Here is a 71,619-nt window from a genome sequence, read left to right on the forward strand (position 1 = left end):
CTTGGCCATGAGCCTGCAGCTCAGCTGCTGGAAGATGTTCCACTCTGACCTCTCACCCTGCCCTGAGTCCCTCCCAGATGCCTTCAATGATGTTTTGGAGCTGGAGTGGAAGAAGGGCCAGTCCAAATCAGGCACAGGGCACCTTCAGCCATCAGGACATTCCTCAGCTGAGAGCTCCTTGGGGATGACAAGGGATGATGGCACACCAGAGTCTTCCTCAAAATGCCTGTGGCACCCTGGCCTGGGAGTTTAGGAATGGGTTCCCACTGAGCTGCTCCCATTATCTCCAAGAAACTGCAAGGGGGCTTAGGACAGATAACACAGGGCCAGGGACAATTTCTCTACAGAAAAATGAAATATAAAAATCTGTGAATGGCACTTCCTAGCTGAGAGGTTAATACTGCAATCTGAACAGTTTTTCTTGGCTCAAACCAGAAAAATATTGTGCTTTCCCTGTTATCTATAAAAAAGTAAACAAACAAAGTGTTTACAACAATTTCAGTTTGGATCTGGCAAAAAAAAGTCGGTTAGGAAATTCAAGATGTGCTCTTGCCACCCAAACTGCACTTGGACCAGTACCAAATATTTCAGACAAATAATTTCTAAAGAAAGTACCTGGCATTGCATCTCCAAAACATCAGTGTGAAATATTCTGTGATTGTGAAAGGGTTTTGCTTTTTATTTTCTCAATTGTAAAATGTCCTTGAAATGAACACTTTCCTGCAGGCAAACTTCTCTGTGTTTAAATGTTATTTTGTGATGAAAGATGTTCTTATCAAACACAAAACAATTGCTGCTGTGTGCCAGGTTAATGCCAACAGGTTCCTCTCTTCGAGGGCAGCAGGAAAATAGAGGAGTGGTAAATTGTCACACTTGCTACAGAGTTGGTTGAAGTCAGTGATGAATTAATGAAAAGCCTGATCAGGGTTTCCTGCTGATCCTGCACCTGTCTTGAGCAAGGACTAACAACAAAATGATGTCTGGGGTGAACCAAAGTGATTGTTTAACCTTTGTGTCAACCATAAATGCTGACCAAAAGTAACCAAGACCCTCATTAAGTGTTATTTGCAGTCTCACCCCTTAGAATGCAAATGAAGAGAAAAGATGATATTCCTTACCTGTATGACCTCTGTCACCAACACCCACCCTATGACATACAGTTGTCATTCTCTTTGGGAAGGACTAAAATTTTTTGTATAAAAAAGGACTTTCACAGGAAAAAAAAAAGGAAGAGAAAAAAGAAAGAATAAAACAGGAGAAAACCACCTCTGCTTGCTCAGGATTAGTTGATGGACTTTTTCTCTCTTCCTCTCACTTTTACATGATATTTTTGCCTCCAACTGCATTGGAACAGACCCAGACATATTTCAATGTATATATCTAATAAATCTCTGTTACTATACCTTCTGTCCAGCCACACTCTGTAGTTTGTGTATTTATCACCAGCAACCTCAGACTGCTTTCCCTTTGCATCAATAAACTACACTATTTGTGAATCTGGGTTCTGGATGTTCTTACTGAATTCAGCCAGACCTCTGGTATCAGTAAATCACACTATTCATGAATCTGTCTTGTTGAACAGGACCAAACTCATAGTGCTGCATTGATAATAAATGGAAATAATGTCTGTCTGCACCCAGTCCCTCAGAGCTCTGAATGCCACCAAGAAGGTTTATTTTATCCCAAGTTTCTGTGTGCTTGACTCAACATGTGGTTGCTCAGGCTTTTAGGTTTTTTTCAATTTGATGCTTCAACAAGCCACTGGCTGCTTGAAAGTTACTGGTGGGAGTTCACATTTCACACTGCTTTCAGAAGTGCCTCTGTTAGGTGTTATCTTAAAAGTCTTCCTCTTGCATGTTCAGCCCTCAGTGAGATGTTTTGTGTTATTTACTTGTGATTCAGTTTTGTGGGTTGCCACTGGTTACCAACAATTTAGTAATAATACAAGCTGTTGGTTCATTAAACTGTTTTTGAAAGCAAATCTATACTAGCTAGGCTATATTGGCTCCTTTGAGCATTTATTTATTTGTTGTAATCTGTCTTGCTTCTTGAGTATGTCTCAAATGAGTAGAAAATAATGAATACACCAGGACTATGGCAAGTCTTCTAAAAACATGATGGATAATCTGTTCTTGGATGGAACAATGAAATGCAGCCCCAGGTACTCTAAGGTCCTATATACAGAACACAATCTTTAATATCCTGGAGATTCTGGATGGCAGGATGACTCCAGAGAGGTCTAGATAACTTAGATGAGCTCTGAAGGCTTAGCAAAAGACAGAGATTAAATCCAAACCAGATCAAGGCCTGCCCTCCTAGAGCTGTGTCCTTTCCATTGCAAAACTGTCGCAGATATCTTTTCTGAAAAATCCTTTCCTTAGGATTTTTTCCTCCTGAGAAGCTGGGAGGCCTCAAAACCAAAATGTAAACATTGATTATCTGCTGCTGTTTTCAACAGGTGGATCTGTGATTGTTTTCATGTGGATGTTTGTAATTAATGGCCAATCACAGCCCAGCTGGCTCGGACAGAGAGCCCAAGCCACAAACCTTTGTTATCATTCTTTCCTTTCTATTCTTGGCTGGCCTTCTGATGAAATCCTTTCTTCTATTCTTTTAGTATAGTTTTAATGTAATATATATGATAAAATAATAAATCAAGCCTTCTGAAACATGGAGTCAGATCCTCATCCCTTCCCTCATCCAAGAACCCCTGTGAACATGGTCACACAAAACAATGAGGGGATGCTGCTGACGATGTGCTATTACCACTCCCATTCACAGCCACCAGTTTGACCCCACTTAGTGGCAGCAAAAGATGCACTGGGCAAAGGTGGAAGGAAGAAAAGAAGCAGCAAACAGCTGACTCAAAAATACAGCAGGGAATGTCCAGCTCTGACAGCCTGCTGTCCCCTCTGCAGGTGATTATTGAGCAGCATTGCTGTTATTTTTATTGCTGAAGTTGCAGCCTGCTCCTTGATTGAGAACAAAATTGATTTCCCTTTCTCTTTCAGTATTTCTCACATGCCTGTATATGAGTATGGATGTGTTATGTGTAGAGGTACCCATATATATGTATATAAATGTGTATCTGCACCTGTAGAGCACTGAGAAAGCAGGAGTCTGAAAGAGGAGTCTGAGACACCACTGAGCGCTTTGGAAGGACAAATGGAATGTGTATGCAAACACCTGACCTTGTTTTGGGGAGGCAGGGCTGCTGTCATCCATCTGGTGTATCACTTCAGATGCTTTTCCTCTGCTCAAGCTCAGTCTGTTGCTTGCAAGGAAATTCTTCAGAGGGAGGGTTTTGACCAAAGCAACACTGAGCTATCAGCCAAGAGAGGGTGGCTTTCCTCCCAGCCACACGGCACTCTGGCTGTGTGCATTCAGAAACTGGATGTAGCAAATTACAGATTCTCTCCTACCTCCCACCTCTCAGCATCTCACTCACAGAGCCTTCCCCCCCACTTTGCTTCCTCCTGCAGATCCTGCAGTGTAGCTCACCTGGTTATAAGGACACTTGGACATGTCCAAGGAGGGAAATTGGTGGCACAAGGGAGAGCCACCCACCTTCTGACAGCTGCTTGGAGCCAGTTCCCCAGAGCTGCCTCATGATTAGTGAACAGCAGACATATGTTGTGCTCACCACACATCCTTAAGCTTGTAACAGTGCTGGCAGCTCCTGCTCCCCTTCCTTTGGCACTGCTGTGATCCTGATGTCTGCAGCACTGAGTCATGCCACCATGTCTGGAGCAAAGCCCAGTGCTCTTTTGCTCACAAGGGTAGCAGGACCGTGTGCTCTGGTGACCTGGCTGCCTGACCATGCTTTGTTGAGTGTGTCACTACAGCAGCATCTGTGAGCAAAGGCATGAAGCCAGCACAGAGCATCCTTTGTGCTGGCTGGCAGAGAGAGATGCTGGTGCAGGGGGCTGAAATGGGCTGGATTGATTTAATCGAGAAAACTGACATTGTTCTTGTCACTCATCTCCACCTCTGCCTCCTTTCTTGGATTTGAAGCTCTCTGAGCCAAGGATAGATATTTAGATTGCATCTTGCCCTGAAGAAATCTCTCAGGTGCAGCCCTTCTGCAGATTCTCTCCTGTGGTCTTGCCTTACTCAGACAAGTGTAATGATCTCTGAGATTGGAGCCACTTTCTCTGCAGACTTGGCAGACCCTCTGTCTGAGGGTCCAGCACTGACTGGGGCTTTCAGCAGTGTTCTCTGATGTGTAAAACACAGGCCACTCTCTCTTTGTGCCCTTTCTCATATCCTCCTTACAGTGAAGTTCATAGACACTTAACTGCATTACATTTTTGGCTGCCTTTGAATTTCCTTTGCGAGTCAGCAGGTGGCATTTCCCAAATTGTGAGAGATGCGTGGCAGCCAGCCCAGAGAAGGTGGCTGTCACTTCCTCTGCTGCTCTCCCCTTGGTGTACAGTGATGTTCCCAAGCATTGCCCTCTTGTTTCCTCAGCAGGGAGCTCTTGCAAGCTGGCTCTGTGGTGGGAATTGCCTGGATGATGGGAGGAATTAATTTCAGACTGAGCTATAAAAATGCTCAAGGCTAGGAGATTCCCAAATGAAGGCAAAAAAAAAAAAAAATCAATGGAGGTAGCAGGGAGTTATGAAATCCTGTCAGATGACAGATGCAATATTAGTCTCTGACCCAGCAAATTATTTGCTGAGTATTTCTGTTCCCTTGAACTGTGAGACTTTCAGAAAGAAGGATTTTTTTTTCTTCCCTCTCAGTGAATCTCCAGCACTCCTCATGTATCTCTTGAGGTTAATCCACAATGACATCCTACATTATACAATTAAGTTGGAGCTTTCTGACCCTGGAGTTAACAGTTTGGGATTTTTCCTTGCAGCTGATCTTTATCTTCTGGTTAAAGACACCCGTGCCATTTCTTTAACACCTCCTCATTGAGACCAAAAAGGTCTCAGTTCAGAAAGGCTTCTCTCCTCCCTCTCTGGGGTGGAAGAGATCTATTGTAAACTAAAGATGTCCCTGTATCCAAACATAGGAGCTCACTGCACATGGACCATTCCTGCTCTTCTCCAAGGATGAGAGAATGACCACATGGAGTAAAGTGGTGTTGGTGGAGTTTCTGGTCTTCATGCCGCAGACTTAGAGGATTTTAGATGTTTAGATGATTGTATCTGCTCTGCCAACCAGAGATGTTGCAGCAGGCCATGACAGCATCACTTTTCTTAGGAAGACACAGGTGCCTGTTCAGCTCCTCAGTGACCCACAGCTCAGACAATCAGCAAACTGGACCCTACTAAGGCACAAAAACAATCCCTGGGAGCTTTATCCCCACTCCCATCTGCAGTGGGGCCCAGGTCCACCTCCCCAGCATGCAAACCCTCTTTAGCTTCCTTGCTCTTCACCCTGGACTGCCCTTCCAAGTGCCAGCTCCATGTCACACCGTGGGTTGCTTCAGCATGTGGAGCACAAGAACACCAGCTTCCAGCCAGGCGATGCTTCCAGGGGTGCTCCTGCAATGCAGATCTTTCACAGAGTGCTGCTGGTCCTGCTTGCTGTTCACTGGGGGGCCATGGGGACATGGAAAGCTGAACTCCCTGTGTTTGGAATGCTCTTTTTAAAGCTGGGTGCAAGGGCCCCTGTGGTATTTTTAAGGCTGCCCTTGTGGGAATGTTTTTCCTAGCTCCAGAGCTGGCTTTTGCCTCTCAGGTTAATATTCAGCCAGCACAATCACCAAAGATCATAAGGCAGAGTCCTCAACCATAAGACTGGTTTTAAAATGGCATTATTATTATTATTGTTGTTGTTGTTGTTGTTGCTGTAGTTGTTAGGCTTGCTTAATGACCTTACAGTACCTGTATTTGCTTTCTAATTTTTTGGAGCTCCATGTATACTTCAAATCAAGGCTAGGAAATACTAGTTCCTTTCCCTTTAAGGGAATAATCAGTGTTTTTTAATTCAATACCATGTACTCCAAAGCTCAGGCTTTATGAGAAAAACTGACTGATTTCCCACAAATCATGCATAATACATATGCAGAAGGGACAGGGAGAACATTGCCAGTCTCCAGGCTTAGCTTGTAGCCCAGCAGTTTGCCATCTAATGTGGATGGCATCCCTGTCCGTGGCAGGGGGGTTAGATCTAAATGATTTTTAAGTTCCCACCCCACTGAAGTCATTCTATGGATCTGTGAATTGAATGCCAAAAAACCTGTCAGTGACTCCAAGAGGTTTTGGGCCCAGGGGCAGCATGAGAGGGTCCATACAAGCACCTCTCAAGGTAGCTGAGCCAAGTTTCACTCGGTCTAAAGATTCACATCCACCCCCAAAAAAAAGTGTCACACAGAGCACCAGTAGCTGTATACCATGTGTTTTAATAAACCGTATAGCTACCAGAAAAATAGGATTGCATGTGTTTGTTCTCCCTTCCCCAAAACCAAAAGAAGTCAAATTCAAACCAAAATAATGGAAACCTAAAACAAGAGAAAAAAAAACTGTCCCAGAGCAAAGATGGCACACAATACAGAGTTGGAGGGAAACATCTTTGATGACATCCTTGTTTAAAGAAACCATGTTTGTAAAACACGAGGCAGTTGAATAATAAAATGGGAATTGATTTGATTGGTTTTCCCTTCTCTGTGTAAATATATATGTAGCTACATATATATGTCGATGCTGTTACACCCTGGGGTGGGACAAAATGGTTAGACAAAAAATATAGTCGAATGCAGGGAAATCTGTAAGACAAAAAAACAGTTGAGTGTGGGGAGAAAGTAAAGAAGAAAATAAATGTATCATTTCAGTCAGTGAAGGAAAGACAAGGTTCAATTCCCCTACAATTCACCACTGCTCTGCTTTTTGGGGAACAGACTTGTCTCTCCATGGCTATGCCGTGTCCCTGATGCACAGCTGAGCTGTGAGCTTCTGATCTGAGTGGTATTCACTGGTCTGTGTATGAGCAGGACCCCAGAAATGTATGAAGCATTCCTTTCTCTGGTTAATTCCCATGCTACACCGTGATTTTTTTTTTCTTAATTAAAAACTTATTAGTATTTCAGTTTGCGTTTTTTCCCCAGGTTTCTTGCACTGACTGCTGTGCAGGTCTCCACAGCAAGGTGGAGCAGCCCAGATGAGCAATAATGCCACAGTAAAGTGCTGTTATCACAATGTGACTGGATGGAGGAATTAATTTTACAACGGGTCTCACGTTACTTCGAAATTGTACTCAGTCTGCAGAGCCGAGTCATGCAGTGGTAACCTCAGCTGTTCCTCACTGAGTGGGCCTGTGGGGCACACCTTGATCCAAAAACAAGGAAAGGAAGTAAAAATGTTTTTAATTCCCTTTTCTCCTTCCATGGAAACCTACCCCCAACAAAAAGAGTAAGCAATACCACTCTACACTGAGGTGTCTGATTCCCTCTTAGGCAAACGAGTCCTGCACTCAAGAGACAAAACAAGCCATGTCCTTCCTCTTGTTTTTATATTGCTCTTTCAGAGAACCAGTCGCTGTCCGTGCTTTCCCAGACCTCAGTGCCGTGCTTAACAAGCAAATTAAGCACAAGCTCATGCTGGCTGCAAAGTTCAGGTGACCAAGAAGGTAATAAGAGAACAGGTCAGTTTGCCAGATGCTTGTAAACACCATATTGAAAAGAAGGCAAAGGCAAAACACCCTTCTCCACACTTTCCCCGTTTTCCTTCTTTTTATTTTTTTCTTCTTTTCATTCTTTGTCTCTGTTTTGCTCTTTCTTTCCCTTTTTTGTACAGGGGTTGATGAAGATAAGCAAGACTTGTGCATCACAAATGGTGAAACTCCCCCCAGCCCCTCCAGCTTCCCACCCTACAGCAATGCACAAGCCCATTTCATCCTGTACCTGCCCCCAAAAGTTTCTGTTTGTTTTTGGAAAACTGCTCAGTCCGATGTGCTGGGGACTCCTGCCGTGCAGGAGCTGGCTTGGCTGGTTCTTCCCCCTTTCCTGAGGCTCATAGATGGTTGTTTTTTGACAGGTAGGCAATAAGAGCCACAGCTACCCCGACGTAGATGCCAGTTCCAATTGTGATGGACAGGACAGCCAGGAAGAGAGCTCGCCGGGAGCTGGAGCTCGCGTGGTGGAAATCCCCCTTGGCCACTGCTTTGTTTGTCTGCAAGAGATACAACAACAACAATGCCATAGATTTATTTGTTTTACCTGGTGAAACAAAGGTGACACTCTAATTTCTTGGCTGAAACAGGATCCTGGGAGCTGACAGGTTAAACTGGTGGGCAATCAGACATTTTTTAGTCAAATGAGGTCGTCTGCACAATTTAGATGGTGATGGAACCATTATTTTTTACAGTCCATGGTGTGGTATCAAGCAGGGACACCAGTAAGAGATCTGTCAGCTACAAGACAGGTCCTGTATAAGCAAATGAGCTCCTTAAGTTCTGAGACATTCTTTGTTTCCTCATTACAACGAGTGAGGAATCCTCAATGTTTTAATTGTGTCTCCACAAATGATCGATGTGCTGGGACACTTTCTTCTTCAGAGCCATCTACTACTCTATTTTGGTCTTTGTTGTTTGTTTGATTTTTTAATTTGGTTTTTGTTTGGTTTTTTGTTTGTTTGTTTGTTTGGGTTTTTTCATTTTATTTTTTTGCTCCTCAGACCAATCTGCAGCAGCCAAATGACAAGCTTCCACACATTAAAAAAGCCCCCGAAAAACCTCTTCGGCCCTTCTGTCAATGACTTTATTAGGAGAACTGTCTCTTCTCATTCATCAACCTAATTTTTTAAGCATAATGCTTTATGAATATTTCAGGCAGAAGCAATATCAAACAATACAGGCGAATCTGCGGGCTGGAGGGAGCTGTTTCAAAGCAGCAAGATAGAAATAACACAGGTTTACACACCTGCTGTTGTGCCCTTTGGTTTAGGTGGGTAAGGCATCCTACTCACTCCACAAAGCCTCTCAGCAGGGTAGGTAACCAAAGATTTCATGATCTTCTTGTCTGGAGCCACCAAAGACTCAAAAGAATATTCCTTTTTAAAAAAATGCCAGGGTCTTTTGGGATCATGTTAGTCATCATCAACTCAAAAAAGTGTGGGCAAGGAAAGCAGAGAAAGCTTTTGAAAGAGCTGGTCCTTCAGCTCCCCTCAGAGACTTTCCTCATGCTCCTGCTGCCCACCACAGACCAGTCTGGAAGGTTCCTGTTTACTGAAGTTGGACTGAGGTAAATGCCCAGCAATGAACATAACAGAACTTCTGGATAAACCGAGGTTGGACCCCCCAGAATGAAGGGAAAGTTTAAAAATGACAAAACATTTTGAAATTGGAATTTCTGAAATGTCACTTTATGTAATGGAAAAATCTGCAACACTTGGGTTGACCTCTTTTAAATGAAACTTTGTAAAGTTTTAAACCAGCATTTCTTCACCTAAAAATAGGTGGGAAGTCAAAGGGAAAAGAAACCATTAGTCAAAATGTCAAATAATCTGAAAACTTGACAGTATATCTTGATTGTTTCAGTAGAAGAGGTTGGATTTACCAAAAATAATGAGTTGAAAGATCAAAAAGTATTCAGAAGGTTGATTTTTCAAATAGTAGTAGCCTTTTTCCTGATAAGATCTTCAGTGTAGCAACAACCTTGCTCAAAAAGAACAGGGTTTTTCCCCTTGATGAACTCTTTGAGGACAGCCCTGACCTTTGTGAAAGGATTGGATCTATGGTGAAAAACCAGTTTCTTGTTAAAATGTTCACCCAGCCAAAACCAGATATGTTGTATTTGTCATGTGCTGCCATGAATTTTTTGAATTATGCAGCTCCAGACATGATGATAAAAAGTGATTTTTCTTGGGGAACACACCCGCGCCTTCACAGAATTTCTAGTTTCCAACAAATTACCTAATCTGAGTGCATTTTTTCCTCTTAACTGAAGGCATATTTTGTAATTTAGGAGACTTAAATCCCTCCTGAATGGAATTTTAACTGTAGACTGCATTGGTAAGGGCCTATGGGAAGGACAAATCTTATAGTTCTCCTTTATTCTGGTAAAAAAGATTTACATTGAGATGGAGAAACCAACCACACAGAAACCAGCTTTTGTCTGTGAAACAGTAATCTGAAGGAATTTGCTTAGTAATAGGAAAATTCTTTGATGCTATTTCCTAATTAGCAAAACCTTCACATTACTACTAAACGTCATTATATGAAAATGGCAGCATTTCTGCAGGTTTAAGCTAAAAGGATCTGAAAATACTTACCAAACAAAATGCAGCTAAGGCCAAAAGTAATAGTTTAGTGTCTAGCAAATAATAAACAGTTTTTCTTGATTTTTCTTTTATCTTTTTTTTTTCTTTTTTAACAGGGATCAGCTCTTTGGTGGTTTTGGTCACTTTGAGAAAGTCCTTTGGCTTTGGGATGAGTCCAACCATCCCTTTTCATACCTGACGCAGAGCAATTACATCCTGCTGAGTTTTCCATGAGAGATGTCTGTTCTTTGGCAAAATCCACGAGGTCAAGAAATGTCTTGTGTAGATCAGACAGCTAAATCACACCCACCTTTTCCATAGCTGTTTCAGAGAACAGTGTAGCCAGGACTGGTGCAAGGATGAAGACCCAAATGCTCTACCAACAAGAGTTTGATTCACTACAGACTCATCAAGCTACTCCAGGTGTCTCAACCTTTTCTAATGCATTTGAAATTTGCTGCAAATTTAGTGTTCTTCCTGAACAAAACTGTGTTATCTGTGGAGTTTTACAGTGCTTCTGTGCGCTAACTTCTTCCCTTCCCTGGCAAGGCTATGGCTGGCAGAATGTGGATATAACAATTTAAAGCAGCTTTTGGATAGGAGCAGGGGGCACAAGCTGTGATAAAGGTTGGGTGCTACAAGGCTGAAAAAAGGGATTTTTGCAAATACCAGCCACCAATCAACCTTCTCTTTAGAGGCTTTGAAAGTAAGCCAGAAAAGTGAGGAGGGGTGGGGGAAGAAAGGGTAAGGAGATCTGGAGGTATTATCTTCTTTTTTTTAAAACTAAAATAATGAATGTCTTTTTAAGAAACACTTTCAAGGAACTTCCCTGGAGGTTCAAGTTGAGCTTCTGCAGACCACATTCAGGGTGTCTCTGGGCTGCAGGTTTTACAGGCCCAGACAAGATGAATAATGTACCTCCAAGCTGCAAGGCTAAAACATTCTGCTGCATCCCACAGTGACTCATATATCATACTCTCAAAATACCTCCTGGTGCACAGTATCTGCAAACAAGAAACACACTGATCACAGTCATTAATCCTGCCTCTTCTCCCCGGGGCTGGAGAGCAGGATTGGCTCCATGCAGGAGGAGAAGAGATTATCCTGACCCCTTTGGTCAGATGGGGAAAGGATTTCTTTTCACTTCATGGGAGCAAAGAGCCAGAAAGGCCAGGGATGCACAGGCTCCATGCAGGCACTGGCCAGATTCTGAGTTTTACTTCTTCAAGTGACATGCAAAAAAAAATTTGCACAGAATGAGGAGTAGCTCATACAGATGATGCTTCTGCTCCTGTATCTTCTATCTTTCTTCTAGTCAAACACTCTGTCTCTTTTTTTTAACTTGCCTAAACTTGTACTTTTGCTAATCTCCAATTTTTGGGCAGTAATCCCGCCTTCAGGTTTACATCAGTTATTTCCACTGATGGTGAGAAAAAGACTCCAGTGTCTTTGCTAAAGACATGGATGGGTAAAGGGTGAAGTCAGGATCTGGCTCTGGACCTCGACAATGCCAGCAGGGAGGTGCCAGTCAGCCGGAAAAGCATGGGGCTGACAGACAGCACAGGGATTGGGACATGGCAGCATGGGTTTCAGTCCTGAGGAGAGCATCAAAGAGTCTATGCAGTCCAAACAGCTCCACAGGCAGAAATTATGAACTAAATAAAGGACAAATTGTCCTTTGCTCTGCCAGGTATTTGGAAATTCCAATGGAAAGTTCAGCCTGTGGTGGCAAAGAGCTCTTCCAGATGTTTCTGTAATTTCAGCTGTAAGGATGGCCCAGGGAATGGACATGAGGCTCAAACAGACATTTGTCGCAGACATTTTTTATGAAAATCCTTTCCTTAGGATTTTTCCTCCTGAGAAGCTGAGAGGCCACAGGAACAAAATGTAAACATTGATTATCTGCTGCTGTGGAATGCAACAGGTGCATCTGTGATTGGCCCATGTTGGTTGTTTATAATTAATGGCCAATCACAGCCCGGCTGGCTCGGACAGAGAGCTGAGCCTGAGCCACAAACCTTTGTTATCATTCTTTCCTTTCTATTCTTAGCTAGCCTTCTGATGAAATTCATTCTTCTATTCTTTTAGTATAGTTTTAATATAATATATACCATAAAATAATAAGTCAAGCCTTCTGAAACATGGAATCAGATCCTCGTCTCTTCCCTCAACCTGAGACCCCAGTGAACACCGTCACAGACCTTCTCCTTCTGGAAATTACTAAGGAAACAATGGGGAGCAGGTGTCACCTGAAATGCAGGCACTTCCAAACAGATCCAAACAGTTTCAGTCCCTCTGTAGTTTAATTTGACCTTTGTTCATTCAACCTTTCAAGTGGCATTTCCTGCATTGTGAGCACCTCCCTCTTTTCCCTGCAATACCATGTTAACTTCCAGCCTTTACATTTTCCTGCCAAGCTCCTGAACAGTGATGTGGCAGGTGAAAAGCAGTGGCCTGAGAAATGGTGCTGCTACTGCCACCAAATTAAATGATGCTGAGTTGGTAGAAGGAGACACACTGGGAGCAATATTTATCTCTGGAAATCCATAAAAGGTTCAAGAGAATAGAGTGTGAATGAGGGAATGAGGGTGAAAATGAAGACCAGCATGAGTCTGTCTCTTTTTCATGTTCAACTTTCATAAAATCTGTGTTTCAGCCATTGCACCATTTTGGTATCAAAGAATTCTGCTGGAATTTGAAAATATGGCATAGGCAAAGATATGATTCAGCCCCTGGCTGGTGTTGCCTGTGGCATTTGATTATGTCTCTGAGTAGAGATAAAACTACAAATGTTGGGAACAGCAGGAATAAAAGACCTGAGTGAGCAGAATGCAGAGAGATGTTTTTAGACAAGCTCCACAGCAACAGCTGTTCATTTGATTGCACTGGAGAGAATGAGATCTCAGCCTGAGACACAAAGGCAGTTCTCTTTTTCCTGGCATACACAGGAATTTAGATGTTTATGGTAAAGAACATGATTTTGCCTTTCCACTTTCCTTCTAACCCCCAAGCAGATGTTTTGTGATGAAAGAGAAGAAAATTTGCAAAAGATGACAGGTGGGAAGCCCAGTTTACACACAAAAATTCAGAGACTTACAAGTCCTTGCCGTTGTACAAAGTTTTGCAAGGTGTTATTCACAAAGTGCTTATACACAAACACGCCTGGAGAAAGTCTCCTCTCCATTTCACAAGGAAAATCAGAGCTTTTAGAACCCTGTGATGATTTTTTTAGGGCCCTGCTGAGGGCCCTGCTAGAGGGAGGTTCTGGAGAAAGCTGCATTCATCTCTTTGTACCTTTAACTTCTTATGTAAGGTTGGTGGAGAGAGCAGATTCTCTTTTTCCTGATCCAAACCTGCTGCTCCTTTCTGCAGTATGTCCACAGTACCAAAGAAGAGGGAACCTGCCCTGTGGGGTTTTTTGCTCGTTTGGTTGGTTTTTTGGCTAGTTTTTTGCGTTTTGTTTGTTTGCTTTAGGTTTTGGTTTTTTGGATTTTTTTTAGTTTTGTTGGGTTTTTTGTTGTTGTTGTTGTTGTTGTTGTTGTTTGGGGAGTTTTTTGGTTATGGTTTTTTCTTCTTCTTTTTATTTTTTTTTCTTTTTCCTGTGGTTCCTTCTATCTGTCTCTGGTCCTTTTCCTCCTTTGTGATGCCAGTGTGTGCTTTACATTCATAACAATGTCTCTTCCCCCCAGCATGAGTCACACAGCACGGGAAGGGGTGGAGGATGCTGCTCAGTGCTGCCAGAGAAGATCTCAGTCCTCAGTCCTCACCTCCCACCCTTGGAACAGGCAAGGATGATGGGAATTTCTGCCTTGGGCACCCTGAGCCACATTTTGGGGAGAGCAAGGGAAAGACATCAGGCACAGTTTTAAAACTGTCTCTGAGGTGGTTTCTGCTCCTGACAGGAAGAGATTTGATCAGAGAATTAGTTTATCAATTTCCTCACCCACAGGCGTCCCTCCAGAGCTGAAACTAAATCTCTGGGAATTATAAAGTCCCCTAGCATATTAATGATTTTTGAGATAAGACTAAGAACTCTGGAGGTAAGGTTCACTCATTTGTTGATCACAGTACCTTTCCCAGCTACTTTTTTTGGCATTACAACCACCCATGGTTTCCCTGTGTGTATTCTGTGTCACACTGTTTATCTACTTCCAATTTCATGTATTGAGGGCTTTCAGAGCTGCACATTCTCAACTGTTATTGGCAGAGCCTGATTTCCCTAGGAGAGTTTGTTTTTTGCCAGCACAAGTGGTGAGTGCCACACGAGTTATATGGGATTTTCCCTGGAGGGCTGTCAGAATCCAGGACATCCCTCTGGCTGTCCTGAGCAGCCAAGAGCCCTGCCAGGGGGCTCAGAGACCCTGGCACAGAGCCCAAAATGCCCCTGTGGTTTTGATTATGACCCGTGGAGCAAGTTACCAACCTTGTATGAAGATCAGCAGGCCACAACATTTTAGGTAGAATAACAGTGAAGTTATCACAGGGTGGAAAAGTAGATTTTGGGGTTTTTGATATGGGGGTTCAGGAGGCAAAATGGAGGGAACTGGGCGTGTCCAGGCTTTCTCCTTCTTCTTGGCCTCCACCTTCTGCTGTGATGTTGGCACTTACAGATTGGTTTGGAGTAGAAGCTCACTGTCTAACATAGGTGATAGGTATTGGGAAGTGTAAACATTGTATATGTAGTTTTTAGAATAAAGATATAACACTACCCTGGGGGCAGGCAGAGTGCCTGGCCTGTCTTGCTGAGCTGGCCTTGACAGGCCAGGAGAAAATTTTTATAGATAAGATAAAATAAACAACCTTGAGACTGAGAAATTAAGAGCTCTGACTCCTTCTTCAAGCGCCAGGCTGGGAAAAGAGACTTTGGAACTTTTCTTGGGGTCACTCTGACCAGCGAGAGATCCCAACAGAGGGCTGTTCCTGGGAATTCCTGCTAGAGCAGCCTGCAAAATCTGCAGTTCCTGTGATCCTCACCAATGTGGTTTCATTTTTCTAGCAAGGAGATCCATCCTGAGCTATTTCCTGGGAAACATTTTGTAATTCAATATGTTAACTAAAAGGGTAAGAAGTTACCAGGCACTGTGGACTCTGCAGCACCTGACCATGACTGTGAGGTAACTTATTCATCTTCCCTTCTGTTTACCTTGTATGAACTCAGCTTTTCAAAAGAGTCACCAAAGATTGAATGATGAAGATTATTTCTTTCATAGGAAAGCTTTTTTCCCCTTTCCATTCCTCTACTTTCTCAAAGTTCACAAAAAAACCCCAACAATGGGGAAAAAAAACACAAATCTTTTTTTTCCCTTGCATTACATTTTTGTCTTCTTTAAAACTTAATCCTCTTTTCTCCCTCTCTCCTGGAGACACAGCACAAGTGATGCAACTGGGTTTAGCAGGCAGGCACAAGGAGCTTCATAACAGGGAACAATAACCATACTTCATGGATTGTGTGGAGTGGGATATGAGAAAAAATGCCTGACAATGAAATATTGAGGAAAAAGTTGTTCTTGGGTTCCCAGCACTGTTAATCCATCAGAAAAAATTCTAAGGGCAAAGAGAGCCACAGGCTGTGAGTGTTTTAACCATCTCTTCACTAGGCCAGAATGTTTAGTCAATTTGCTTTACAACTGGAGAGAGCACCAGCTAATTAAGAGGCTGATGATCCTGCAACACTCTTGCCAGGCAAACAACTTGAGTAGGGATACATCCCACTCAGGCTCCTGTCTGAATTGACATTACCAGGCTGCCTCCATTCTCCCTGTGGCCAGGTGTAAGGACAGAACACAATTCCCAGTTGCAGACATCTTTTCATGAAAATCCTTTCCTTAGGATTTTTCCTCCTGAGAAGCTGAGAGGCCACAGGAACAAAATGTAAACATTGATTATCTGCTGCTGTGGAATGCAACAGGTGCATCTGTGATTGGTCTCATGTGGATGTTTATAATTAATGGCCAATCACAGTCAGTTGGCTTGGACAGAGAGTCTGAGACAGCTGCCTTTGTTATCATTCTTTCTGATTCTATTCTTTGCTTAGCTAGCCTTCTGATGAAATTCATTCTTCTATTCTTTTATTATAGTTTTAATGTAATATATATCATAAAATAATAAATCAAGCCTTCTGAAACATGGAGTCAGATCTTCGTCTCTTCCCTCATCTTGAGACCCCTGTGAGCACCGTCACAATTCCCTGCCTCCCAACACTGTCAAGGCCACAGAAGGAACTTGCCATAAGATAAGTCACCACAGTGGCAACTTGAAATAAGCACAGGTGGCATAAATTTGTCACAGAAAGGTGCTAATTCCAGGCCTGAGGGTGTGTTTGATTAGGACAAAATTTCCCCTTGTGGCATGATGAGAGCAAGGGAGCACTCGCTGGTGCACACATCACCCTAAAGGATGGGAATGGCATCTGTGTTCCATGGATACACAGAACTTGGAGTGCACAAAGGTGGAATCCCCAGAAAAACAACTCTCTGGGGCCTCCCCCCCTCCCAAGAAGGGTGAAGGACCAACAGGATGTTTCTGGGTCCACAGGTGATGATTACCTTTTGCTTGATCTCTCTCACCCCCCCATATTTTCTATTTCTTTCTGTCTCTCTACCCACATTTACTATTAATAAAAATCTGTATTATTGACTTTGGTATGTGGTATTATCTGCACATTAACTCAAGCAGGGGCATCTCTCACCCACTGGATCACAACAGTTGGAAAAGCTGGAAACTTTCTCCAAAGATCTGAGACTAACATCTTTTTTGGATACAATGGAAGAATTAATGTTTTTTTCAAAGTGGCTACAAAATAGGGCTCAAAATCACATTGTTTCTGAGCTTGCAAGATACTCTAGAGATGTGTGTCTTTTACACATTTCTCACTGGAAAAATCCTGCAAGGAAAGGTGGAGGCTTCAACAAACTCAGGCTTCTGCAATGTATGTGGATTCCACTAAACTTCTATTTTAACAGCAATTAGAGAGAAATCTAACTTAATCACAGGGTCACTAGGATACAGAAAGTGTCTACACAGAATATGTGCTGGTTTAATTGTATTGCTTTAAGATGCAAATCAGTTTGCACTGAGCTCTTTTTATCAGCCAGCTCTGCAATACATCACTTTGCAGGGTATGAACAAGGCTCTTTTTCCTTGCAAAGAAAGACTCTGGTTTTGAAAAGATGCAAGGAGCTTTTCTAATGTGTGTCAAGAAGAAAGTGACTTAGTCAATCTGGATCTGGTGTTGGAAGGATGCATTTGACATAGCAGGAAACACTGAAGATAGATGATGACAGAGAGGAGACAGATAAACAGCAGGAAGCCCTAAATTCAACCTCAGAAAACTCTTGGTGGTCTGAAGTGGCAAGCAGGAAGTGCCAAGCTTGGCACCACAAAGCCCAGCCCACAAAAAAAGTAGGATGCCAGGTGTTGGGGAAAATGAAACAGGAAAGCCTTATAAATATGATTGCTTGGCAAAGGATTTTGAGAATATGGAAACTATAAGCGAGATGGAAATGAAAGCAAGCTTTGAGATTCTTTAGTTACTGAACAATGGGAAAACAACAGTGTGGCTGGCTGAAGGTAATCTCTTTTTGATGAAACAAGACCCTCTGCTTGCAGGCAGGTCTAAGGGTCTGAGCAGACCTTGCTAGCTTGGCAGAAGGGGTCTAAAGAGTAGTTTTTAGGGTTTAAAATGTAGCACAGTATGGTACTGTAGTGATTCTTGTAGGCTGTATGGAAATGCTATAGGATTTGTATATTGTACTAGATTGGTTAGTGAGAATTAGAATATTCGACACAGAAGATGATTTATTGTATTGTAATGGGAACTTCGCACTCTTACTTCTTGTCTCTTAGCTCTTGCCTCTTAACTCTTACTTTTCTATGCTCTTACCCCTTTTACTTTCCTATGCTTTTATGCACTTAACCCCTCATCCTCTCTCCCCCTCTCTTCTCTCGGGACTGCTCCAGCTGTGGCTGGCAGCTCCCAGCAGGGCCCTGCACCCAGGGCCTTTGCAATAAACCCCAAATCCCAATAGGGCCCTGCACCCAGGGCCTTTGCAATAAACCCCAAATCCCAATAGGGCCCTGCACCCAGGCCCTCTGCAATGAACCCCAAATCCCAGCAGGGCCCTGCACCCAGGGCCTTTGCAATAAACCCCAAATCCCAGCAGGGCCCTGCACCCAGGGCCTTTGCAATAAACCCCAAATCCCAGCAGGGCCCTGCACCCAGGCCCTTTGCAATAAACCCCAAATTCCAGCAGGGCCCTGCACCCAGGCCCTTTGCAATAAACCCAAGTTCCAAGCCCTGGCTTCAAAGATCTCTCGTCTCCATCCGTCCTGACCGTGCTACCCCCCATCTATCCTTCACCCAGGAGCTTCAGTTCCTTCTGTGCATATCCACAGCCATTCCCTGACAGGAGCAGCACCTGCCTGCTCCCAGAGTCAGCATTTTCCTGCCTCCTGGCTTTGGCTCCCAGCCAGACAGCAGCAGCAAACACAGCTGAGTGTCTGGAAATCCGGGTTTCAGGTGTCTCCGAGCTCTGGGATTCCTCCTGAGCAGCGACAGAAACAACCCTGGACAAATCTGTCTCCTTCTTGCAGACACTTAGGTGGTTGGGGTTTTTTTATTTTAAAAATTTAATGTGTTATCTTTTTCTTCTGATTAAAATGATTAATGTTTCCTTCCCATATAAAACAAAATGTCTGAATTTTGTCAATTAATTTAAATGCATTAAAAATACAACTGTGACATTCCATAAGATTAAAAACCCAGAAGGAAAGTTTTAAAAGTTCTAGAGGAGAAGAAGAGGGAGATATTTTAATAATTTTTTAAGTCTAACTCTATTGAAGATTAATCAGAGATAAAGGCAAGGAGCTGAGATGAAAATTTTCATTTCTTTCTGACCAAGAGCAGAAAACACTGTAAAAAATATGTTGAACACAAATGCATGCCATCAGAATTCTTTTTAAATTATGGAAATTAATTTTAGGAGTTTCTACACATAATTTTGAACTATTTCAAAATTTCAGCTGCTACTGAGCTTTTCTGGGTGTTTGTGCATATATATATATATATATATATATATATATATATATATATATATATTAACTAAACCTTGCAGATGACAAGTTTCTTTCCAATTGAAAAAAAAGCATTCTTTTTGTTCTGCTTGAAAATGTATTGATAGGATATGATAAAATATTTACAAAATATTTTAGGACACCTTCTGATACAATAAATTTCTCAAAGAAACTCTTTTCTGAAATGCTGTATATATATTTATAAATATATATATTTATGCACACAAAGTCTTAACAAATCAACAAGAAGTTGGTGCATAAATTCCTATTTGGGTGTTTAAGCATTCCATTTTTAATTGCTTTTCAGTAGTCAACACATTTTTCTTCTGCATAAATGTGATCCTACTGAGGAATCAACTCCTCTTGTTGAGGCTGGGAGGTTTAAGTGAATAAACTCCTGGGAAGAGATGTTCTGGACCTAGGGGATATTTTGTCTCTGCTGCTGACTGCAGACTTGGGGGTGTACTTTGGAAAACACAGAGCTGAGAAGGAGACACTAAGGAAATGACTCCTGTCCAGGATGCTCATTCTGTGGGGCAGACCTGGTAATTGCATTACTTAGTGTGATCACTGCAGCACAAAGATAATATCTGGCATCCTTCCTTGCAAAAGCATCCTTGGAGGAGGAAGGAAAGAATTAGGAGAAAAAAATGTTCTGTAAGAGAGGCACCGTACCAAAACACCCATCAGCACCTGTTGGAGCCCAGGGAATTCCTCTGGCTGCCCTGGAGGGATCCAGACCCTGTCCAGGGGACTTAGAGACCTTGGCACAGAGCCCAGGACCCCTGTGCCTTTGATTTGGCCCTTGGAAAAAACAATTACCAACCCTATATGAAGAATTACAAGCCACAAAACTCTAAGTAGAGTGACAGTGAATTTATCACAGGGTGAAAAATATTTTTTTGGGGGTTTTTAGAAAGGGGGTTCAGAGGGTAAGATGGAGGAATCTGGGCATGTCCAGGTTTTCTCCTTCTTCGTCTTGGCTTTCATCTTCTGCTGTGATGCTGGCATTTTTGGATTGGTTTAAGGTAGAAGCTCACTGTCTAATCTAGGTGATAGGTATTGGGAAATAATTGTAAATAATGCACATGTAGTTTTTAGTATAAAACGATAACACTGCCCCTGGGACAGGCAGAGTGCCTGGACTGTCTTGCTGAGCAGACCTCAGTGGGACAGGAGAAAGAATTTTACAGATAAGATACAATAAACAACCTTGAGACTGAGAAATGAAGAGTTCTGACTCCTTCTTCAACCCTGGGCTGGGAAAAGAGACTTTCTAACACATCTCAGGGTCACTCTGACCAGCAAGAGACCCCGAGAAGCACCTCCCAGTGCCAGCAGCATGGGCTGCACAAACTGGAGCACGTGTTCTGGAATCTCTAGGTTCAACTCTCAGTACAGGAAGACTCAACAAGATCCCCTTTCTCACAATGGGAAAACTTCACCAGCTGACCTGGAGCAATTCCCTGCCGTGCATCACCACCGCTGTTGGCATGGGAATGGTAGGTCCAACCTTGTGTGAAGCTGCCAGCACCCTGAAATTACTGCTCTGCCTTTTCTATGACTCAGCAACTGCAAGACAAGAACTCCACGTTCCCCAGCAGAAGCACATCCCAGAGTTGTCATGCCAGCAGACACCAGCCCCTAATCTCTTGTAAACAAAAGCCCTCCCTCCTACAACTGCAGCACTCAGAGGCTCTGCTGGGTCTCAATGGGCAGGGTTTGCACGAGTGTGGGTGTCATTCAAGGAGATTTCTCTCTTCCCCCACAGAAGAGCTGAGCTGTAGGTGTGCAGAGGACAGTCAGGTGAGCAGCTGCAAGGAGCCCAGTAGCACCAAGAGCCAGCCAGGAGGGTTTTGCTCATCCTTCCACTGCACAGCGAGCAGGGCAAGAAGCTGGTGATAAATCAGGGCAGTGCTCCAGAAACGAGGCTGCTAAAGAGTGAGTCACCTGCCCGAGCACAAAGAGCAGCTTCTCCCAGCAGTTTATCTGCCTGCATCACAGGGAGAGCAGAGAGACCCCCACTCAACTGCAGGGCAATAAGAAAAAGAGTAAATGGGGGAACCTTGCAGGTCTTGTAGCACAGAGCTGCTGGTTTAAGTTCCATGATTTCAAGAACATCTTTCTAATGACCTTAATCTAGGCTTACTCTTCCTCTGCCTCCATCGTGCCTGAGTCAGCTTCTATTCTTGACCTCAGGAAGAAAGCAAACTGCCTTGAGGCATGGATCTCCAAGGATTCTCTAACTCTGGTGCTCTTTTTGTCCAGCACGTCAGCAATGCCTGTTGTGACCACCTCATGGTATTGTTTTCTCCATGCAGCCTTGCTCCCTGAATCTCCTCTTGCTGTACTTAGAGAAAGCAGTAGGATGAAGCAGTGCTGCAGCATTTTCTATGCTGGCACACTTCATTTTTGTTTTCCAGGGCCCCAAGTCAGAATATTTGCTGCTTTGATCATTGCTGGTTAGAGAAAGGGTCCACCCCGGGGGTCTCTTCTCCCTTTAACAAACTGCTCCACAGCAGCAGGGTTTTTCCTCAGTGGAAACCCGTTAGCACACAAACATAAGTCCTCATTGGCCAACAGGGAGGGCAGAGATTGCTAACAAGGATCTTTCTTCATGCCTCTCAGTAGTCATCAACAACCTGTTCAAGTTTTTTAATATAAAATTATTCCAGTGTATACAAACAAAACCATGAAGTCTGCTTATTTTCTCTTTCCCTCTCATTCTTTTGTATACATATAGGAAGTGTCTCCTCATCTGTGATTTAATTGACCTGGCTGTTTATGCCAAAAGGAATGAGTAACAGGAATAGAGAGCTCTGCTCTCCAGCCTGTTTGGCTTGTCTAGCAGCAGGTGGACCAAGCCTGAGCAGCAGCTGCTGCAGCTCCCTGTGTGCAGAGCTGTTTGTCTGTGTCCCTGCATGGAGGGGATGGCTGGGGAGAGGCAGGGATGCACAAACACATTCCCTGCAGGAGCAGCCTATCCATATGGTGCGTGGTGTGAGGAGGGATAAAAGCCTCTGCAGGACACCCTGGCTGAGCAGAGGACTCATCCTGACAAATGCAAAGCTCAGCAATCAGTGCAGGCCCTGTCCTCATGGTGAAAGGATTTTGCTTCTTGTTATCCCATCCCCTTCTTTTAAGGTGTGGGGAGCAGGGTGTACTACCCTGGGCATCTGGCAGGATGGCAGCATCTAGGAAGGAAATATCCTTCCACATGGAAGTCCCTTTATTTGGGCTATCTCATGTCCAAGATCACTCCATCATGTACAGGCAGGAAGATGAGTGCTTCAAGTTTGCTTTTCCTGCAAAGCCCAGCTGAAGCCTCTCCTTCCTTGTTAAATACTGAATGTCTCTTTTCCTGGCAGGGATCACATGCCACACTGCCACAGCAAAAATGTCCATCTGTCAGCTGAGACACTGAAAGTGCACAAGCCATGGGCTTCTCCTCAGCCTGAAGAAGGCTAGGGACCACTGTGCCTTCGGATCTGACAGCTCACAGGATCCATATCTTGGATTTGCTTGTGCCAGGGTTTTCCCAAGACCTCAGCCAGCTGGGAACAGATGGAAGGGGCACTCAGTGCCAAGCTGCTTTTAAAATCCGCCTCCTGTGTGGGCTCCTAAGTAAGAGCAGAGTACTGAAGGAAGATCTGCTCTGCCTCTGTGAACAGAAGTTGTTCAGAGTAATTCTTACCTCTTGTGGAGATGAACAGACCTGTCTGATTCACTCAGCTGCAGTTTTACACAAAAGGCTGTGGAATATGGTGGGCCCCATCCACAGGTGGCAGCAAGTCAAGCTGGTTGCAAAGATATCAAGAGTGTGGATGCTTGACCTTCCACAGTGCAGATGTGGAGCTACAGAAGGAGAGCTACTCAGTGAGGCCCAAACCCTGTCCTGGTCCAATGTAACTGTTGCATTTGTCCATTAGAGGATTTTAGCAGGAATTCATGCAAGTGGAAAAGGATTTGATGATTAATTATTTCAGAGTTTTCTTGTTTGCTTCTCCTTCCCCTTCCCTCTGTCTTTCTCTGTCATGTCTCCACCTCACTGGGCTAATACATGTTTCATGACTGAAATACATCCTCTCTGAAAATATTCCACTGAAATATTCATGAACAACAATTTTAATTATTTGCTCAGTGCTTAATGACTTCATGGCAGCTACTCTGCCAGAGGCCTAAAACAGCTGTCTGCCTTGGTGACCAGCACTTTCCCATTGTTGCCTTCTTCTCCCTCTCTGTGTCTTACTTTTTTTAAACTGTAAGTCCTCAGGGATGGGCTGAAGCATTTTTCTTAATATTTCCAAGGTCTTTGATTTGTAGAACTCCTAGGAAAATAGGGACCCTTTTCCTGGACAAGTGCTGGTGGCAGTAAAAGAGACACAGATGTAATCAAGAACATCTTAGTGACATGAAGACAACTGTCCACACTTCTCTCTTTCATTGGGAAACAGCAGAAGGCCCCAACACTTCTTGGAACAGGACACAAATGTTATTACACTGTGGCCTTTTGGGGACCTTCAGTTCAGAGAGGAGGTTCTCACAGTGGCAAGGATCCCAACCCCAAAAGCATCAAAGGTAAAGAGATATTGCACTTGTAATTACATTTCTATCTCCCTCTACAGAAAAGCTGTCTGCTGCTGGAGGAGATATTTCCTTGTTACAAAAGTAGTTATTCCTTCTCACCAGAGTGATTCCTTGGTTTATTGTGCCAACAGCAGCATCATAAGTACAACGTGCAGAGACACAAAATCACTGTCCCAGGGCACAGCTCTGCCACTCCTGATGGCAGCAGTGCTGCAGGACTCTGTCCCTGACCCCCTCAGCAAATGTCTCAGTGACATTTCCAACCTGCTGCTGAGACAGATTTAAGATGTGCTCTGTGGTGTCTGCGTGCAGGGGGCTGAATAAAAGTGTCCATTTGATGATACCCTTTCAGGGAATGTCAGCAAATACATCCCACAGACAATCACCAGCCAGTAAGAGGGCCTTCAAATGTCCAGAGACATCTGGGATGATGGGGAAGGAGGGGAGTTCCAGGAAATGGGAAGTTTTGAAGCCAGAAGGCCTCCTGACATCCCTTGGGAGGTGGTGTGGAACAGCCACAGCTGCTGCTGGTGATTTTGGCAGCCCTGGGCAGCAGGGCAGGTTGGAATGGTGGACACTGAAGTTCTGTGTGGGAGTCCAGAGTGGGCTGGAGGTGGTGCTTCATCTCTCCTCTGTGCCATCTGCCCTCTTGGGAAGGAGTGAAACTTCCTTCTCCAGCTCAGTGTTAGGCAACATGCCAAGGAGCACTGGGAAGGGGAAAGGTGTTGATAAGGAGAAAGGTAAGAGTCAAGAATAAATAGCTGGAGAACTCAAGCAGCAATCTTTAGTGGCCTTTAACTTCTGTGCAATTTGAAATTTATTGTCATTTGTATGTTTTATTCAAAAATCTCCTCTTGGCAAATTCAACACAATGTGAAGGTCTTCACAGCACAGAGCGGGCTGGCAAGGGTGCTTTGATTCAGAAAATAATTGAAAACTTGGTCAGACCTGACTTGTACCCTGTTCTACAGCAACCCACGGGAATGCCAGCACTGAGCCTTTCTCTGCAGCGCCAGGGGCCAGTGGTAGATGTGTTTCCTGCCCTTGCCTTGATACTGATTAATTTACCTATATTTTGAACTAAATAATTTCTGTGAAGCACTGAACAAATTGCAAGAGCAGTAGAAGAAGTGGCACTGCTCCTCCAGTGTCAGCTGATCCCCGTGCGGAGCGGAGGTGGCGTTCGTGTTTTGCAAATGGGCCCGAGCTGCAGCTCTTCTCACTGCTAAGCTGCTTTTGAAACTTTCTGCAACAGCTTTTTTACACACACCCACGCACAGAATGACATGCTCCCAGGGCTGCACGGGGAACTTAGCAACATTTTCCTGCTAGGAAGACACACAGGTAGCGACAGCAGCCAGATCTGAGGCACCTCTCAGTGCCTGCACCACCTCTCCTCCACACCTTCCCCTCCACAACTGCAAGAACACTTCCATGCTTTGTCAGGGGTCTTCAAAGGACACAATCAGCCCTTGGCATCCATCATCTCAGGGGCAAAGCAAGATCTCAGGTCACACAGTAGGGCCAAGAGTCGAGCCTGGGTGACCTGCTCATCCTGTGGTTGGTATTCCACCATAAATGGGCGCAAATGAAGCTCTTCAGAGCAAGGATACTTGGTGATGAGGCACAACTGCTCAGGCACACAAGCTGGGAGAGGATACAGATGTGGGAAAGCACCAGCCTAACCTGCACTGGGCTTTGTCCATGTCCTTAGTGTGCAGTGGCATGGAGAGAGGTTCTCAAGTTCCTCCCATGAACACAGAGGTGAGGACATCCTCCCACAGCAGACAAAGGGACAGGCAGGACCAATGTGCACCAACTCCTTGAAGAGGTCTGGATAATTGTGGCTCAAAAAACCCACAGAATTCCCCATTGCAGACCCTTCTGAGAGACAGCAGAAGTGAGATATCCTTGTGGGATAACAAAAAATAGCAAGAAGTTTGAGGAAGAGGATGGGAAGGCAGATGTTCCAGACCTCAATGGGACAGACTTGGGGTGTCCAACACCTCCAGACAAGTTTGTTTCTGTGGTTCTGTTTCATGAAACAAAATCCAGTTCTCATGCTACTTTGTTGGTACTGAAGACTGACTAGAGTATTCTCATGACAGATGTCTTGCTATGAATCCTCGGAAATCTCATCTCTAATGCTGCCAGGCTTGGAGGAGATCCACTCTTTGGGATCCAAAAAGGCTGGAGATCACTTCTTGCTCCATTAGCAGGACTGCTGCTCCTCAGCAAGTCTGAGGCTGCACAAATGCAGCTGAGCTTGCATAACATCAAAGAATGGACACTGGAAGGGACAGTAAGCTTTCATCAGTGGGAAACATACCCTGGGAAGTATTAAAAAGGCTGGGAAAGTACACTCAGCTATCTCCCCTAAACAGCCTTCTAGTCTTCAAGGGAGGTTGCCATGGAAAAAGAACAATTTAGAGATCTCAGATCCCTTTTGTTTGTTTTGTTACTTTGTTCATTCCTTTGTGCAGCAACGATCCCAGCAGAACCAGCAGGCTGGCTGGCACAGCCAGTGACAGATCTTAAATATTCACAAACAGATCTGCCTTCTGCAGCTTGGAGCAGCCTTCCAGAGAGGCGTGCTCTGAAAGCAGCTGCTTGCTTGCATGGTCTGGGTGAAGAGGATGTCAGAACGATGTGCAGGATCCAGAATTGGCAAAAGAGGCTGATTAAAATAGCTGTGACTGCTGGCAGAGCACGGACTAAAAGTGCTCCTGCTCTAAGTGGATAAGTTTCAATGGAGGAAATAGCTGTCAGCTGACACAGACATTGAGCCCCAGCATCCCAGGAATACTGAACCCAGGGGGAATTTTTCACAGCCCTTTCTTCACCAGTAAACCTGCAAGGCAGAACCTGAGGTTTACAGAAACAACCAGCAGGTCCTGGCTGGGAATTTTTTTCCATGTGTTTTATGTTTGTTTCCCTGTACTGTGATATTTGACAGAATGGGACAGTCCCTGTGAAAATTTTCTTGGGGAAATGCAAAACTGTTCTGAGAAAAGGGAAATATTTTGGTTCCAATTCCAGCTCCACCAGGATGCTCCATGCCCAGGAAGCTCCAGGGTGTTCCTGCAGGGACTCCTACCACCACTAAAGAACACAAATAAAAACCAGGGTAACAATTCTGTGTGTGGGGTTTAAGTTCTTTTTTCTGGCAGGGAGGGGAAATAAAAGGAAACATTCTGCTTTTGGACCAGCTGTCAACCCCTTTTTGATGGCCAGAAATGTATCAGCACAGCCTCTTAGACTGAATTTGTAGCTATTCTTAGATAAATGTAACTATAAAAAAATGTTACTATTCTTAGATAATCACTTCAGGTTTCCTGAGTATTAAAAAAAACACTGAAAGTCTTCCTGCTGGAGGAGACTACCGACTATTTTCAGAGTGTAGGAGAGTTAACAAAATAAACAGAAAATAAGTCAATTTTAGTCTAAAAATATGCAGACTTGATCTCTGCAATCCTGAAAAGCAGTGGGGTCACCATCCAGGAAACTCACCAAAATATTATAAACATGACATCAGACCAAGTGAACACAAACACAACACAAATTGCTGTGACGGGGATCTCATGTGACTTCACCAGCTGAAGGACACAAAAGTTGCATGAAAAAGTGAGAAATCATACAAAATGGACATTATACCTGAAAGCAAAGGAAGCATACGATGTTTCATGGATATCAAGAATAATTCAGAAGGAAACAGCCTGGAGTCCTGATCTGTCCCATTACTCAGAAACAAAGTATAGGCCTTAAGTAGAAAATTAAATCCTAGAGCCTCAAATGCACCCATTTATGGGAAATGGAGACCTCTTATCTCATGATGCAGGTTTTCCAGAGCTGCAAAGTGATTTCTAATCATCAGTCCCACCTCCCTCCCATTTCTTCATGAAAAAGCCTAGAAATGTCAGAACTGGAATTTGATCCTGAGGAAGATTTTTGAAGTCTGGAAAGACTTCTTAGGTTGAAAAATTAGTGAGTTTTGGTTTTGTGGTTTTTGTTTGTTTGTTTTATTTTGTTGGGGTTTTGGGTGGGTTTTTTTGTTGGGTTTTTTCTTGTTGGTGGTGGGTTTTTTGTTGTTTGTTTTTTTGTTTGTTTGTTGCTTTTTTTTCTCCTGTTGAAGGAGAAATGAATAGTGGGAGAAAAGAGGCTCCAGGTATTTGCTGCCAACACCTTTCTGCTCTTTCAAGAAATGAGCTACCTTTCAAAGCAGCTCAAAGTCATGCCCACTCACCTGCCTCTATGCCTTGAAAGAATTTTCCTTTCTTAATGAAGTTGGCTTGGAGACACAGACAAGAAGTACTCACCAACCCCAAGGTCTGTAAATAAGATCACTGGGAAAAGACTGCAAATGCACCAGATATCAAAGTAGCCAGTAAACTAATTTAAGAAGGAGATTGATTGCTGCTGTGTGAAATTAAAAATTACTATGCTTTTTTTTCCCCACTGAAATTAGTCACAGAGGAGAGGCATGTTAATAAATCAGTTCTGGTGCGTAGCAAACAGGCATAAGGAAAAGTAATTAAAAGTTTGTAGAGATCTTCATTTGTGTCTATAAAAGCTGCAAAGCCATTCCTGGCTGCTCATCTAAACCTTTTGCCCATCTCTGCCCAGGTGAAATGATCCTGCATTTCACCCTCTTTACCTCCAGAAAGCTTTTTCTGAGATCAAACCCATCTCACTGGACTGAGAGTGTTTTAGTCATCCTGAAGAGTGTGTGGAGAAGAATATAAATACTTCCTGCCTTTCCCATGCTTGGAGAGCATTCCTGATTTTTCTCCATCTCTTCTCCAGCCTTTTCCCCTGCTCTGCTCTGCAGCATTGAGGAGCCTTAGCTGCCCTTCAGACATTGAATTTAATGATCCTGGTAACTGTGCCACACAATAGAAGTGCAGGCAAAAGAAAGAGGGAAGAGTTGGCACAGGCAGAGATGCATTGTGCTGAATTTTACATCAGGACCAGAAGGGTTTTTATTATATGATTTTCTTCTTTACAGCTCCCAGCAGAGCAGCGAGTGCACAGATAGGCTGTAAACCCATCCAGTGCAGTCTGTATAAATCACAAATATAAAGCCATCTGATATTCCCTCGTGGTGATCCAGCACCCTCAGCCCTGCCAAAGCCAGGGGGGCACATTATTGATGTTGGTAGCATGTTTCTGTTTGCAGAGATAAGAGAAGAATGAAGAGGGGGCACAGCTGATGCAAGGGGCCAAAGTTACTGGGGATTCCCAATACAAGACCAATATATCCCAAATATAAGGAGATTTACTCAAGAAATTTAATGAGGTCATGACAAAATGGGTTTAAGACCTCAAGACCTTTACTCCTAGCTGGGATTTTGCACCAGAAATGAGATCCCTGCTCCTAACTGTGCCAAAATGCCCCTTCCACATACATCCTGACACTCAAGGAAGCAGATGCAATGCCTGTGAAAGATGCTGTTTGAAGATGTTTCTTTAGGGAAAAAAAAAAAAAAAGAAAAAAAACCCTGTTTTGTGAGCTAATGAGCAGCCCTGGCAGCTGAAATGATCAGTGGCACATAATTTCATGTCAAGAGACATTTGCCTCCTGACAGCCATATTAATGGAGTCCAACTGGGTGCTGATGTGGTTGTCCTTTGCTGGTAGGTATGGAGATATTTTCCACAGGCAGACAGGCTGCAGGCTACTGATCCCTCCTTGCTGGGGCTCAGAGGCAGCCAGCTCTCCCAGAGATCCCTGCCACAGACAGCTCATCAGGGAAGTCAGGGTGTCAGAACTCAGTGCATCCCTCCAGGTGTCCAGAGTTGCTGAGAACCCCATCAGGGGACTCAGAGACCCTGGCATGCTGCCCAGAGCACCTGGAGATTTGATTTTGACCCCTGGAGCAAGTTGCCAGCTTTGTATGAGGATGAGAGAGTCACACAGGTTTGAAAGGTGTAATAACAAAATAATCACAGGGTGAAAATGTGGATTTTAGGATTTTGGGTATGGGGGTAATGGGGACAAGATGGAGGAGTCAGGGCGTGTCCAGCCTTCCTTCTTCTTCTTCTTCTTGTTCTCCATTTTCTGCAGTGATGTTGGCACTTTGGGATTGGTTTAGAGTAGAAGTGCACTGTCTAACACAGGTGATAGGCTTTGGGAATTAAGTGCAAATATGTTATACATAGTTTGTAGTATAAAAAGGCCACACCACCTCAGGGGTGGTCAGAGTGCCTGTGGCTGCCCTGCAGAGCGGACCTTGGCTGAGCAGAAAGAAAATTTTATAGATAAGAATTAATAAACAACCTCAAGACTGAAAAGTGAAGAGTCCAGACTCGTTCCTCAGTTGCGTGGGCCGAAGCAGAGACATCCAGAGCATCTTGGGGCAGCAATTATCAACAGCAACCCGAGATCAGGGGATCCATGTGGAGGGGGAGCATCTGTCCCAGTCCCTTCTGCTCCAGAGGGAAGGATTAGCCCATGCCCTGAGCTGCTGAGGCCCCAGTGAGAGCATTGCTGGGAGCGGAGCAGGCAGATGCCATGGGAGATGGATTGGGTTTCCACGTGCGGCCCTGAGGATAACGATTTCCTGTGGGTTCTCACAATGTTAGAGAACACAGGTGCCATAAAACAAGATGAAAAAGGAGCTGTCCAGCAGTGTAGGTGATGGTGTTTGCTCATGCAGAGCTGCACTGCCAGCTCTGACAGAACACACAGGGTTTCCAGTCAGCAGAGACGTCACAACAGCAGTAATGAATGTGCAAGGAGGCAGAGAGGCAGGCTGGCTTGTGTGTGAGTGCAGCTCCTGAGCAGTCACTGGTGTGTGTCTCTCAGCCTTTTCCTAGCGGCTTCAGGGTCAGAGGATGCCAAGTTCTGTAAAAGAATGTGATAACAGACCCTTTCTCTTCCACCAGTTTTGTTCTAAGGCCTGCCTTTCATGTTCTGAATTTCCAGCTGATCACCTCTTTTTCCTGCAGCTGTATTTGTTACCCTCCAACCTGATGTCCCCAGTCACAGATGTCACCCATCAGGGATGCTCTAGGTCTTTATTGTTCACAGTGACTCATGGAAGCCGTTAGCTTTGAAAAGTAGCCCACTGAATGCAAAAGGAAATCAGCAAAACAGCACATGACAAAGCAGTTGTGAGAAGTGATGTAAGCCTTTACTTGGTGCTAGGTGGCATTGAATTAATTCACATCCACTTCATGGGCTCTGCTTTCACACCAGGTGATGTACAAAAATGAGTAAAGAATCTTTTAGTATTCCCCATTCTTTAAGAGGACACTGTGTCTGTCTCTAACACAGTTTCCCCATTTACCATTCTGAATAAGAACACAGTGGTGACAGACAGATGGACAAGATGAACTTAAAAGTCCTTGCCATGTGCAGTGTCTATGATTTTGTGAGTCATTTCAGTCAGAAAAAGAGGTAATGAAACATTTGAATGGGGCTAGAAAGACATGACATCATGGCTGTCTTTGCTCTCTTTGGAATTAGTAGTAAATTAAATTAACCTCAGCCATTTATCATTAACAAAAAACCCCTTTAATGTGCTTCCCAATAAATAGATGCCCCTCTCTCTTAAATCAATTCACCAGAGAAAAGTGAGAGGCTTTCTCCTGCACATGCAAAGCAGAACAATGTGGTCCTTGAACCACTTATAGATCTTCCATCATGAAAAACAAATAAGCAGCAGCCCCACCACAGCTACATCCAAACACCAACTAAAATACTTAACTGCAGCCTTTAGCAGCAGTTCTTGTTCTGGCTGCTTAACTGAGCATCTTTTCCATCTGGGCTGGCAGAAATGCCCTGGTGAGATTCCCTGGGCACAGCTGTTTATGCCTTTCAGAGCACTGCTGTGTCTGGCTGGGTTTAAAGTCAGGATTTTCCCTGAGACATCCTAACTCACAGTGACACAGTTTTACAGGATTCACCAAAGGGGCCTTGAGCTGATTAAAGGACTCCCTATGATTTGGGAGGGTTACACAGACAAGGTTCAAGCCCCCTCCCTGCAGGTCTCTCCTTTTTCCACTTTTGATTTTTCTCCTCTCTTTTCTCCTAAAAGAGACTACATGATGCTGCTATGCATGTGGTGAAAAGAATAAATAGAAAGCCACCTTGCCAGAATTTACAAGTGGTGGTATTTCTATATTTTACCATTGATCCTCAGGCTGCAACTTGATAGGAAGAACAATCTTACTTGACACAATTAGGATCACAATATTTGAAGCTTTGGAACAAGGTTGATTGAGGAAAAATTGCTCAAGTTTCAACAGAACAAAGTCAGATTTGGTAAAAATAAGAGACAATGCTCTTGAGATTTAAATATGGATTTTGACTGTGGGGGGTACTGAATGTGCTGGGAAACAAGAAATTTGTGCTCTCAACTAGAGAGCACACTAAAAAGAGCCACTAAATGTCACAGGACAACATGGTCTGCACCACATTTAACAAAGTGAATCTTTCAAATATGTGTGACATCCTGAGGACACATCAGGAAAGGCCCAGGCGATGCTCAGGTCAGTCAAACTGAGGCTGGTTGAACACCTAAATCTTTAGCACAGATAATTTGGACAGTCTTGGGACCAGCACTTTGACAAGATCCCATGAGGTCACAGAAGTTCCTGCTTTTCAATGGCTTCTGTGTAAAACAGGGCTCCTAATTAATTGCTTAATTAGTTGCAGCCTGTAGAAACCTGCTCAGAACAAAGCCATCTGTGCAACAAGGTCAAGGAATGAGGACACTTTTGGAACAATGACTGAGTGTGGTGTCTTGAATTAAATTCAGAAACGTCAGGCTGGGACAGTTACTATTTAAATTAGTACCAAGTCCCACGTGTCTCTGGAGCAAATCCCACTTCCAGGGTTCTCACACCTGGGAGGATTGGAGTGCCATTATCAGCCCAAGGACCACTGCCAGCTTCTGCAGCACATCCTTGTCAGAGCAAAGGGAAATGCTGGGAGAAGCCACTTGGTCTGGATCTGTGGAAAATGAATTCTCCACAATTCCTTCTGCAGATTGCTCATCAGATGAATGAGCCACAAAAAGTCCAAATGCAAGCCAGACAAGGCTCTCTGAACAAAACTGGGAAGAAAAATTGCCCTTCTTGCTCCCACCACCACATTTCTACCCTCCTGGTGGAGACAGGAGTTGTAAGTAAAGATCCCTCATGGTGGTACACCTCATAATTCTGGGACAGACAGAAACACCCGCTGGCCACCATTGGGAATGGGGATTCCAGGTGATGTCTGGTTGGAATTGCACACTTTCTCCTGGACTTCATGATGGTAGCAGGATGAAGAAAGGGGTCAAGCAGAGACTGCCAAGCCCATCTTTCCCAGAGGATGCTCTAAGACATCTTCTCTTGCCCCTGGTCTTGCCCATCCTCTTGGAGGAAGCTGAGTCCTCCTGCAAACACGTGTGGGCTGGCAAGATCACCCTGACTCTTCCACACCACTCAGAAATAATGCAAGAAATGGCAAGAATGCTGCATGTGGAAATGTCATTGATAACTTCTTGTTCATCACAACCCATAATGAGTCTATTTAATACCAAATTGGCATGGGGGAAGGTTTTCCAACATGAAAAAGCTGATGTTTTTCCCACCCCAAGCAGATAAAATTGCAAACTGGTTTTATTACCAAGAGTAATACTTTCATTGCCAACATGACAAAAAAGGTCTTGATAGGTATATTTGAATGTTTTAAATGCAAACTGCACAGATGCAGGTAGATCCTAGTCCATTTCTTTTTAGCTGGTTCTTGTAGCTTGTCCCAAAATAAATATATAAAAAAACTTGATCTCTTTCCTACTGCTGGGAAGTCAATCAGTTCAATGAAGAATCACCATTGTCTGGGAGGCATCTTTGGGTGCCTAGCTCACTAGATTCAAATCTTCAGAGAGATACTCTACAGCCTGTTTGAAAGAGATGTGTAGATTGAAATCAGAAGTGATCAATTTCCTCTGCTGTGCATTCAAACAAAGTAATAATTCAGAAGTCTTCACCAAAAGAGATGCTGAGAGATAGCAAGCTGTATATTCAAGATTAGAATATAGCCCTGAGTCTCTGGTACATGATGTTAATCTTTGATAAGAATATTAAAAAACTCTGTGTATGTTGCAGACTGATAAAATATTAACCTCAAGCCTCGAAAACACCCTTATCCATTTACTGCTGCCTACATTGAACTTCAAGTGAGAGGGGCCTCTTTTCACTGGTCTTGTTTTTTAGAGGGTGCTGCCACAGCAAGAGATGAAAGAAAGGGCTGATAAACAGCACCCAAAGAACTGCTCTAGATGAGGGTGCTGCTCTCCTTGCCACAGCAGACTTCAAAGCAGATCATTCACCACCTTGCATGTGAAGACCTTCAGCACATCACAAAGCATTTTGGTCTTCCTTGACAATGGAAACGGGCATAGGGATGGCCAGAAGGAAGGGACCATGTTCCATTCCCAGGAATGCAAAAAGGTCTCTTCTTTTTTTTTTCTCAAGCCTCTTTCAGCCGGGCAGACAATGGGAGGTGCAAAATTATGTGCCCTGTTTCTGCCCTCAGACTGTGAACATGCTCCTTCTGTTTCCTCTCCTGAAATATAATTCTTCCTGGAAAATCTACCTTTGGAGATGGAAAAAAATGCAAGTATTTAGCTAAGTGATGATTACTAACAAAAGCCCCAAATCCATTTCCATAATCCTGCTAACAGCATCCCTGCTCGCTAAATTAAAAAAAAATGCAAAATACTAAAACCCCACTGCCTAAGACTAAAAAGTTCCTTAAACTTAGAATTGACTAAAAGTCAGAGAGACTGAACACTGATCAACTCCTGTGGGATATTTATTGCCCTACTCTTCTGATGACTCCACCAGAGAGGCTTCTGAGTGAATTTGTGAATACTACAGGCACTTCCAGCTTAGTGGCAGCTGTGGACTGGAACAATCCTCACATTCTCATAAAACTGTGACATAACAAGTCAATTGCAAGGCAACAAAAAGTAACAGCAGGATGAAGAGGGTGCCCTATTGGCATCAGGATATTTTATACCCTTGCAGTATGACTATATTGACAAGTCTCTGGGGCTGTATCTGGCTTAGCAAAATGTGTGAGGCATAAATAACTGGCAAAGAAAAATTCATGTACAATACTTGCTATCTTGCAGGATGCTCTTGAAAATAAAAAAAAAAAAGATCCCTCATCTCCTCAAATGCTTCAAGTTGGTCTCTCTCCTATCTCAAAACTTCCTTGTAATTAAACACCTGCATAATGAATTAAACTCTCCAGGGAATGTTATTTGCCAGCTACTTTTTCAATTATTTAAAATTAGCTTAAGGGCTAAAGCAATCAGGTCATTCATTAATTTAATTCCTTTTTGTAGCCGTACTCCGTGACTTGGAAATGAAACTACAAGATCAAAAGGACAAAGACGAATGAAGAGGAAATTATACAAGACACTTACAAAGTTCCCTGGCCCATGACCTCAGCCAGGATGCACAGTCTCTGCTGGTCCACAACACACTCTAAATGGCCATTTTCTTGGCAGACAAGCACTTCTCTGGAGACATCTTCCCAAAGGGAAGAGTTGGCAGGAGCAACGTCCCTGCACACGCAAAGCGCTGGCTGGCAGCCAGCTCCCACTTGGACAGATGAGAACTGGAGATGCTGGGAATTCATCAGCCCCACTTCAGAGCAGCTCTCTTTGTCTGCAGATCTGCCTGGGGGAAGGAAGAGGGAAAGAGATCCTCTTCTACCCAATCCAGGGTGAAGCTTTCCTCTCTTCTCCCAAAGGACCAGAAGTTGCAAAAAACTTCTTGAATGCATTAAGCCACACCACAAGCTTTTTGCAGAGGCAAAGGATGTCACCCAAATGTCCCATGTCACCAGGGCCAGGGTCATATATTTCTGAGCTACTTTTCCAAGCACAGGAAAGCCAGCACTCTCTGATGGTGACATGTGTACCTGGCTCCTTCAGCAGGCAGCTTCTCTCTGTGTTGTGGCTGGGAAGAGAAGCCTTGCTATTTTATTCCCCTCTGCCTGGCAGATCTGTCACAGATTTGTGATGGGAGTAAGGGGAGGAGTGTCACAGCAGCCAGCTGTGACCTTCTGAAAGAAGCCCATGGCCTGGTGGCCTCCCAGGGCCAGGGCTCTCATGTGAGTGCAGTGGCCACACCATCAGCACTGTGCCATCTCAGCAAGACAGCAGCACTGAGCTCCTCTAGGACAACTAGAGGAGTTCCTTTGCAGTTCCTTGTGAGGAGGAACTAATTTTAAACTATTTTCACTCATTCCTAGCACAAATGGATTTAATTGTTTTACACATCACCTTTTGCAGCAGCAAAACTGCAACAGTTCAGAAGGGTAAGAGGGCATCTGGGTGTGCCTGTACTCACATGCAGAGAGCTGGAGAAAGAGCTCAGGGATTTGCTTTCTGAGTGAGCAGCACAGAGAGCTCAAACCTTTGTGTGGCAGCCAGCAGATACTGGGCTGGGCAGCCCCAGAGTACACCCAATGCCATTTACCCAATCTCTGTGCTCAAAGCAACAGCCCTGCTTAAGCAAAAGAATTGTGAGACTTGGTATCTGGTCCAGGACAGCAAAACAAAGGCCTTTTATTTCCATTTAAGCTCATCATCTTTAGACAGCTCTTTTGTTCAAGCATTACTTGGATCAAGAAATAATGCAGTGTGGAAAAATCTCTTGAAAATGCAAAAGCCTCCTGCCTGCTTTGCTAGCATTGCTTCAGCAATGCTGACCAGCATATCCTGCAAGTATAGATCTTGGCCTGTCACTGCCAAGGAAAGAAAAATACCACATTTTTTGTTCTTCTTTTGCCTTTTCTTCTTGATATAAGAGGTTGCTGCATCCCTTGTACAAACACACGCTCCTGGCTGTGTGTCAAGCTCTTTATAAGAGACCATATTCATTTTTTTATGGAGTAAAGTGGGACAGATAAGAAACAAAGCAGGGTGGATGGATAAGAGCAGGGCATCACCAGCCAGGCTGGTGGAGTGTGGCACATCATTCTGCTGTTCTGTCTCATTGTTTTCCCTGTTGATGCAGGGACTATGAGCCACCTTTCTAAGGAACAAACAGCAGATAGCACCTGGCTGTTATTTCTCTGTCCTCTTCTTTTGAAGTTGGATGTCAAAACCCTATGCCAGAAAAGCAAGGACCATGAAATCCATGTGTGCTGAGCACTGAAACTCTGGAAAAAGCTAGAATTCATATTATTTTCTACCTTCCAGTGGAAACATGAACATTCTTTCCTTCTCCCCAGTGACTACTGAAATATGTCAAAATACAGATATTTTCCTAAAGCCCTTGTCTCTGAAGAGTCGATGAAATGTAACCAAATATTTCAGAAGTTATCATGAAGAAAGACAAGCTATTCTTTTTTTTCTGCTCACATAGGCTTTGTTTCCCTGTGAAAACTGTAGAAAATCCTTTACCCAGTGAGACAAGGAGAGCAAATAATTACAAAGCTTTGCATCCCTGCATGCCCCTGCCAGGGAGGTAATTACAGCAGGGAGCCAGAGCAACACACAGGCAGGGATTGCTCCCCTGTGCTCCCAGGGCACTCTGCTGCCAGGGAGGGTGGGGTGGATATTTGAGAACCTTAACACATGGAGAAGTGTGCAGAGGGGTTTTTTCCAGGTGTGTGTCCAGGTCAGAGTTGGGTGGAGGTGTTGTGCACGCTCTTGTTTCTGCCTGCAAGGGAGCAGGCACAAAGTGAAGCTCATTCACAGCATCAAAGGCTCAGCTCTCTCATAACGAATCTCTGTTTACAGTAGGGAGGGAAATGTGTGACATGGTATTGCTCTCGTTCCTAAAAATAAAAGCAGGGAGGAAAAGAGGATTCATGCAAAAAAGACCTTTCAAGATTGTTACCACCACCCCCCAGCCCAAGCAAAAGCTTGACAGCCCCTGAGAAATCATCTGACAAGTTCAATGGTAAACTTGACATGACAAAAAAGATATATTTTTAAAGTTCTTTCTTTGATTTATGAGGCTTCACACTTACCTACAATCTACAAAGCTAAAAATATCTTTGGAAATAAAAACTGAGGAACCCTCAAGACTCCAGAGGGTGGTGATTTATGAAAAAATAAACATAATGAGGTGGGTTTTTGATCACACACTGCTTGTGGGGAAGAAGTTTTGGTGAAAGACATAATTTACTTTCCTCTTTCCAAAGGTTTCCTTGCAAAATGCACAAAAACTCCTTTGATTGAGCTCTTCAGCTATTGACTAATGAGGCAATCCAAACAATGGCAAGCCTAAAAACTCACAAGCCTCATTGTGGAGAAGCAGATGTGAGAGAAGACAGGACACCTACCTGAGAGTGGAGCTGAGAGGAGCACAGGACTGGGCAGCTACAGGAGGTGGGAACAGACTCTTGTGGGAAGGAAAACACAAATAAAACCAGAAGGAAATAACTGGACAAGTGGGCAGCACAGTGGTGGCCTCAAAGCTCTTTGTTTTTCTGAGGGAAGATGAAAAGCAGCAAGTCTCAGCTTTGCTTGGGATAAGATCACCAGGTGACATCCTGCTTGGAAAAGTGGATATCCCAGTGGGGAAAAAAAAAAACATGTTGAGCTTTCATAAATTGCATTTCTGAATCCACTGCTCCTCCCTGCTGGCTCACCTGTGGATGCACACCTTCATTGCCACCACAGAGGCAGACCCTGCACAGCTGCATCCCTCAATACAGAGGCTCTGCAAGAAGCCCCAGGTCAGCAGCACACTGGCAAGAGCCTTGGTGGAGACAATAAATCCCACACAGAGAGCAGAAACACCACCTGCAGGAGCAACCTGGCTTTCATGGAGCACAAACCCCCCAAAATTCAATCATTCTGTTGGTGAGGAGCACCTCTGCTGTCTTACAGCATCCAACCTTGTGTCATTGTTTTGCAGTGTGACACAGGTGTAAACATCATAAATGTGCTGGCAGGTGATGCAAGAATAAACAGAGCACCTATGCCTGTGGAATGAGCTGTACTGCAGATGCACCTGCTGCAAACAGAGGCTTCATCTCCAAATGACCAGATTTTTAAAACAAAATTCGCTGCCAGTGCAGTATACTGCATCAAAAAAGCCATCCCCCATCTCTGAGTTTCCTACGTGCTATGATTTATTCCCAGATGGCCTTTTTGCTACAACTGCTCAGGAAACTTTGGGAAACACTGAATTTTCAGAAGCTCAAGCGACTGCAGAAAAAGAGGTTTGATCATGATCTTTAGCTATACCTCTGGCTTGTGATAAAGAAGGGGGAAAGCTGGACTATTGTTTTGAATTAACAAGTGATCTGAAATGTTATGAAGGAGTTTAAGTTGAATGAGCTATATAAACATGAATCACATATATGGTTTATGTGTCCAAGTATGAGTTGATATCACTGTCAATACCAGCTTAGCAAGGTGCAGGGTTTTGCTGGTTTGTACCAACTATCTCAGCAAGCTCTCAGCCACAGGAAGTTTGGACTTAATGATGGTTTCATTTTTCCCCCAGAAAATGCCAGTTTGTTGGATGTGGGGTTCTGCAGAAGACTCACTTTTTCCATGTGTTTTCCCAGGACTGTGATGGACCTGCTGAGTGGGAAGGCAGGGAGAGAAAGGAGCTCCCTGGGAGCTTGGGGAGAGGACAGAGAGATGTGATTTTGCTGGACTGGAACAAACTGGACTATTTTTCTACAAGAGATTTAAAAATTGCATTTAGGCAGCCACATTCAGCTGTTCTTCATCATTTTACTAAACCAAAAAACACCCAAGTTTTGGTTTTCAGATGCCAAAATCCTTCAGCATAGTACCAGCATTTTTCCCTGTATTCATGCTTTTCCCACCTTCTGTATTCTCCCATGGAAGACAGAGGTTCCTATGGACTCATGCTGGCTCCTGGGATCCTTCACAGCTGGATGGCCTGGCCTTTGCACACTGGTTCTCAGCACATTTAACTCCTCAGCCATATTGCTTTTTAGTATTAATCACATTGGGGGGTTTTGTATTTATTGGATCATGCTGTGCTTTCTTTGCTCAGATAAAACGATCTCACAAACAATCAAAACTCAAACAATCAAAACTTGTTATTTTCCACAGGACAAACACTAATTGTCTCAGAGGCTTCTCTGAGCAAAGACAGACTGTTCATTTGAAGTAAAAAAAAAATAGTTCTCTATCTCTTTTTGAGGTTTTTTGTTTTGATTTTGAAGAGTAGGATTCTTCAGATCTGAAGAGCCTTCTCTGGTTTGACAAATCAGCAGGGCTGGTAGATGTTTAGTGCAGGCAGATTAGAAAGACAGCTGAGAGGGTGAATGTGAAGGGTGCTGTGGAGCAGAGACTGTAGTTTGCAATAGGCACTAGAGAGAAATATAATCAAATGTTTCCTCGCAGTCGCTGATGAGGCTGCCAGTGTGACTCCTTCTCTGTCACCTCACATTATCTGCCCTGCTGGGAAACTCAGTAATTACACTGCAGACACTTATGGAGACATACTTGTCGAAACAAATGATGGGCACGAGGTGATTGCGAGTTAAGAAATGTTAAGACTGCCTCGTGAAGAAAACAAACCAAAACATAGTCACTTCTTTGGTAAAAAAAAAAAAGATATTTGCATATTAAAATTTGAAAGGAAGAACTGACTGAGCAATTTTTTTCTGTGGGAAAGGAAATGGTTTCTGGAAAGCAAATTCACATCTGCAGAACAGAAATTATTTTTATAATCTTGGAAGGTTATTCTAGCTTATCAGCTTGGGACAAATAGATCTGTTTTCCCAATGGGAAAGCCAAGTGTTTGAGCTATCAAGGGTGTTTTCTGTACAAAAGCCAAGTCCACAGAGGATTCTTAGCTGGACATGTAACCTGACATGGACCCGACCAACTAAAAGCTAAAATAATTTGTAGACACCTCCCTCAGCAAAGTATCTCAAAAGGCAGCCACCACTACCACAGACACACGTCCAGGTGGGGAAGATGCCACCCCTTGAACCACCTTCCACTGCCCTAGAGAATGTCTGGCAGGAGATGGTTTAACTTTACCTCATGGGACAGGTAAAAGGCAGCAATTCCCAGTGGCCAGAAGCAGCAGAGCATGGAGAACACAGTGAGGCCAAGATGATCCCTTGGTGGCATCATCAGGAAGTTGTCTTCGCTCTCGGTGTCACTCGAGTAATCGCTCTGCAGAGGCAAAAGAGAGAAACACAGATGGGCTGGTTAATGACATTATTGCTCTTCCTCTGCCATCAGCCAGTTCCCTCATCATTTGACCATTTCTCCTCTTCTTCCTCACCCACTGTGTCACAGATTTTATCACTGTTGCATGAGCTTGAAAGCAAGAAAAGACAAATGTAAAGATATCACTGCAGGCAGCTGAAAAGGTAGCCCATTAAAGGAAGGGGCTCTCTAGTCAGATGAACCAGGGTGAATATTTCCTTTTAAAAATAAAGGAGGAGAGAGAGAGGGAGAAAATCCACAGTATTGCTGAAACCATTCCTTGAAATTGTGCACTCACCTGAACAGGGGAGATACAAAATCAAAAAATGCTTTTGATTTTTCAGGTTTTTGATTTTCAGGTTTTTGTGTGCTGGCATAGTATCTGTGGAGGCCACTTTTCTGAAATTTCAAATTGCCTTTTCTTTCACATAAAGATGAAATGGGGAAGAGATTTCACAGGTAACTTTGGCAATGTGCTCAATCACAAAATTATCAGTTATGCTGCTTCCCAAAGGCCAAGTTGACTCACCAATGAGTTACCAAGGGTGAGAAAATAATTCTAATCATAAAGTCCAGACCATGCAGACCAACTGTAAACCAGAAGGATGAAAAAAATGTTTAAAAATCCAGAAAGAAATCAACAGCAAAAGGTACCTCAACTCTTCCAAATAAACACTCCTTTCCCCAAGCAAACCTTCCTTCCCAGCATTCTCTCTTACAACAGGACACCGCATCCTGAGCTTACCAAGAATCTCCTCCATTCAGAGCTCCCCCTGACATTGGGATTATTGATAATTTGGCTACCTAGCTCTCTGTCTTCACTTATTCCCTAATCTGCAAGGGCTGCACCCCAACACTGAAGAAGCTTGATATTAGTCTTGTTGAGAAGTCAGAATTATATTCGTCAGTTAGGGTTCCCTTCCCTTCCCTTCCCTTCCCTTCCCTTCCCTTCCCTTCCCTTCCCTTCCCTTCCCTTCCCTTCCCTTCCCTTCCCTTCCCTTCCCTTCCCTTCCCTTCCCTTCCCTTCCCTTCCCTTCCCTTCCCTTCCCTTCCCTTCCCTTCCCTTCCCTTCCCTTCCCTTCCCTTCCCTTCCCTTCCCTTCCCTTCCCTTCCCTTCCCTTCCCTTCCCTTCCCTGGCACCATTTCCTGAGTTTGTTGCAGAAATCAGGCATTGGAAGGCAGAATGCCACAGAAAACATCTACACAGGAAGGAACAAAGAAGGGAAGCCAACTCCATTTGTAAGGTGCATTTAAGATGCAGCTTCATCACAGTCTGTAAGTGATGAAGCAGATATAAGCCTGAGCAGATAATTTCTGATCAGAGGCAGCTCTTTCATTCTGTAGAAAAGCTGAAGTGACTGAAAGAAGAATAGAGGAAAGCAGACACAAGGTGCAGATTTTTTAACAGAGATGGTGATGAACCCTTTTCTGCAGTTGTAATGGATTTTCTATTAAAAAAAAAAAAAAAAAAAAAAAAAAAAAACCAAAAAAACAAAACCTTTTCTTAAATCAAGGCTGGCTACCCCTAAAAGCTATGAGCTTTACCTCAACTGAGACATTACAATTGCTCTGCAGACAGCCTGCCAAGCACACTGGAGATGTCAGACAACAGGGTCTGCTCTGAGCTACAGGTGCCAGCAGCCTCTGATGGATATTCAGGAAGCAGCCCTTTTACTCTTTTCCTTCAAAGCAACCAATTCAGCAACATGCACACAATGCATACAAAACTAATTCCTTGTGTGGCCCTGTGGGATCTGCCTTCAAATCCAGATGGTCCAGTGGTCTGGTTTGACAAAGACCAACACAATCCAAGTTAATATGTGCTCTGTTTCCCTCCACACAATGCCTGCTCCAGTAATGTAGTTAAGCAGGATGGCCTGTTCTGACCAGCCCTCTGCATCCTTCTGCTCTCCTGCAAGTGTTCTGAGCTCACCTCCATGCAGCAGATGCTGAAGGCAGCAGCTGGATGGAGGCTCTTCTGTCAAAGGCTGTATGTAGTTTGTCATGCTCTGCCTCCACACACTCACTCATCCCTGAGCAGCAGGGGGATGATTATTTATTATCTTTATTTATTATTTACTATAGCAATTATCTTGCTGATAACTTCTTAAGAGGTGATGTCTCTAAAGCCTGCTATTTATTTAATTATGCCTATTTATTTCTCTATACAACTTTGACTTTTGCAGTTGATTGCCTTTCAGTTTTAAAGGCATTTAAAGGAGCCACAATCCCCTAACCCTGACCTGCTGCAGCTCCTCTTGTTTCCCCAACTCCCAGTGTAAAAATTGCCCTGTCAGTCAGGCAGCCAGCCTTCAGAATGGGCTCACAGAGGTCTCTCCTTGCTTGGAAAACTTTTCCCATGTAACTTGGCAACACCAAAACTCAACAGGCAAAACCCCTCTGGATGTAGTTGCCCAGGCCTATTCTTCCTCCTTGATCCCTGGACTCTGATCACCTCCCTTGTGATGTTTTCTGGACCCCCACAGCCAGGCTGCTCCTCAGGATCTGGCATCCAGCACGTTGCCACTGGAAGGGGATCACTGCAGACAGCGATTAACAACCTGCACTAAAACAAGCTGGGACAAGTGCTGTGACCCTTCATGATTGTCCCCTTTTTGCTTCTCAGCTGACACAGCAGTCCTCAAAGACGTGTGCCAAATATCCACCCTTTGCAAATGACAGCAAGCAGCTCATCCAGGACTCCTGCCACTCACATCCCAGGCTGCATCCCAGAGACATGCCTGCAGAGCTTCAGCCTGGAAACTCAGGGAAGTGATGATGGGAAAGGGAATTGCTACCATTAACAAGATTCATAGGAGGGCACTTGGGCACTGCTGAAGGTGACTTCCCAGCCGTGCTCCCCTCATCTGGAGCTGGTTAATAGAGGTTAATATCCCTTGGCAGGGCTCAGTATCTCCAGACTTGAGTGGCTTCTCCTTCAAAGGAGAAAAATAAGTCAAATGCAAAGTGTAATCACTCTTGTAACCTGTTAACAAAGTGCCTTTGAAGGGGCTCAGAGATATAAAGTGTGTCCTGTGGGTAGGATGAGTCAGTGCTGTGACTGCATACCTGAGTGCCACTCCTCTTAGGAGCTCATGCCAGGGCACCACACCTCTGACAGCACACCTGTGCTCTTCTGAGCATATGCCATGGGACAAAACCACTGAAAATTACATTCCCATAATCTCAACACAGCCCTAGATGAGCTTGGGCAAGGTTTTTATGGCACTGTTTTCCTCCATTGCCCAGGTGCAGAACAGGAAAAATGCTGTACACCCAGTTCAGAGGAGAGCTGTGACAGCCAGTGAACTCATCAGTAAAACCAGGCTGCAAGGGCCTGTCTTTGGGTTGCAGAGCTCTCTGAAAAGGGAACTCTGCCATGCACAGCCCCCGAGGAGTGCTCATACATGCCTTCTGGATGCCTACAGCCAGGGGAGGCTGAGGACACAGCCCAGTGCAGGAACACAGGCTGGAAGCATTGACAGAAAGCATGTGTGATTTCATGGGGCTTGATGGGCATCAATTTCCTCAGGGTCTTCTCTTCATGCTGCAAAAAAATGTCTCAGGAAATGCTTGGGAATGGTAAGAAGAGTGGTTGGATGGAACAGGATCCAAATTCTATCTCTACAATTTCATGCTCAGGATGAGTTTTCACCACAGAATCCAGCAACTTCTAGTGGGAAAAAAAAGAAGAAATGTATACCTTGAAAGCACTGCATTTCTTTTCTTCTTTCAATCCCAGAACATTCTATTTAATTTGCTTTTAGAGATTGTTTCAGACATTGCTGGGAAAAAGTAAGAGGTTTTTAAGAGACAGCTCCAAGGTATTCTTTGATGTGATGTAGATGAATAATTTAATTTGCTGCCATGAATAGCTTGGGTTTCTCTAAATAAGCAATCTACCTAGTGGCTAGGAGGGAAACTAGCAGGAGTATAATATGACAAATGCTATTTTTGGATAAAAGATGGCACATGAACTCTAACAGGAGGGTATTTCATCTTGTAACTCATTTCATATTTCACAGCCGCCACATTTGACAAGTTGTCTGTCTATTAGTTGCAGCGTAAAGAACTCATAAGATATTTATAAATTTTACAGAGATACCTAAATAGGGAATCATTTGATTTCAGGGATGGGCATGGAAAAGAGAAGTTTAAATCCCTGACAGAATGTGCAGCCTTCTGTTTTCATGCCTGGAAACTGCTGGAGCAGAGCTGGGCTCTATATGCTAATGAGAGCTGTTTCTGAGAGGTTTTTCCCTTCAGACAATTACAATTTTCTTAGGGAGACTGAACAACACTCCATCAGGACCCGAGAAACACTGCTAGTAAAAAATCCCTACTAATAAGTTGTGAAATGTTACTGCAAGGTACAACGCATGATCAGGATGTCTCCTGCTCCTCTGCCTCATGTCTCATGTTCTTCAGAGTCCCTGGGCTTGGGAAGGCAAGAAGGTGTCTCCTTCCCAGCAACTTGTCCAAGACATGCTGAGCTGGATAGACCCATCCTGAGGATGGCTGACAGCTAACAGAGAAGCAAACCCTGCATCTTGGCTTGGTCAATTCTTCAAACCAAAACCAAATTTACCAAAATGGCTGTGCTTTTTGTCCAGAACCTTTCTCTACTGCAAAGTTTTCTGCCAGAGAAGAGCAACCTTTCTGGTTATCAAGACCCCAACTCTTTTCAAATAGGCAATCATGTTAGAAGCAGTCTGACCTGCAATAAAATTATTTTCTGCATGTATCGCTCCTGAGAATCTTGCATTGAGGTGGGGGGGGACTACACTACAAATGCAGGAGATTGATTTTTTGGCATTTCTATAAAATTAAATATCCATCCTCAAAAACCCTAGGCAGGAACTCTGGTATAAAACAGGCAGTGCCAGGGAGACATGGAGAAACAACAATGACTCACAAGCCCATGGCTGGTGTGTCTTCCAGAAGGCATTTTACAGAGATTTTCAAGCTGGGACTCCCCTGACAGGTGGAGAACAGGAGGTAGCCCTCAGTTTTCAAGAGAAAAGAGCTCTTCTGCACAAAGCTGCCATCTTTGCCAATGTTTCCAAAAAGGGGCTAGTTTATAGAGTTTTCTCCCAGAAAGAAGTGCCAAAGCAGACATGAGCCTTGGTCTGCTGTGACGCTCTTCAGCGTCCATGCCTTGATGAGCTGTGGCTTGACAATCAACATGACAAGATACACAACAATATCCTGTGCCACTCTCAGTGCAGACTCAAACCCTTTAGGACTCTCACAAGGGGGAAGAAAAATTTGCATCTCTGTTGTGTCACTCTCTTCCTCCTAACTTCTGCTCCCAGTCCTGCTGCTCACGCTCTCCCATCCCATCTATTAGTACCCTAAAAAAGCGTTTGCTTCTTGTCAGTGACTGGCAGGAAAAAAATTCTTTCTATACTGACACACTTGTGCTGTGTGATTCGGGTGCTGGTTTTGTGTAGCTAACCATCTGGCATGGTTCATCACCTTACTCAGTGACTGTTTGTCCTTAGGTAGTGCTCTTCCATTCCCAGAGTCTCCACACATGAATTTAGGTCTCTAATGAAGCTGTGCTTTGGCCAAGCCCAGGAGGATCTCATGCACCTGGCCACACAGACACAGCCCCTGTGAACCAGAAGACCACAACACAGCAGACATGTTTTTTCTGGTCTGGTGCTGTCAAATTCCTCTCTCCTCTCCTGCATGATCAGATGCATCTGCAGAATTTGGACCTTCCTAGAATGGAAGCTACTTGCCATGCTGAGCTACTTCTGCTGCAAATAGCTGCTCAGCAGGTTGGTCCTTTGGGATCAGGGAAAAGTTCATGTAAGAGTGTGAAAATCTCAGTGCAGCAATGGAGACAGACCCTGGCATCAAAGCAGAGGCTTCTAGCAAAGCAAGTGTTTCCAGCTAACCAGGTCCTTATCCAAACCATGCCTGGATTTCTCCTCTCCTATTTCTAGTGAAGGAGAATTTTTGATGGAGACGACAGCCCATGAGGTGGTGTGTACTTTGTGAATGTCTTATTCTGAGCACTTTGTCAGCACCTTGACACAAAGGTCAAGATGGTTGTGCATACACCCGTGTTTGTTAGCACAGTGTCACCCCAAAGGGTCAAATGAGACAGGGAATCTGTGATTCCAGATGCTCTATTCTCATTCAAGAACTGCCACATTTCATCTCAGGAGGTCTGTTTCCAGAGAAACAGGTCAGAAAGAAGAAGGAGCCAGGGAAAAGGATGCACACACTGTCAGAGCATGTTACCAAAATTTACTGTCTCATTTCTCCCCTGAAGATCAGGGGAGGATGAAGTTCTACAGCTGGTTTCTAAGACACAAAGCTCTCTGTGAAAAGCTGATCAAGTTCCTCCAGTACCACTTTGAAGAGGTTTTTGCCTTATGCTGCTCATTTTCCCAGCCTTTTTTTATCTCATTCTCCAAAAGTTGACTCAAGAATGTCTTCTTGACTTGAATTGATGAGAGTGAGATTTTTTTTTGCTCCCTGAATATCAGGCCAGATGTGTCAATAACACCATGTGTGCCGCAGTCACTTGTGTCACTACTTCATGAGAGAAACTGGGGCAAAAAGACAGCAACCAGGAATTTTGTTTTGATTAAGGAAATTATACTTCCCACAGTCAATTCTGAAATTCTGTGGAAGGGTGTGATTTGAGCTAATATTCTCACATGCTTCAGAGAGAAGATTTCTGTCTCCCTGTGGAGGCATTGAATACTGCATTAATGGCACGCACTGCGAAAAACACTTCCCTCTTCCCACCTTATCAATACAGAGAGAAAAGAGAATAAAAGGGAAGTCAGGGTCTTGCTGGATTTCCCCTGTGCTGATCACAGGGTGAGACACTGGTATTACAGGAGGCAAAAATAGAAATTTTAGGGCTTGTTAGATCTTGGTCCTAACCTAAAATCACAGCAACAGAGAAACACGACCAGTGTCCCTATATCAGCTGTGACATTCATGTTTGCTCTAGACAGCCAGAGGGTCTTTGCTAGGCTAGTAGTCTCTGACCAGTGGTGGAGGAAGTTTTCAGATCACCAACATTATGTTCGCCCTCCATTCCCACAAAAACTGGCAAACACAAATCCCTGTCACACTTGGGCCTCTGGCTAATATATATAAAAAAAGAATTGCATAATTTAAGAAAGAACATAGTTGTTTCCATAGCCTTCCCTGTTACTTTACAGTGAGCAATCAATGAGGCATGGGACTACTGAAGAAAACATTGTATTTGGGTCTAAAAAGTGTTTTAGCTCCATCAGAAAAATATCATTTATTTCAGAGATATGAATCCACTGCAGCTTGAAACCCAAAGACTTCTGTTCCTGCATTCATTCCGAGACAGAAATGTGTTGTGCCTGAGCCAATAATTTAAAACATTCTGCTCAAGTCAGGTGAAGGCAAGAGATGATGTTGGCCTGCTGAGTAAGATGGGCTCCATGCAGATAGACAGATGCTCCCAGCCCCAACAATACACAGCATTTAAGCACATGGGTTTTCCTCTGTTTCTAACCAGCCCCTTCAGAGGCAACAGGGAAATGCTGATCTCCATTAGGGCCAGTGGGAATTTTGCCATCTGTATCCACAGATCTGAGACCTTACCCAACAAATAAAGATGAGCAAATTCATTGTCCTAGTTGGAGGAGAAAGTGATACAGCTGACCCAAAAAGCAGCTGATCCCCTGCTGTCCGGCTCTAGGGGGTTGTACACTTTAATTTCAAACACACCCTCCTCCTCCCAGCCTTCCCCACATATCCCAAGTGACATCTGACCTCTAATTCCTGGAAATCCTCCTCTTCCTCCACCTCATAGGAGAGGGTGTGGATCTTGATGTCGTCGGCAGAGAGGTCGATGAATTTGCTGTTGGGGTACTCCAGGCTGTCCTTGGCGGGCGAGCGCTCCTCGATGAAGGTGGTCTCGCAGCACTCCGAGCCCAGGCCCTCGCCCCACGAGCGCAGCACGTTCTCGGAGTAGAGGATGATGTTGGGCCTGTAGTGGGACTCCACTGTCTGCTGCAGCATGCTGGGGTCCAGCAGCTGCTGCACGGGGTCGCTCCTGCCATTCTCAGGGCGCCTCGGAGAGGACAGGCCGCCTGCCCGGTGGCTCTGGTACTGAGGGGTGGGGTACACAGAGACCAGGCCATCCCGGCTCTCGGCCACCAAGTTCCTTGTGTTGATTAAACCATTCCTTTTCCCAGCCTCAGTGATCTTACTGTGCATCAGCACGCTGTTCTGCTCAACCAAGCCATCCATACTGGGAGGTGTCACCCGAGGCCTTTCTTTTGCCGTGCCCTAGAGCTCACACCGGGTGAGTGGCTCCCATTTTCCTGATGAAGAAAGGGAACAAAAACAAAGGTGAGGTGTAGGGGGATAGAATATAAGAAAATAAAGATAGTGTAGAAAGTAATCTTACCCCTAAGGGAGTTGCAGCTGGGCCAATTATCAAAGATTAGGAGCAGGCCTGACTTTAACAGGCCACAGTGTAACCAATGAGAAAAAAAGTGCTATAAAAAAAGTGGGGTGGCTGGTTGAGAAGGGAACTGGTGTCAGTTGGCTGCTTTGTGAAGAAGAAAGAGTCAGTGCTCTGAGGAGCTGTCCACGAGAAACAAGAAGAAATTAAACTTTTGTGATAGGAGACAACAGTATGGAACCCCTGCAACAAGATGACAACAATGAGGTCAAAGGCAATGAATTGAAGGACTCAAGTCAGCTTGTCTTCCATACAGTCTCAAGAGAAAACAGAGCCCCATATATGTGCACACCCTGATTTAGTTCTCCAAATATAGCTCCACTCAAGGAGGCAAAGAACACCCCCCCCACATCCATGGGATGCAAGGAAGCAGATGAGGTGAAATGTCTTGGTGGTGATGGGCCCCATCAAAGAATGGTTATGGCACCTGCTCCAGCCTCCCACAGGTACACAGCTGTCATCCTGGAAACAACATCCATTTCCTCTAAACACTTTGTATAAGAGATGGGGAAAAAAACCAAAAAAGATCAAAACAACAACAAAAAATATCTCCCAAAAGAATCATTTTCAGTTCTCAGAAACCTGCAACTGCAAAAGATGGGCAGGTGCTGTGTTCACCTGCCAGTATCTGCAGCCACCCTTTGCCCTTGGCAAGAGCTTTACTATCCTTTGAAAACCCATTTTTTTCCAGCCCAAACACTTTCTCACCAGGCTGCTCATTTTTCTCAGGTGTAGCCAAAAGCAAATGCCTTTTGAAATACTAATGTATTGGCCACAGGAACTGTAAATTCAGGAGCTTGTTTCTGGGCATGAGCATAAAAATTAAAGACATACTACTGGCTTCAAAGTTCTTCATATTAGATCCTCTAAGACTAAGTTATTAATGCAGGATTACCTGTCCTGTCCCCATTGTGCTGTCTGGAGGAAACCAAGAATTAAGTACACAAACACATAAACATACCTAATTTTTTTACTCAATGCTTTCTATTTCCCTTTAATGTCAGACAACCTCTAACAGAGCAATGTTTAGCAAAAGCCCAGTATTATTTCCTCTTAACTCCAGACTCGAAACACCTTCAGTCTCTCTTTTGGATGCAAGAGGTATTCAAACCACTGCTAAGAGCTGTTCTAACACCACCAATTAAGCAAGAAACTTGTTTAACATGCACAAGAGCTTGACCCAGAGTGCTGACATGTTCACATTCACGGCGCTTGGTTTAACATGCAGAAGCCCCATTTTTATTGTGTTGTCAAGTATTTCAGTGCTTCTCATAAGTGAACCAGCAGGAAAGCTACAGAAGAGAAAATCCACCATGGTGGGATCCCATGGAAGTTCCATGTGCAATGCAGGTAGCAGGATCATCCTGCTGGGCCTCCAGCTGCCTGACCACAAACATTCCACTTCCTCCTCCCAAAGAAAATGTATGAAAGTACATCCCCATGGGCAGAATATGAGAAACACTCATCAATTAAAGAATAAATTCTCAGACTATGTTCAGTTTCTCCCAAGCTGGCTTGGAAAATGTAAGAGGCCCCCTAATGTGTAACATCAGGCATCAATTCTACTGAAGTTGAAAGGATTTCACCCAAAAACTGCAAACCGTCTTGCAAACACTCCTATCCCTGCCACCTGACAAGCAAAGTGAAGTGGTCAGGAGGAATATGCCACAGATGTAGCAGAAATTGGAGGAAGACTCACAAATCAGACAAATCATCTCCTAGAGAGATGTATGAAGAGGTCAACACTTTGTCACTGCATCAGTGGCTGGAAAACTTGGGCCAGGCCTAGCACCTGCCTGTGGTCACCTCATTTCAGCAAAGTCTGGCTTAAGTAGCACTCAGGAAAATGCCATTTCAGGGCAGTTTTATTACATGCCTTGAAGCTGAATTGTTTCTCAGCCCTACCATGGATCTAAACATCTATATGGCAGGTCCTTACCTTCTGTGCATTTCAACCAGTCTTGTAAACCAATATTGCAGATTCTGACTGACACTTCCCCCTTGGTAACGGGCAAAAAGTGGGAAAAAACATCCAAAAGGAGGTGAGGATAAGACAGGGAGCATCCTTTCCTCACAGAGCTCCTCTGATAACAGGGATAGTCCATTGCTCAGGACAGGAGTCCCACATAGCAGGGCAGGCAGTGTGCCTCAGGGAAGGTCTGCAGGGAGATGTGGATGGCAGCATGTAATCAGGGTAAATGCTTTAACCCCAGGTGCTTTTTAATCTGCAGCTGGCTGCCTGCCCTTCCAGAGCCTGACCCAACATTCTTGGCCCTGCAAGAGTATTGCCTGATGGGAAGAGGCGGATGAGACTCAGGCCTTTTCAGGATAATACATTAAGAGGAGGGAAAAAAAGAGAAATAAATAATTATATTAGTATTTCTCCTGAAATGGGATCCCCCAGGTTGAGATGGGGGTGTGACAGAGAATGGCACATGGTCACTTAGAGTGATGCTTAGGGGAAAATGCACCTGTGCCTCTGCAGTGGCTCAGAGCCTTTGTCCTGCCTGCAGGGACCCCTGGACATGGATCCAGCCACTCCACATTCACCAGGGGCTTTCCTGGACATGGCCTGGGCCAAGCTCACATGCCTGTCCCAAAATTAAGATTGCCCCAGTTTCCAGGTCCCCTGCAGCCCAGAATCCCTGGATGGCAGTGCCAGAGCAGGTAACCCCTGACAGACCACCTGAGGAAACTGGAGGGTGCCTTCTCTGCAGGAAGCCAACATTCAAAGCAGAAAAAAGCTCTCATCACCTATGACCACAGTGAGGTTTCAGAATTATGTTGACAGGAAAATGAAATTCATCAGAGCTCTTGAAATAAGAAAGCTTTTCAGTCTGCTCCAAGATGCAGAGTTAATTTTAATTGGTTGGATTCAGGTTTCTTCTGTTTTTGCATGGTTTTAATTGTCCCACAAATCATTCAATGGCACTGAGGCCAACCAGAAATAATTCTGCATTTTCATACTTGAGACTGGAACCAAAAGGAAAAGCCAAGTTCAAGTTATTAACAGATAGATACATAATCAATATATCAACCTTCAATCTAATGTTTACCTTGGGGGTTAGACATTTTTACCCCAGTCTACTATAAAAAGTGAGTCCATTAATTACTTTAACCTTCACTTTTTCCAATTTCTTGGATTTTCCCCCTCCTCCTTTCTTATTTTAATAAGGAGCTGCGAGCAGTGCCAAGATCTCTAGCCTGCAATGCTGTGGTTTATTAAGCTATCAGTGGTGTTACAGCAGAGCCCAGCTACAATGAGGAGCTGCACTGAGAGCCACGCTCTGCTGGGTGTTCTGCAGCCTCCTGCTATGATGACAGTGCCTGACAAACTAATTAAGCACAGGGTGTGAGACTGAGAAATGCCAGGTGTAGGGAGGGCAGGGAGAGAACAGCTAAATGCTGTTGAGCAGAAGCCAGCTCTGTTACTGCCCACCATCCCAAAACTCCTTTGCTCTCTTGGCACCTGGCAGGATGCTGTTTTCCTCCTCTCTCCATGGGACTTTGCACAGCTTGAGGGCTCTTCAGCCTTCTGGAGACCCTTGCCAGGCACCCAGTGTCCTGTGTGAATAAGCAGTTGGGAGACTCTGAATGCAAACCCCTGAATTCTGAGCAAGCCATAGAGTTGGAACATTGAGCTGTGGCTGAGCAGCTCCAGGCACCTACTCAGAGCAGACCAGAAGGACATTCATCCTCACAGACCAAGCACCACCAGCCCTGCAGACTGGTTTGTTGGCAAGAAAACTGGAAGATGAAGGCAAGTGAGGCTGAAGGCAGAGTCCCCATCTGCTGTCAAAGCCTGAGGCTGTACCCTCTGCCATTCCCTGCAGATCTGGCAGGTCATCAGCCAGGAAAAAAGCATCAAAAACTCGTGTGCTCCTGCACGGGGCTGCTGGATATCAGCAGAGACCTTTTCCCCATGAAGGCAGTCAGGCACATTGGGAAAAAGCTGCCCAATGAGGATTTTCAATCTCCATCCTTGCAGGTTTTGAAGACCCAACTGAATGAAGCTCTGAGGATTGTGGTGTGATCCCAGAGCTGACCTCTCTGAGCAGGAAATAGAGCTACAGACCTCCTGAGAGTCCTTCCACTTGATCATGCCATGATTTTAATCCCTCTGATCCTTACAGATTCCCACCTGTCTCCCATGGTCCCCAAAAGTACTGCTCCCAAATCCCTCCGTGATGCTACATCACCAGAATGGCAAGAAGTGGCAACAGTGACCCTCTGTGCCACCAGCAGAAGGTGATTCAGCCCCAGGATTATCAAAAATTCAGACTGAACAAAATGCCCCTGTGTTTGAAGCTGGTTTCCCCTCCTCTGCCAGTGCAGAGGAAGGAGAGGGGAGAAATCTCTCTTGAAGAGCAGTCAAGCCCCACATAAGTTGCAGATTCCCTGGCAATGAGCTCTCAGGTAAAAGGGGGTTTCTACAGCACAGTGCAATAAGCTTTAGCATGGTTCTAGGCATTCCAGACATTTAGAAACTGCAACAACAAATACAGACCTTATGAATGAGAGAAATTACAGGCAATGTATGGATCTGGAGTGCTGATTACAAAGTGAAATATTTAACAAAATGAAGGGGAAAAATCCCTTTCCCACTTGTATTTTCCTTCTTTGATTCAGCTGGGCTTATTAAAGTAGATTTTGTTTCAAGGGAATGCTGTATTTCAGCAGCTGGAATTCCTTTTACTCTATTAAGTAAACTACAGGGAGTTTTGTAAGGCAGTGCAACTTACACTGGGAAAATTAGGAATGCATGCATTAGTGATAGCTAAATGTTTCATTGCTAACAGTGGAATTAAAAAGACCTCCATGCTATTTTAGTATTACCAATATGCAGCAAATCTGCTGTGAGATGTGATCTGTCCTCCTGAAAACCAGGAACCTGGAGAATGGTGAAATGCCCAAGGTCATGTCAAGACAGAGCTGGAAATAAAATCCAGGTCTCTTGATTGCCTGTGCAGAGATATATGTTAAAACAATTACCATCTGCATATCTGCCTGAATAATTGATTGCTTAATTCAGTATCTGAACTAAAGAATGGAGTGGGGAAGAAAGGAGGAATTACTTTGCATTGACCTAATACATAATAATGTTATTCCTGCAACAAAGTATTTCCTTTTGAGCAGATGGAAGTATTTTGCCCGAGCTAAAATGAAATGCAGTGTTTCATTTATTTATTTTTAATTGAACAAGCTGGCTTTTAATTCATTATGCTTCAAGTTGCCTCCAATTAAAAAAAAAAAAAAAAAAGACACATTCAGACTTTTCCAGTAATTCTCCTTCAAAACTCAAATTTTTCAGCCATAATTCTTAGTGGGGTTCAGTCTGAACTCACAACTTTTTTCATTCACTGCACTTTCCAGGTAATAAATAAGTGGCCTGACTAAGAGTGTCTTGCTCTGGTGTAAATAACCCTGGCTGTTGTGGAAGGCACTGGTGTAAAAACACCTTGACACCTGCACCACTTCTGGCAATTACTCTGCAGAGTGAAAGTAGTCAGAAAGTCTGGCTGTCTTTTTCCTGCTGTGTTTTCAAGAGGTTCCCCAGTACTGCAGAGCAGGAGCATCCTGTTCCAACTCCCCATTTCAAACTGGAGAGATTGAGCCATGAGGAGCAATTCTTACTTTAAGAGCTTCCAAAAGAGAATTTGGGAGTCTCTCCCACGAATACCAACATCACAGCATCCCCTGGCCCTCTTGGTCTGCCTGCTGGCTGAATCCTGTTCCTCCCTTGGACCTAAAATCCCTGTTTAACTTGTGACACAGACAGGAGCACCCAATGTGGATGCAGGACTGGCCCTGCCAACTCTCTCCAGCCTCATTCCTGATGGGCAGCCAAGCCCCCAGAGCCCAGTTCTTGCACACACCCTGCTCATCTGCCTCTGCTTGCTTTCCCACCCTGCAGGCAGGGAGCAAAGCAGGGTAAGACACTGCCCCACACTCTCTCTGCATGTGAACCCCCAGTGCTGTGATCCAGGCTGGGCTTGAGGTATTCCTGAAGCACAGATGGGAAATAAAGTGCTGACACAATAGGAAGACAGTGTGCTGGTGCAGACTTGGTGAAAAATGGAAGTTTCTGTCCCTCCTGCCCCAAGCAAAGCACCCCAGGGCTGTAAGTCACTTTGCTAGAAAAACACTGCAAAATTACTGTAGTCAGTTCATCTGGGCAAGGATGATTAGAGTAAACAGATGCTTCTGGGGCCATAAAATCAGCTGTGCTCCATAAGACAGAAAAATTGCAGAGCCAGGACTGTACCATGGGACAAAAGCCTTACAGAGTAAGTGATTTAGCCATGGTGAGAGTGGTAGCTGCAGGCAGAGAGGGCAGGCAGGGGAAAATGAAGCAGCAGCATCAGTGGGGCACAGTTTGACCTTTACAGACCTTTATTAACCCTACACTCACCCCTCCCTGCAGAAACAAAAATGGAAATGAGTAATGCTGGTGCCCATTAGAGTCAGGGCATTGTCTGAACACAAAGTCCTGTCCTCCTTGTTCTCTGAGAGGAGAAGGGATATAGGACCTCAGGGACTTGTGTATGGGAGGCACAGGTTTGGGCTGGCAGCATATCCACGCCACAACCTTGCCTCCATGATCCTGTGAGCCACGTGCAGCTGGAAGAGGGGAGATTGTTCTGTTGCACAGAGCACCAGGACAGGAGCTGGAAGGTGGGTGGGTGACATGGGGACATCACCCACTGGGAGAGGACTGGATAAATCACTGCATGTAAGGGACAGTTGCTGTGGGAGATGTCCTGAAGCAGCACACTGAGCACAGCTGCCCTGCAGCACCTGACACCAGGCTGGATGCCGTTCCTAGGTCCTTTCTCTAGTAGCTGAAATTTTTAATTATGCCCCATCCCTGGAAGTTTTCTGGTTAGATGGGCCCTGAGCAACCTGAGCTAGTGGAATGTATCCCTGTCCATGGCAGGGGTTTGGAACTACATAACCTTAATATCCCTTGCAACCCAAACCATTTTATGATCCTGTCCTTTAGCAAATACCATTTTAGAGTTCTTTGTTTTGCCTGGGGATTTTTAAGGTATCTGAGCAGTCAATCAAATCACACAAACCCCATAAAAATTCAGCCAGAATTAGCCAGCTGGGTGTGAACAGTCGGTTCATTCTTCTCGTGCCGCTGTGCAGCCTCAAAGTGTAAGGACAGAAATGCATCACGGATTTGGAGAGTTATTGATAAATGAGGGAACTTTGCAAATGCAGGTTTTATAGGGACACAGATACAAATACACATCCATAGGGATGCCAGGTATAAAACTGGCACCGCTAAAGGCATGCATGGACTCACAGCACTCATGCTCTGCACCACTGCTTCAAAATGCAGTCTTTGCTTGTGCCGTGAAAACAACCAGTTTGTCACTCTTCTGATTTTACAGCACCAAAACTGAAATCACAAAATCTTTTGATTCTCAGGTGCTACAGGTTAGAGCAGTTCCACGTGAACCTCAGGGTCACAGGCATCTACATGCAAAGAGGAACATTTTGCTGTGACCCTATTATTCAAAGTAGTTTCCAGCTTTTTTTGCCAGAGAAAGGGCACTCAGAAACATCTGACATGACAGCTGGAGGATGTGTATTCAGACACTTACACACAGCCACTCTTCATGTTTGTCAAAGCAAAGCCAATGAACACGCTGAGTATTTTTCTCCTGTGCGCACCTCTGCAGTTATTTTCCTTTTTTTTTTTTTCCAATTTCACAGTACAAACCAAAACCTGTGAAAATTCGAGTCTCCAAAGTGAAGACAACAAAATTCGGGCTCTTAATAACCACACATGTAATCTGCAATCTTAACAGCCACATGGACAGTATTAAATAACTCTACTGGAAGCATTTTACAGCTGTCTGCAGATACAAATTTGCTGTAGAGAGAAAAAAAAGACAAAAAAAAAGCCTTATCCAAACACATTGCACATTTTCTCTAATACTGTTCTCAGAAGAAAAAGCATTTTAAACCCTGAGAGCATCCTTTCCTCAAGTGAAATGTGTTGTGGTGGTGCCTGTGTACACCAATGCTGCATTACATCTGCATTTGTATAAGGAAGAGCCCTGCTCTGTGTGTGAGATTTATTCCAGAGTGTGGCACCAGTGGTGTGAGACATCTGCCTGCCCAGCTAATGAGAGGAGACTTCATTTAATTCCTACAAATGAGTTTATCATACACACACCCTGGCATGATCTGTAGTTACCAAAACTGCCAATAAAATGTCACCTTGTCCAGTAAAATCAGTCATTGTCTTAGGAGTGAGGTAATTTGAAATTAATACAGACCATCAACTTGCAGCTACTTTAAAGATGACAGTTAATTAACTATAATTAAAACTAAGTAATTTAAATACATGAATGTAGGAAAGTGTACTCTCTGTCCTGACTGCTTTTTAGAATACCCAAATATCCCCCTCAATCTGCCAGCTAATGCATCATCTTGAGTTTAAGACCATCAAAGCATCTTTTAATTGTTGATAATGCTCTGTTTACACCAGATTAATATCTAATTAACTGTAATTTGAATATTTAATCTATCTGCACAGTTTAGATGACTTTTTTTTTTTTTTTATTCTATCAGAGGCTACAGTTTCCCTCCAGTGATTTTAAAGGCACAGTTCAACAGATTGCTCTCTGGAGCAACTCCTGCCACTCCTGCTCCCTGTTCTGTCTGGGGGGGGTTGGTTATGCCCCACCACCACGGCCAGTCCCACACAGACCCTTGCACCTCTCCCCCTGCAGCACACTCCTGGCTGGGGAGCGCTGCCCATCCTGCTCCAGGAAGGGTTGTACTCCTGGAATGTCAGTTCCAGAAAGGTCTCAGTGCACTGCCAGCCTCTTCCTACAGAACTGACCCCGCTGTGGGATGCTTTAGTGGTACCCGGGTACTCCATCCAGAAGAACAGGGCAGGTACGGGGAACTCCCCCAATGTCACCTCACTGCCACCGGTGGCAGAGACCACTGCTGCCTCCGTGCCTCAACCATCCCTTTCCCCAACTTAGCTCTCACTGCTCTCTAACTAGACCATGGGAAGGAAAAGAAATTCAGTCCGGCGCCTCTCCGGAGCAGGATAGCGAGGGGAGCGGGCAGATGCGGCCGCCAGGAGCTCGGCATCCCCGGAGCTCTGCCTGCCCCCGCAGACCCCTGCACAACCCCTCTCCCCCTTCCCTGGGCTGCCAGGGAGGACGGGAGCTGGCAGGAAAAGCTGCCACAGTGCGCTAGATGGGATTCCTCTCGGGGAAGAGGAGGGAAGGGAAAAGGAGGAACCCGCGCGCACTTTCCCTTCCAATGTTCCCAATCTCGCCGCGCACTGGAAAAGCCTCTTCTCCCCACAGACCCCGCCGGGCAAGACCGGGCACGGTAATTTGGGCTTTCCGCAGGGCACTGGGGAAGCACTCTGCGGGCGGCCCCGCTCAGCCCCCGCGTTTCCCTGCGCTGCCCCGTAGGCTGCGGGAGCCGCGGTGCCCCCGCCTCCGCTCCGCGCTCCGGGGATGGATGCTCCGGGGATGGATGCTCCGGGGATGGATGCTCCGGGGATGGATGCTCCGGGGGATGAGGCGGAGCTGGCGTTTGGCACATCGCTGCCCGGAGGAGATGGGATGGGATGAGATGGGATGGGACAGGGTGGGCTGGGCTGGGGGTCACTCACCTCGCTGCAAGGTGACCGCGGCGCCGTGCTCCCGGAGGGGCGGCTCAGCGCCCCGGCGCTCCGCCCGGCAGCATCCCCGCGGCGGGGGCGGCGGCGGGCACCGGGCCCGGGGGATGCACAGCGCCCGCCGAGAAGGGGCTGCGCCGCCTGCACCGCCTCGGCGGCACTGTGCGCTCGGCAGGAGGAGGAGGAAAAGGAGGAGGGAGGGAGGGAGGGAGGGAGGGAGAGGGAGAGAGAGGCAGGCGGAGGGAGAGAGGCAGGAGGAGAAGGAGCCCTGCGCGGCAGCGCGGCCAACTTTCCTTCTGCAGCGCAGCAGGAACAGCCTCCCGTCCCTCGGTGTGTAACCCCCGCCCCGGGTGAGTACGGCAAAGCCCTCCCCTCTCCGACCCCCCTGTGCTCTCTCTCCTCCTCCTCTCCAGGCCTTTTTCCCATCCATTCTCCTCTGTTCCCCGCACACCCGGGCTCAGCGAGCCCTGGCGGGCACCGCTCCTTTCACCCCAGCCCCGCTGCCCCACGCCTTGCCCTGGAGCCCAGGGACACCGGCACTGCTGCCCCAGCCACCAGGCACTGCCAGCACCCGGGCACAGCTCCCCAGGACCGTGGGGAAGCTCCAGCAGCTCTGGAGAACTTTAAATGTTTGTGGTTTATTTTTACAGCGCAATGCCGAGCGCACTGGGCTGCATCGAGGGGTGTTCCCCGCTCTCCTAACAATCCTGCGCGACAGGGGTAAGCCATGCTCATCCCTCATCCACTCCTCTTTCCATCCCCAGCAGGCCTGCTAGCCAAGTCATTTGCCTAAAAGCTTCTCTGTCACCACTTCTTTCTAGATGCTTCAACATCCGCGGCTCAAAACGCTGCTGGGAAATCACATGCTGCGTTTAGATCACTGCTTCCCTTTGCCTCCACAGGGACAGAGACACCAGGATGGAAAGCCTGGTGCATTTTTGGTGCCTCCATCTCTCAGGGATACGGCTTCTGCTTCTCACAGCTTATTTATCATTTGTTATTCATAGTCCCCAAAGCAGGCATGCCAAATCTTTGCTGAAGGAGAATGTTCAAGATTCAAAACACAAGTTAACTCGCTTGATCCCATCTTAGGGTTTTTCTCCAGCCCTGCTTTCTGCTCTTCAACAAAATTTTATTGGTGTTCCAAACTCACTTTGTGTTTAGCATATCCTAGTGGTATTCACAGAAGATTTTTCTCTCCTTCTAAATATCTGGTCCTTTGTTCATTCCTGAGTTGATCTGGAGTGCAGAGAGGTTTTGTATCTTAGAGAAAACAGTTTCTTCTTTAATATAATAGGCACTGGGAGACAATTCATACATAATCAGCAGAAAGAAATAGCCCCAAATTATGATCACCCTGATTCTCCAGAGTGTTTTTCACCTTTAATTTCTTGTGAATAGAAGTCTCTAAATCACCATCATTATGCCTTTATCAAGTAACACGTTTAGGCCTTTCCATCCTATTTGTACAGGGACACAGCTTTAAGGGGGGTTGGCTTGCAGCCAAAGGTATTTCAGCTCCTACAGTGCAAATTCATCAGTCATCACTGCTACTGATTGGAGGTACCAGCTGCTTTGGATGGATGGTGAATTCCTGCTGAAATTCATTTTTCAGTGACCAAATGTATTTGTGAAATAGGGGGAAATCCAAAAACATTTGTTGGGATTTTTTTTTAAAGAAAAAATTTCATTTATGCAGAATGGACTGGGGAAGGGATTTCCGGATCATCAAATCAAATTTTCTTGCTTCCAGGCAGTTTGTTTCCTTCTGGCCAAAATCCCAAAATATGGGGTTTTTTCCATAATGTTATCAAAGTGAGATTCAGTGACATCAGGGAAGTAATAATTTCCTCCAACACTGTTCCTTTGAGTTTGCCATTCTCCCTGAATCAAACTAGGCACATTCTTCTTTCAGTCTGGGTACACCATGGCACTTTGTGTCCATGAGGAAACCTGGTCTCATTTGGTTTACTTGAATTTTTCAGCAGAACCAAGAAAATCTAAGTAGAGGAGCAATCACAATCCAACAATGACAGGGGTTGCAAACATTGCCACAGGCCAGAGCACACTTCTCCCTTTCTTTTAGTTAACCTCTTCTCTTGCCCAAAACCATCAAAGAATTTACCAATACACTAATTAACTCATAATTAACTAGTTTTAATTATGGTACTACATTTGCCATAAATTGTCCTGCTCCTTTTGCTGGAAAGCTGATGACTGCACCTGATTTGATTTTGATATTTGCAGCTCACTGGTACCCTGCAGATTTTTGGAGAAAATTCTTCAAATAGCAACAGAAAGTGGCTTGTGGGGGGGCAGGTGAACTGCAGCAGGCTTGTTTGTGGTTTTGGTGGTTTCTCTTCAGGTGCAGCAGCATCACTGAGAGTGCTCCTCAACACCAGGTTGTGCAATGCATCCTCAATGCATTGTGCCAGCACATTTCACAGCTTCTCATGGCAAGAACTTGGGGGGGTTCATGTGTCTAGCAGTGGTAATTAACTCTTTATTTTTGTTTCTAAAGGTGTTTTCCTCCACAGCTGATGGAGATGCAGGAAAGCTGCTGTGCAGGCAGAAGCAGCAGAGAGGAACAAAAAGAGATATCTGAAAGGGGCAAAGGTGGGGAGGAAGAAAGTTCACCTCCCTGGGTCTGATGGCTGTTGGAGCAGGGCCGCTCATGATGGCTTGTGAGCCTCCATGGTCCTTCAGTTTCTGCCTGTGAGGAGCTAGGGGTTTGGGAGCCATCAAGGCAGGATGTCAAAAAGGAAATGCCACCTGGAAGCAGAAATGACCAGAGATGTACAAACAGCTTTTCTTACGAAATGGAGGTTTGTAGGAGGCAGAGAAGGGAGGAGACTTTGCAGGCATATATCACTATAGCTTCAGGGAAATCATTTCACCCTGAGCAGGGCTGTTACGGGGCTAGTGCTGACTCAACAATTGGCCACTGCCTGCAGTGGCAGCACCCTAAGGAACAGCACACAGTCCTGATCTTTGGTGCCCTGGGTGCCCTGCACCACAGCCTGGCAGAGTCCTTGGAGACAGAGCTGCTCTGAAAGCCCCAGGGCCAAACCAGGTGGGAACCAGCCCAGAGTGAGAGCAGCAGAGAGCCCTGGTGTGGGAGCCACACACCCAGTGCTGCAGGAACAGCTCTGTGGAGGCCACCATTCCAGGATTTCAGAGAACCATTAACTGCTGCACCCACTGATGTGCCAAAATGGGAGAGTCATGTTTCACTGTGATCCTCAGCTGCCCAAAGGCAGAATCTGGGATGACAGGATGCATGCTCGGGACACCAGGAGTGAGAAAGAGGAAAGGCAGAGCCTTGCAAGTGTGTTGGTGGTCTGTAGGAAGAGCAGCAGCACCACCTATCACCAGAGAGGGAAGGAGAGAGGACACACCAGGTGCTGCTCCTCCTGCCTGTCCTCAGTACGAGACTGGAGCCCAGATTTTCGGGATCACCACAGAGAAACTTCCTTTTTCTAGCAGAGGAACCCGGCTTAAATCTTTCACTGCACTCCTTCTGCTAAATCTTCCTGTGGTACACAGCTAGCAGAAGGAGATGGATAGGATGGAAAGGTGAAGGTTTTGGAGAAGGGCTGAGAGCTGGAATTTACAGAATAAAAATAATGACCTTTAGGTCCACAATACCCAAAGAACTGCTCATCAGTCAGAGGGCGCAACTGTGGACCCTGTGCTCCAAGATGTGCAGGGCTTTTGTCTCATGCTGTCAGTCAAAAATCCTGGCACCAGAATTATTGGTATGGTCTCAACCATATGTAGCTTGATTATAATTCAGAGTGAAGGAACAGAGCAATCAGGAAGTAGCCCAAAATCTGTAATTTCTTCTTGCCAAAGGCAAAAAGAATCCAATCCATGTAATTGGATCCAACCCCAAAGGCATAGCCAGGAGTGCTTTTAACTTTCTGAGAAAGAAAAATTGGTTAGCTGGAGTGGCTGGGCTGTGTGGGTGCTGAGGTTCTTGTTGATTTGTTTGCTGGTAGTTCTGAAACCCGAATAAAAATGAGAGTTTGGATTAAGCCAAGCTGAGCACGTTTTTTTCTTATTCTGTATTCACAGCAAATCGACAAGCAAAAGATATAATTTTTTGGCTGAGTGAATGATGCAGCTTAGCTCAAGATCAAATATTTTATTGCTTTGAACTCTTCTTTATAAACTGGATATGCATACTTACTTGCAACAGAGGAAAAATCTCAACACAATCATTGTCTGCCTAATTAAACCAGAAGTGGCTGCTAGATATCATCTGCCAGGAGGATGAAGGAGGTATTTGCATCTGGTGCTAAATTAATTTGGAGGGACCTGTTAGGAAAAGTGGGACAGCACTAACCTTTTATATATTCCAGTCTCTAGGAAGAGTTGTCTGCATCTCCTCTGCCTTAGACAAGTTGCTTGAATTCAGCCAAAGCAGCCCAGTTTCTCATTTGTCCAGGAGCTGGGGGACTCAGAGGCTCAGGAAAAAAAAAAAAACCTGCACTGCTTTTCTTTTGCCATCTGTGCCTTGCCTCTCTGCATACAGCCCTCCTGCTTGAACTTTTTGGGACTCTTCCAGGAAGCCTTACAGCAAGTTCTGGCAGCAATGCTTTCCTGTCCAAAAGGTGGCTCTCTGACCAGAATGGGCACTTCCAAGGGAGAGGGAGCTGTGTCATTTCTGTGCTGCCTTGCACTGGCCTTTGGAGGTAGAGAGGAAAGGCACAGCTTAGTGCTAATTGAGATGTGGCCATCTGTCAGACAGAAAACATGCCAGGGCCACCTTGTGACTTTTTTATAAAGGAAGGAACCAGCCACTGGTGAGATATTTAGGTGCTGCAGACGTCGAACTGAGTCAAATATCAACCAAATATCTGAGATTATAAAGATATTTAAGTTATTAAGTATTGTAAATTCAGGCAACCCCGATAAGGGGAGAGAATGACAAGGAGGACTCCATCTTATCATAAGGCTAATATATTATATTATATTATATTATATTATATTATATTATATTATATTATATTAATTATACTATACTAAACTATACTAAAGAATACAGAAAGGATACCTACAGAATGCTAAAAAGATAATAATGAAAACTCGTGACTCTTTCCAGAGTCCCAACACAGCTTGGCCCCATTTGGCCAATGAGAATCACAGCAGAATCCAATGAAACAATCGCCTGTGGGTAAACAATCTCCAAACACATTCCAAAGCGGCACAACACAGGAGAAGCAAATGAGATAAGAATTGCTTTTATTTCTTCTGAGGCCTCTCGCTGCCTTTCAGCTTCCCAGGAGAAGAATCCTGGGTGAAGGAATCATGTTCAGAGAATGCGAGTGCCACAATTAAGGATCTCCTGAGTTATCTAGCATCTCACCTTTAATGCCTTTTCAGCCATGACTGCTTTGTTGAAATCAGACACTTTTTTGGAGCTGAGTTCCATGAAATTTGACCCATTATGGATTGCTCAGGCACCCAGTGTGTAGGAACCTGTGTATAAACATAGTAAGAGACAGTCCCCAAAAATCTGATGCTTTCTGTAGCCAGGACAGTAGAAGCAGGAGTTGGAGGCATCCTGTCCTGTAGGGGATCTCAGACCTGAATTTATATCTGGGCGTGCTGATGGGTTAAATTAATTGCTGATGGGTAAAGTTAAATTAAATGGACTTCAGATCATCACAGTGAGTTGGTTCACCCCCTTAAAGAAATTACTTGGCATGTGGAGAAGGCCTGGATGATCCAGGCAGTGCCAAGGGACTCAGCACAAGGCGTCTGTGGGAGATGCTACACCCTGGGGCAGCAGCTGGAAGCAGGAGGATGCTGAGCTGTCTTCTGTGTGTGATTCCCGCCTTGGCAACTATGATTTCAGGAGAATGCCAGCTCTTTCTGGCTGCCTGCAGCCTACACAGTGTGGGTGAAGCCCCACAGCTCAGAAGCCTCAACAGCAGCTGTGCACAAAGGACTTGATGGGTTCCAAATTCTCCATCACCCTTCAGATTCAAACTAGACAGTGCCTGTCCTGTAACATTAGAAAAATGCTTTGGTGTTGACAAAACCAAAAGAAAATTCCTTTTTCTTTCTGCACTAACAGGCTGTGAAAATAAAGAGGAGGCTGGTACGCAAGGGATTTGGGATTTGGGATCAGGGATCCATGGAAGCAGGGTTTGGGAGAACCGGGATTTTGGGGAAATCAGAAATTTTGCCATTCCTGAAGTGCCCCCACACCATTCTCAATGGGATCGAATCTGGTAGCCATAGGGCTGGGCAAAGGGATTTGGATTTGGGATCAGGGATTGGGAATAGGATCAGGGATCCAGGGAGGGAGGGGTTTGATCCCTGGGAATGAGGAATTTGGGTAATTTTGGCGTTCCTGAAGTGCCCCCACACTATCCTCAATGAGATTGAGTTTGGTACCAGTGGGGTTGGGATTTGGGATCTGGGATTTGGGAATTGGGAATTCGGATCTGGGATCTGGGATCAGGGATCCAAGGAGGGAGGCGTTGGATCCTTGGGAATCAGGAATTTGGGGAATTTTGGTGTAACTGAAGTGCCCCCACACCATCGTCAACAAGATCGAGTCCAGTACTGGAACTGGGATTGAGATCCAGGAATTGGGATCCAGGATCAAGATTGGGATTTGGGATTTGTGTTTGGGAATGGGATCAGGGATCCCAGGAGGGAAGGATTGGAAGAACAGAAATTCTGGGGAAATCAGATTCCCACTTCCAGTCTCCTGCTGCATCTCCCCGGGTAAGGACACATTGCCACTGCTCCTCAGGATGCCTGACAAGAGCCTGCAGACCTGTTAAGGCAGGGAGGCAGTTTTAGGGCCTGGCCTCAGCATTGTCTACGTGGACAGACCATGGAAAACCACTGGGCACAGCAAGGGAGGGTCCTGAACCTGAGAGAGAACAAGAGCGAGAAGCTGAGGAAAGTTCCAGACAGCTCCATGAGAACCAGTGAGATTTCCCAGGTGGGGAGGAGAAAGATCCTGATATGAAAACATGTGGAAGGGCAAAGGAGAGGAGACAGGCCAGAAGAATAGGACATCATGGCTTGTAAGGAGTGTAGCTGAGCAGAAAAGGCTCGAACACTCTTCAGTGGCCCCACAACATTTCACTAGATCCACTAAAAGAATGAATCCATCTGGCTGAAAATACCTGGCTGCCAGGAATGCTCATTGAATTAACTGATTGAATTGCAGAGAGGAACATAAATTTATTTCTCTTATTAATTTCCCTGTGCTTACCTGTCTTTAATATATGATGAGTGGGGTTTTGTTCACATGGAGCAACTTCTTAAGAGAGAGGACAGGATTTTCCCAAAGCAGATGTCCTAACAAATACCCTGGAGGTACTCTGGAGGTTCCCTGCATGTCCTGTGTGATGAAGAAAGCCTAGGAGTTTGTGTTCCTAGTGCCTTAGCTGCCAAGGTGGAATCCTGCTCTGACTATGGAGATGTCTTGAGGCAGGCATGCTCCTCTTGTCCTAACCTAGCCAGAACTTCCAGGCTCAGAGCACCAGGGCATGGGTTGGGATGAGTACAGGGAAGTTCCTCAGCAAGTCTGGAGTTTCAAAGACCCTTATCATTCCAGGGAAATAATTTATTTTTTTTTTAAGCATGATCTTGGAAAAAGGGCAGCTTTTTATCTCTTGTCCTTCATGGGAAGAGGTCTGGATCCCAAACTCCTTTTCCTTTTCACCTTACTCATCAGTCCAAAAATTCAGATTTTTTTTTTTTTTTCCCCACAATGAAGGGATCACCTACAGCCTGTAATTCTCGCCTGGTCTCTTTGTATATTACAATATATATTTGCATATATAGCAGAATTTTGAGGTGCCTTCTCAGGAAAGAGATCTGTAGTGGAAAAGGGAGACATTTTCCATGTAGAGACAATACTAAAGGTGATCAGGGACATGTCAGAGCTCTGGTGTTCAAGAAAAATCTCCCCAATTGAAATCAGTCAAGGGTTGTGCTTCCAAATTAATTGCATGCTTCTGTCCTTAGCATCTGGGCATGGAATCAAAACTGATGAGCCAAACAAAGTAGCACTGAGCTGCTTCCTGAGAGCAGTCACCATCAATAAGAAGAAATACTGGGAGAGATACTCTTTGAAATTCAAATCACAAGGGGCATCATTTAAAAGGGAGCGCAGGGGGAGCAGGAATACCATGCACCATACATTAATTGTCATGCATGTGACAAAATCTTCAGTGTTGCTGTTACTTAGCATCATAAAATTTACTCCCAGATTATGAATACCATAGCAGGGATGAAATAATTAAACTGGCAGCCCATTTCCTCTGAACTGGAGGCCAGGCCTTCAGCTGGTGGTAAATCAGAGCAGAAACTTGGTTTTACAACCAGTTGGGAAACAGAGCCACTCATCCTAAAAAGGGAGAGCTGGAAAAGAGCTCAAACCCTTCATCACTCCATGTTGTCCCCTTCTGCCCCAGAGGGAGGGTAAGCAAGCAGGGCTGAAATCAGTGCTCACTGGAACCTCTCCCAGAGCACAATCTGGAAACGGCCTCCCAGTGGATTTAATGAATTAAATTTGGAAGGTTAAATATTTAATAACATGCTAGTGGTTTCTTCCAAATTGGCACACCCTGTATCCTATTCCTTTTATACCCAAACCTACCAGAAATACTCACAAATCTGTTATGGCAGAAATGCTGTATTATGTGGGCAGGAAAAAACTGATTTAGCATTCCCCCTGTTCTCCCCTTTCAAGCCTCTAGCTTTCTGCCTGCCTTCCTGGCCACATTTGGAGTCATTCCTTCAGTGTGACACAAATTCTTAAGCTCCTGTGGGCATCCCAAAATGCCAGAGGTAGCAGACATTCATCATCGTATTTTAGGGTTATCCAAAATGTGTACATGTTCAACAGCCACCTCTTCCAGATGAACTTCTTTGGCATTTTGGGGGATTTCTTTCCTTTCCTTTCCTTTCCTTTGTCCTTTCTTTCCTTTCCTTTCCTTTCCTTCCTTTCCTTTCCTCTTCCTTTCCTTTCCTTTCCTTTCCTTTCCTTTCCTTTCCTTCCTTTCCTTTCCTTTCCTTTCCTTTCCTTTCTTTCCTTTCCTTTCTTTCCTTTCCTTTCTTTCCTTTCCTTTTTCCTTTCCTTTTCCTTTTTCCTTTCCTTTCCTTTCCTTTCCTTTCCTTTCCTTTCCTTTCCTTTCCTTTCCTTTCCTTTCCTTTCCTTTCCTTTTTCCTTTCCTTTCCTTTCCTTTCCTTTCCTTTTCCTTTCCTTTCCTTTCCTTTCCTTTCTTTCCTTTCCTTTCCTTTCCTTTTTCCCTTTCCTTTCCTTTCCTTTCCTTTCCTTTCCTTTCCCTTTCCTTTCCTTTCCTTTCCTTTCCTTTCCTTTCCTTTCCTTTCCATTTCCTTTCCTTTCCTTTCCTTTCCTTTTTACACTCTTCTTTAGTCAAGGCTGATTTTTACAGGCACCATCTGCCCTGAATTTTTCCATTAAAATTGCTTTTCAGCAGAAATTCTTTGAGGTTTTGGGGGGGGGGTTTTGTGGTTTTGTTCTCCCCTTTCTTTCTTTTCAGCAGGTGTTTTGTTCTCACTGGGAGCTTTGGCAACTTCCAAAATGAAAATTTAACTTTTCTCCACAGTGTTTAGGTGTTGCAAGTCCTCATTTTTTCATTTATAGAGAACTGCAGTGTTTAAAGGATGTGTTTTGTTTTGGGGCATATTTTTGGAAGAAATATCACAACTTCTGATTAAGAACCTCTCCATATTTCACAGCTCTTTCCACATTCCACAGCAGGCTATCCAATTAAAGATACTTTGATTGAATAACCCAATACTTCTGAAGTCCAAATATCTGTATTTTTGGTGCTAGATCATTGCCAATATTTTTCTTCCTCTACTGACAAAATATCACCATGTTACACCAGTGTTTATGAGTGTCTTGGAAATTTTTCTTTGCTTGATTAGTACAGATTCTCTCTCTCACAATAACTTGCCTCCAGTTTAAATGCCTCTTACCTGCAAGCAATTAGTCTGCCAGCTTTACTCACCTCTTGCAATCTACCTGTTCTACAAATTACTGGAATCATTGGGGCAGGAAACCTCCTCTTTCTTACATTTCTGTGTAACACAAGGGAGGCAGAGAGAATCTAAGACTTGGGATTTACAATAGTCACTGCAGTTCATAATTAATAAATGATAAGAATATTGAAAAAGTGGCTTTTCCTTCCTCTTTTCAGTCCAAAAATTTCATTTTCTCCAGGGAAAATAGAGAGCAGGGTTCCACTGGGGAATTGTCTACTGATCACCAAGAGGAAAACCTACAGCAAATGATGCTGAGCATATAAAATGCAGAAATCAGTCCAGGCTGCTGAAGATAGTGGACAAGGCAGAGCTACTGGACCTGAATTGCCATGTCCAGCACAGTTCTGGACTGACCTCAGAGGTGGTCAGTTAAAGCTTTGCCACCACCAACCATTGGAATTTCCAGCTACAACATGCCTACAGAGAAGGCAAGGAAGGAGATGTTTGCATTTTGTGTAAACCAGCTTCAGCTGGGGTGAATTGGCATGGCTGATGTGATTAGACTGAAATTCGTTAGGTAAAACCCTAAGGATCCTATGGGTTTTACTGTCCTAACTCTACTTTTCAAAAGTACAAAACATGAACAGTTGGATCTATACTTAACAGAAACAAAAGTGTGCCTATAATCTCAGTTTTTCATATGCCAGAAGACTTGGGTGCAGGCTGCAGAAGCTGTGATTTCAGGTGGCTTAGTAAGGGTTTATGTTTGGTCCGTCTTTCTTCTCTGTCTGAACACATCTTCTGTCATCATTATCACTGCTTCATATTTTTGTGGATGAAGTTAAGGAGTTTCACTGGAATAATTCTCTCCACTGAAACCCCAATGTCTCATTTTTAGAGCCAGTTAAACAGGTGGGATGAGAAAGTATTCAAGCATCTTGGAAAAATCCTGAGGGGATTGTTGTCTTTGATCCCTGAAATCTGAACCTTCAAGGAAGATGTTCACTGCAAAGCAAATTTAAAACTGCTGAGGTGCTGTGATGGAGTGTGTGCCTTGGCCTTTCTCCTCCCACCCCTGCTTTTCTGCTAGACAACGTTGTGCCTTGGCTTTTTCAAACACAGATTTTCGAAGTGTCTCAAGCATCATCTGGAGTATTCTCCTAAAATCACTCCTAACACTCCTGTCTTGGTAGGACACAATAATTCCCCCATTGAAGGATCATGAAATCCTCTAATTCCCTTGGACTTGGGGGTCGGCACTTTGCTCCACAAGGACCCTTGAGCATAATTTTGCTCCAAATGCAGTCATTGGGGAAGACTATTGGGTTCATCTCCAGCCTATCCCAGCTGGTCGTCTGGCATTTCAGTCTCAAAGCAAACTTCACCAAGGGAAGTAAATGAGTTTTTAACTGCATGTTTCAGCATTTCCAGCTCTTGGCTGAAGTTAGAATTTCCGGGAATCATAGAATCACAGAATGGCTGGTCTCTGAAGGGACCCATAAAAGCCATCTAGTCCAACCCCTTGCAGTAAGCAGAGACATCTTCCACCAGACCAGGTTGCTCAGAGCCCCATCCAACCTGACCTCTAAAGTTTTCATGGATAGGGCATTTATCACCTCTCTGAGCAACCTGTTCCAGTGGTTCAACACTTTCACCATCAAAAATTTCTTCCTTATACCTAATCAGAATCTCTCTTCTTTTAGGGCAGATGATTTCTTCAGAGCTTTGTATTTCCTGCAAAGGGAGAATAAAAATCACCTCAGTGACAGCACAGGCTTGATATGGAAAGGCTTCAGAGGAGCTTCAGGTCCAGCTGAGATGCTGCCCATGGACACCAGAGGTAAAGGCATTACACCAGGAGGGAATCTGGCCCCTGAGCAGAGTGCAGGATGCTGGCACCAACCCCTCCAGGCAGGGAGATGGTTTCCACTGGGACACTGAGAGCTGTAGCTCCCAGCAAGAAATGCAGGGCCTCAGAGAAGCAGCAGCTTCTGTAACCACAGTCACAGCAGTTTGTCAGAGCTGCAGACTTGTCCCCAGTGCTGGGTAAAGTTGAGCTGAAAGCTGAGGGTCCCTGGAGTTGGGACAGCCCTGGCCAAGCATGGGAGGCTGTGCCAGAGCAGCTCCTCAGTCTCCCTCACCCTTCCCACAGGCCCATGTCTGTCCCAACCTGGATGCTGAGCAGGAGTAAGTGGAAGCACTCAGCCAAGGAATATTTCATGCTGTTGCCTGATTGATTTTAAGCTGTGCTTGCTTGGCAGCCCCCCTCAGGACCGGTTACATAAGACTGGACGTGTTTGTTTGCTGCCTGCAAACCCCTTGTGTGCTGGTAACACCTCAAGAGCCTGCATTGAAAACTGGAGCTGCAGCCCTGCTTGGCTCACACTGCCAGCTCTGTCCTGCACCCCCAGGGCCCATGGAGGGACAGCAGCGTCACTGTCCCCAGCAGAGA

The 71,619-nt window shown here is 44.8% G+C and overlaps 1 protein-coding gene across 1 annotated transcript; it reads right to left on the reverse strand.

The window, feature by feature from the left end:
• Positions 1–7,858: 7,858 nt before the first annotated feature.
• Positions 7,859–59,328, reverse strand: SYNDIG1 (synapse differentiation inducing 1). The gene is made up of 4 exons (XM_059469122.1): positions 59,172–59,328; positions 48,817–49,370; positions 40,864–41,001; positions 7,859–8,120 (listed from the first exon to the last, which is right to left on the reverse strand). The coding sequence occupies exons 2-4, from the start codon at positions 49,294–49,296 to the stop codon at positions 7,962–7,964; spliced, it is 777 nt and encodes a 258-aa protein (XP_059325105.1). The 5' UTR covers positions 49,297–49,370; positions 59,172–59,328; the 3' UTR covers positions 7,859–7,961.
• Positions 59,329–71,619: the final 12,291 nt, after the last annotated feature.

The sequence above is a fragment of the Ammospiza nelsoni genome, chromosome 3, assembly GCF_027579445.1.
Source record: "Ammospiza nelsoni isolate bAmmNel1 chromosome 3, bAmmNel1.pri, whole genome shotgun sequence".
NCBI classification, from domain to species: Eukaryota; Metazoa; Chordata; class Aves; order Passeriformes; family Passerellidae; genus Ammospiza; species Ammospiza nelsoni.

What these genes read in the sequence shown, in the direction of transcription:
- SYNDIG1 (XM_059469122.1), bottom strand. Translation starts at nt 49,296, where the DNA reads ATGGATGGCTTGGTTGAGCAGAACAGCGTGCTGATGCACAGTAAGATC. An exon ending in AGGATTTCCAGGAATTAGAG is followed by an intron (nt 41,002 to 48,816) that starts GTCAGATGTCAC and finishes TTGCCTCTGCAG; the next exon opens with AGCGATTACTCGAGTGACAC. An exon ending in CCTTTTACCTGTCCCATGAG is followed by an intron (nt 8,121 to 40,863) that starts GTAAAGTTAAAC and finishes TATCTCTTGCAG; the next exon opens with ACAAACAAAGCAGTGGCCAA.